This window comes from Schistocerca americana, chromosome 1, assembly GCF_021461395.2.
Source record: "Schistocerca americana isolate TAMUIC-IGC-003095 chromosome 1, iqSchAmer2.1, whole genome shotgun sequence".
Taxonomy (NCBI): Eukaryota; Metazoa; Arthropoda; class Insecta; order Orthoptera; family Acrididae; genus Schistocerca; species Schistocerca americana.
In genome coordinates, this window is record NC_060119.1 from 1,168,054,956 (window position 1) to 1,168,127,044 (window position 72,089).

Below are 72,089 nucleotides of genomic sequence, written 5' to 3' on the forward strand. Positions count from 1 at the left end.
TGGCGTTACCAAAATAAAAACGTAAACAGACCACTTACAAACGCATTGCTTGTAATAGCACAGAGAGGATTATAGTTTCTTGAGAACGAGTTTTTCTGCTGTGTCGTTCAGATGATAGTCTAAGCGTTGAAGATAAATGGGAAGGAGCGCAATTATCGAGAAGACGATACAGGGTATGATAATCTCTACGCTTGTCGGCAGGCGTGATACAGACCGTCGTTCTGTCCTCGCTCTATTTGATAGTGGAACAGGAAAGGGAATGATTAGTAGTGTTGGAAGACAGCCTCCACCATGCACCATTCCAGAGTATGAATGTAGCAGTAGATGTAGAAATAACTGAGGAACTACGGTGCAAGTGCTACTCCGAGATGAAGAGGTTTGCACAAGGGAGGAATCCGTGACGGGCTGCACCGAACCAGTCAGAAGACTGCTGACTCCAAAAAAAGAATCATCAGCCTGTCCCAGCTGAGTGGATAGACGTTTGCACCTGCTGACACATGTATTAAGGTGTCCCCTGCACGCGAGCTGTGTGTGTGTGTGTGTGTGTGTGTGTGTGTGTGTGTGTGTGGAAGAAGCGAGGCGACGAACAGGGCAGGTGTTGTCGCCAAGAGTGCTGGAGGATTGTGGGAAAGGGGGGGGGGGGGCTGTGCAGACGGGCGCGAGACGATGGCCGCCGTCACACGTGGTCAGCAGAGCGTGGGTCCGCCGGAGCGCGCCTGCGCTTGCTCCTCCACCTACCTCCACCTGCAGCGGCCGTGCACTTGGAGGGCCCTGATTGCTGCAGCTGGCCAGCCGCAGCCGCAGACACCTGCGGTCTCGGCTACATGCTCGCGGGGCGTTTTTACCCGCCCACCGACACTGTCATTATGTGCCTCACTTCTTGCGTACAACGTGTTCCTGGACGGATACTGTTACCGAGGGGGAGATTACTGCACGCAGGGTAGCCATCCGGGTACTAAATGCTTATTCGGGATAGTTTACGACTGTCGAAGGGCCGGATTCGCCTAAGGATAAGAGATTATATAAATCAGCAAAAAGATAGCGACGAGCTGGGGATGGTAATGTGTCAGACGACAAAAACATAATACAATACTGGCCATTGAAATTGCTACACCAAGAAGAAATACAGATGATAAACGGGTATTCTTTGGACAAATATATTGTACTAGAACTGACATGTGATTACATTTTCACGCAATTTGGGTGCATAGATCTTGAGAAATCAGTACGCAGAACAACCACCTCTGGCCGTAATAACGGCCTTGATACGCCTAGGCATTGAGCTTGGATGGCGTGTACAGGTACAGCTACCCATGCAGCTTCAACACGATACCACAGTTCATCAAGAGTAGTGACGCATATTGTGACGAGCCAGTTGCTCGGCCACCACTGACCAGACGTTTTCAGTTGGTGAGAGATTAGGAGAATGTGCTGGCCAGGGCAGCAGTCGAACATTTCCTGTATCCAGAAAGGCCCGTACAGGACCTGCAACAAGCGCTCGTGCATTATCCTGCTGAAATCTAGGGTTTCGCAGGGATCGAATGAAGGGTAGAGCCATGGGTCGTAACACATCTGAAATGTAACGTCCACTGTTCAAAGTGCCGTCAGTGCGAACAAGAGGTGACCGAGACGTGTAACCAATGGCACCCCATACCATCACGCCGGGTGATACGCCCCAGTATGGGGATGACGAATACACGCTTCCAATGTGCGTTCACCGCGATGTCGCCAAACACGGATGCGACCATCATGATGCTGTAAACAGAACCTGGATTCATCCGAAAAAATGACGTTTTGCCATTCGTGCTCCCAGGTTCTTCGTTGAGTACACCGTCGCAGGCGCTCCTGTCTGTAATGCAGCGTCAAGGGTAGCCGCAGCCATGGTCTCCGAGCTGATAGTCCGTGCTGCTGCAAACGTTGTCGAACTATTCGTGCAGATGGTTGTTGTCTTGCAAACGTCCCCATCTGTTGACTCTGGGATCGAGACGTGGCTGCACGATCCGTTACAACCATGCGGATAAGATGCCTGTCATCTCGACTGCTAGTGATAAGAGACCGCTGGATCCAGCACGGCGTTCCGTATTACCCTCCTGAACCCACCGATTCCATATTCTGCTAACAGTCACTGGATCTCGACCAACGCGAGCAGCAATGTCGCGATACGATAAACCGCAATCGCAATAGTCTACAACACGGCCTTTATCAAAGTCGGAAACGTGATGGTACGAATTTCTCCTCCTTACACGAGGCATCACAACAACGTTTCACCAGGCAACGCCGGTCAACTGCTGTTTGTGTATGAGAAATCGGTTGGAAACTTTCCTCATGTCAGCACGTTGTAGGTATCGCCACTGGCGCCAACTTTGTGTGAATGCTCTGAAAAGCTAATGATTTGCATATCACAGCATCTTCTTACTGTCGGTTAAATTTCGCGTCTGTAGCACGTCATCTTCGTGGTGTAGCAATTTTAATGGCCAGTAGTGTACTTAACCCAGAAAGTACAAATTTGTTTAAGAAACTCTTGTCATGAATTTCTTTTAACGGTCAAGGTTTGAAAAAAACACAGATGAATGGAAGGAAATCAGTAATAAAAATCTACGACGGCATGTTGATGGGATTGGTAGCGTGGGAAGCTACAAAAACATAACACTTCATTCAGAAAAGACAAATTTATTGAATCAAACTTACTACGAATTTCTTTTAACACCTAAAGTTTGAAATAAAAATGCAAAACCGTTGTAGAAGCTCGCTCCGTCTCTGTGTGGGAAGCTCCTTATGCAGAGTGAAGAGAGCCAAGGTATCGGCCGTTTTGTGTCCCTGGCATTGTGTAGCGCTCACAAGTGGATTCCAGGGCGCACCAGATGCAAACTATTTGTGCGTTATAATAGGCGGAGAATGTGACGCCGCAAGGCTACACACGTGTTTCGCAGATGTGTGCCGGCCTCCGAATCGCCGATGGACCATAAAGACGCCGACGAAGCCATTCGATCCGTACTCTCTGCCTTGGCTGGTTTCCAAAACAAATATGCAGCAGTAAATGCGGGGAATGTAGATCCCTGTACTTTTTTTAAAAGCAAAAAAAAAAGGTGATGGCACGGATGATGGTTTATTTTCGTCTTTAGCATATGACGAAAACCCTACGGGGAGTTGGAAACGGAGGAGGAAAACGGAGTCTTAAAGCATTCACTGTTTTACTGAGTATCCGCAAGACGTCAGTCTTAAGATAAGAGCGGTAGCTCTCTATTCATTTGTTTATTTATTATTTATTTATCTGTTAGTATGTCAAAAACGCAATGTTTGGCTTTGGTTCTATACTTCTATATTTCACTCGCAGCAGATATACTTTTTTTTGTACAGGGTGTCCATAATGTCCTGCTGGCATATCAAACAATTACAATCCACAAAGTTCTTTTCCTTTGTCTTTTGTTGCAGATTTGACTTGGAGTGCATCAAAATGGCGACAGATCAGGGGAAGGCGCTAGTGTGTCGTGTGGTATGCAGAATCCAAATCTGTCACAATGGCAGTGCGGAACTATCGACGACAATGTGGAAACGCACCACCGGCCAGAATAAGCGTAATGAAGTGGTTCAAAAACTTTATAGAGGCAGGCAGTGTTAAAGACCTTCCTCGAAGTGGATGTCCCCCCGTGTCTCAAGCAACGGTTGATAGAATGCAAGCTGCATTTCATAAGTCACTTCGTCGTGAATCGTGAGAATTGAAGGCAGCAAGATCAACTGTCCATGAACAGTTACAACTACATTTATCTACACTCCGTAAGTTTGCGGTGTGTGGCGGAGGGTACTTCATGTACTACCGTCACTCCCCCTGTTCTTTTCCAGTTCCGAATGGTTCGCGGGAAGAACGATTGCCGGTAAGTCTACTTGTGGGCACGAGTCTCTTTAATAATACTTTCCTGCTCATTTCGCAAGACAAACATAGGAGGAAGCAATACTGGGCGGTCGGAAATTCCCTTTACAGACTTCTAGGACTTGTAGAGGGGAGTGAGTACATCGTATTTTGAATGGGAACCCATATCCGGAAACGTAATCCAACGAGACTAGAGAGCGACAAAGTTATAGGCGCGGGCGTCTGTGAATGTACGTATACACAGGGTGATTCCGTGATGATGTTACAGATTTTCTAGGATAATGGAGAACGATAAATGCACAAAAATGGTTCAAATGGCTCTAAGCACTATGGGACTGAACATCTGAGGTCAGCAGTCCCCTAGAACTTACAACTACTTAAACCTAACTAACGTAAGGACATCACACATATCCATGCCCGAGGCAGGATTCAAACCTGCGACCGCAGCAGTCGCACGGTTCCAGACTGAAGCGCCTAGAACCGCTCGGCCACACCGGCCGGCACGATAAATGTATTAATTTGAAGTAAGGATCTCTGTACCGGTAACGAACGAGTCGAAAGTTATAAAGGAAAACCGTTCTGATACCTCTGACTGTTGAATACATGTACCGGTTCTTGTGTTGCGAAGAGTGTAGGGCTGGTAACTTTCAGTGGTGATAGTGCAGGCAAAAACGAGAAAAAATGTCCAATAAACGTGGGTGCTAAAGTGCGTACCTTAACAGCTATGAACACATGCTCAGTAGAGGAGATGTGTTTCACATTAGCGAAGATGAACGAATGGTCATAACTCCTCAGGTATGCAATTTAGAGCCCACGTTTATTGGACATTTTTTCTCGTTTTTGTCCACGCTACCACTACTGGAAGTTACCAGCCCTACACTCTTCGCAACACAAGAACCGGTACACGCATTCAACAGTCAGAGGTATCAGAACGGTTTTCGTTTATAACTTTCGACTCGTTCGTTTCCGGTACACGGATCCTTACTTCAAATTAAAACGTTTATCGTTCTCCATCATCCTAGAAAGTCTGTAACATCATCACGGAATCACATTTACAGACACCTGCGCCTATAACTATGACGCTCTGTAGCATCGTTGGATGACGTTTCCGACATGGGTTCCTATTCAAAATACGATGTACTCACTCCCCTCTACAAGTCCTAGAAGTCTGTAACGGGAATTTCCGACCACCCTGAATATTGCTTGATTCCCCCAGGAAAGTACGGTCTCGGAACTGTAACAGTAGACCACACCGTGATGCAGCTTCGGCCCCTGAATTTCACTGATCATCTGTCACGCTTCCGCGCTTGCTAAACGTGCCCCTAACGACAAGCGTTGATCATCTTTGGATCTTCCCTATTTTCCCTATCAATTCTATCCGCTACGGATCCCATACTGACGAGCAATACTCAAGTACTGGTCGAACAAGGGTTTTGTAAGGTACCTCCTTTGGTGACCGACTACATTTTCTGAGGATTTTTCCCATGAATCTCAGTGGAGCATTTGCATTTCCTGTGATTAATTTTATGTAGTCGTTCCATTGTAACTCTCTGCGTACTTATACTCCGAGATATTTTATCTGCTTCCACTGATTCTTCTGCAGCCGTGTAATCAAACAATGAAGGGGATTCCTGTCTATGCATACGCAATACGTTACATTTGTTTATGTTGAGAATCAGTTGTCACTCCCTGCACCAAGCGTTGAACCTATGCCGGTCTTCCCCATTTCGCTACAATTTTCTAGCGTTGTGACTTCTCTCTATACAACAGAATGGTCCGCGAAAGGCCTCATGAAGCTTCCGATGTTCTCTGCTATGTCATTTAAGTATATATTGTGAAAGGTAATAGACCTATAACAATCCCTTGGGGTGCACCCGAAATCAGTTTTACATCTGAATAATACTTTCCATAGAGAATGAAATGCTTTGTTCCGTTTGCTAAAAACTCTTCAGTCTAGTCACACAGTTGGTCTGATATTCAGTACGCTCGTATTTTGTTCATCAACCGGCAAGCATCGAATTCTTACGGAAGCAAGGAACACGGCATCTAGCTGGGCACCTGTAGCTGCAGACCTCTGAGTCTCGTGGACGAACACAGCGAGCTGTGTTAAGCGCAGTCGTTGTTTACGGGGCCCATGTCGATTCCTAAAGAAGAGATTTTCGGTCGCCGAGAATATCATAATACGCAAGCATAGAATGTATTCCAGAATTCTACAACATACTGACGTCAGAGGTATAGACCTATAGTTTTGTGCGTATGTTCGACGACCTTTCTTGCAAACTGGAATTACCTGTGCTTTTTTCCGATCATCAGACACACTTGGCTCCTTTAGAGGACTGAGGTACGCTGTTGCTATAAAGGAAAGGGCAAGTTGTTTGGCATACCCTATGTAGAATCGTACTGGTATCCCGTCAGGTCCAGTGACCTTCCCACTGTTGAACAATTTCAGTTGCTTTTCTATCCCATGGTCACTTATTACGATATCAGCCGCTTTGTCGTTTATGCAGAGATTTAAAGGAGGCACTACTGTGCGGCCACTCTCCGGCAAACAGTTTCGGAAAAAAAGACTTCAGTGTTACGGCCTTCGCCACTAGCAATTACGTCTTTTTGCGTAGAAAGTGCAAATTATAGAAACACTGCAGCCAGGTGACCGTCCTTTGCCGTGTATATTGGCCTACTCCATACTGGCCATCACAGACGGATTACAATAAATATCTGAAAAAGTGTCTGCGTTCAGGTGAGACAAAGTTCCCCTTTCTGGACACGCGAATCGCCACCATATTAAGATTTGGGCCTCCGAAAACCCACACAACATGTGTGAACATATCCGTGATAAACCGAAGCTTGATGTTAGATGTGACCTAATGCCATAGCGGAAAGCCGACCGGTGTGGCCGAACGGTTCTAGGCGCATCAGTCTGGAACCGCGTGACCGCTACGGTCGCAAGTTCGAATCCTGCCTCGGTCATGGATGTTTGTGATGTCCTTAGGTTAGGTAGGTTTAAGCAGTTCTAAGTTCTAGGGGATTGATGACCACAGATGCTAAGTTCCATAGTGCTCAGAGCCATTTGAACCATAGCGGAAATATATTCCTGGGCATTCTCTAACAGTTCCTGTTTGTCACAGTTCGAAGCAGGGATGCTGATGAAATATGGATATATCGATACTCTTCTCAGAAAATAGTGACGTATATCAGCGATACATTTTCCCTGACATATTGATATATCGATATCGAGATGGCAATACCGAGTGCCGATACTTTTATATTTTTGAGCAATTTTCGGTAAATATTTGAGATTATTCTTTTGAAATTGTAGTAGAACATAATTTTACTTTGCCGGCCGGAGTGGCCGAGTGGTTCTAGGCGCTTCAGTCTGGAACCGTGCGACCGCTACGGCCGCAGGTTCGAATCCTGCGTCGGGCAATGATGTGTGTGATGTCCTTACGTTAGTTAGGTTTAAGTAGTTCTAAGTTCTAAGTTCTGAAGATGGCAGGGGTAAAATACAGGGAGCGAAAGGCTATTTACAATTTGTACAGAAACCAGATGGCAGTTATAAGAGTCGAGGGACATGAAATGGAAGCAGTGATTGGGAAGGGAGTGAGACAGGGTTCTAGCCTATCCCCTATGTTATTCAATCTGTATACTGAGCAAGCAGTGAAGGAAACAAAAGAAAAATTCGGAGTAGGTATTAAAATCCATGGAGAAGAAATAAAAACTTTGAGGTTCGCCGATGACATTGTAATTCTGTCAGAGACAGCAAAGGACTTGGAAGAGCAGTTGAACGGAATGGACAGTGTCATGAGAGGAGGGTATAAGATGAACATCAACAAAAGCAAAACGAGGATAATGGAATGTAGTCGAATTAAGTCGGGTGATGCTGAGGGAATTAGATTAGGAAATGAGACACTTAAAGTAGTGAAGGAGTTTTGCTATTTGGGGACCAAAATAACTGATGATGGTCGAAGTGGAGAGGATATAAAATGTAGATCATATAACTAATGAGGAGGTATTGAATAGGATTGGGAAGGAGAGAAGTTTGTGGCACAACTTGACTAGAAGAAGGAATCGGTTGGTAGGACATGTTCTGAGGCATCAAGGGATCACCAATTTAGTATTGGAGGGCAACGTGGAGAGTAAAAATCGTAGAGGGAGACCAAGAGATGAATGCACTAAACAGATTCAGAAGGATGTAGGTGGCAGTAGGTACTGGGAGATGAAGAAGCTTGCACAGGGTAGAGTAGCATGGAGAGCTGCATCAAACCAGTCTCAGGACTGAAGGCCACAACAACAACAACAAGCTCTAGGGGACTGATGACCTCAGGTGTTAAGTCCCATAATGCTCCGAGCCATTTGAACCATTTTTGAACCATAATTTTACTTTCACTGTCTGAAGGAGTCTTACTACTTTTTGGGGTTTCATCGCGGCCAGCCTTTGTCTTTGACTGTGTGAAACAAGTATAGGTGGCACAAAGAAGAAGTCCGATTGCACTGAGAGGGTAGCTGTGTGAATGGAATCAAAAGATTTCCGATTTGAAGAAATAGCACGCAAGTTACGATAAAAAAAACAGTTCCTAATGCAACTAGAGTGCTATTTCTTCACCTCGGCATTCTTCAAAAACAGTTTCTGAAAATGACGAAAAAAATGTAAGTCACAAGACCGGTCTTTGCGGTGGCGCTACCAAAGAAATCGCAACGTTTAACTTCACCAAGCAAATCTGACACTACGACTGCTAGGTTGCTAATGTTTGCAGAAAAGAAAAAGAAAGAAAAAACGAAAAACAGAGAGGTCGACATGGAGTATTCCGGGCAAATTCGGTATGTGACGAAACCGAAAGACGGACCCATCGGACACAGTTTATTGTGCGACTTACATGCAGTTACCATTGTTAGCAAAGTGGTTACCACCAAGCGAGAACGTGCATCGTTTTCCTTTCAGTTCTTGCTCTAAGGGGGATAACTAGACTGCTAGCTTGTTGATGTACAGAATATCTAATAATACATCAAAACTTAAACATACAGCTCTAAAACGGGCAGCATGTTTATAATGTGCAGCCGACAGTATTATAGGGAGGAACGTTGATAATTTTCCCAGCAGTATATCGATACCTTTTTCCATATATCGAAGGCCGATAAAATAGATAAATGTAAATTAATGCAGATGAACAGGAAAAAGAATCCTGTAATGTTTGTATACTTGATTAGTAGCGTAGCGCTTGACACAGTCACGTCGATTAAATATTTGGGCGTAACATTGCAGAGCGATATGAGGTGGGACGAGCATGTAATGGCAGTTGTGGGGAAGGCGGATAGTCGTCTTCGGTTCATTGGTAGAATTTTGGGAAGATGTGGTTCATCTGTAAAGGATACCGCTTATATGCTTATAAAACAGTAATACGACTTATTTTTGAGTACTGCTCGAGCTTTTGGGATCCCTATCAGGTCGGATTGAGGGAGGACATAGAAGCAATTCAGAGGCGGGCTGCTAGATTTGTTACTGGTAGGTTTGATCATCACGCGAGTGTTGCGGAAATGCTTCAGGAGCTCGGGTGGGAGTCTCTAGAGGAAAGGAGGCGTTCTTTTCGTGAATCGCTACTGAGGAAATTTAGAGAACCAGCATTTGAGGCTGACTGCAGTACAATTTTACTGCCGCCAACTTACATTTCGCGGAAAGACCACAAAGATAAGATAAGAGAGATTAGGGCTCGTACAGAGGCATATAGGCAGTCATTTTTCCCTCGTTCTCTTTGGGAGTGGAACAGAGAGAGAAGATGCTAGTTGTGGTGCGAGGTACCCTCCGCCACGCACCGTATGGTGGATTGCAGAGTATGTATGTAGATGTAGATGCATTTTTTTTAATATCGATATATCGGATCCTCGGATATTTTCAAAAGTATTAACAGTCGTAGTTCTAAGACCTGCAACCTTCTGTCATCTACCAGCACGATGTTGCACCCCCACATTGAAATGGCACATTCCCTGAGAGGTGGATGTGGCCTCCGCGCTCTTCCGATGTCGCGCTATTAGACATCATATTAGGGGTTTACGTCAAGTATTTCGTGCACATAGCACCAATCAGTGACATTGCTACGATTCTTGCACGAGTCAATGAAGCAATCAGAGCTGTTGATGCAGCAATGTTGGTACGTACAAGGACCGAACTCGAATATCTCTTCGATTTACTACGAAATTTCTGGTAAGTTCCTATGGGACCAAACTGCAGAGGTCAACGGTCCCTAGGCTTACTCAATACTTAATCTAACTTAAACTAACTTACGCTAAGCACAACACACACGCCCATGCCCGAGGGAGGGCTCGAACCTCCAACGGGGAGAGCAGCGCGAACCGTGGCAAGGCGCCTCAGACTACGAGCGGTAAGTCGTGCACATATTAAAATTTTGGCATGGCAGTAAAAAACGTTGAGAGCTGCTAAACATTTTATAAGAAATCACGATGCTCTGTCTCTAGTAGTTTCGAAGTTACGATTTCATGCAATGGCAGAGGGACTTCATGGAGTAGTGGCAGCAGCAGTAGTACACTCACGTTTAAAAAAAAAACAGAACCTTTTGAACGACTAGAGATAGGACGTTGATATTCACAGGACGTGTACATTAGTAAGTTCTACAGAAATGATTAGCATTTCAGCACCTCGGTTCAGCATGTGTCCTGTTGCCTAGTAGGCACAGTGTCCGTCACGGACCCTGATAACTTGTTCCATGCGTTATGGCATCGACTATTATAAGTCGCGAATGGCGTCCTGTGGTATAGCTATCCATGTTGCATTTACCTGGTTTCAAAGTTCAGCATTGGGTCGCAGCGCTGCACCTGTCGTTTCATCAAATCTCACATGTTATTGACTGGCGACAAGTCTGATGATCTGGCGGGCCAGGGCATAAGGTTGACGTTTTGTGACACCAAGATGGCATGTGTTTGTGCAGCAACTTGTGGTCGTACATTGTCTTACTGAAAAATGGCGTCTGGGGTGCTGTGCAGAAGTAGTGTGGCTACGTGTCGCAGAATGTCATTCACATATGTCACACTGGTCATAGTGCCCGGGACGCGCCCCAACTGTGATTTGTGGTTGTACCCAATAACACCACACACCATAACGCCATGAATTGGGGATGTACATCCTGTGCGAATACAGTCACTGAGATGCCGCTCGCCGGCCACTGTGGCCGAGCGGTTCAGTCCGGAACTGCGCTGCTGCTACGGTCGGAGATTCGAATCCTGCCTCGGGCATGGATGTGTGTGATGTCGTTAGGTTAGTTAGGTTTAAGTAGTTCTAAGACTAGGGGACTGATGACCTCAGATGTTAAGTCCCACAGTGCTTAGAGCCATTTGAGATGCCACTCCTCATATATGAGGCGAACCAAAATGTGGCCATCATTTTCAAACAAACAGACCTGGATTCGTCCCAAAACATTATCTGATGCCATTCTTGTCCCCAGTGACGTCACTCCATACGCCATTACAGTCTAGAATGTTGCTGCACATTCGTCGAAGGTAGGCGGAGAAGTGGACGATGCGCACGTAACCCGTGCTGTAATAAATGGCGGTGGACTGTCATCCCTGATAGTGTACGACGTGTTACACTGTTCTACTGTTGCGCCAGAGCCGAGGAGGAAGCAGATATGTGCTCCAATGCCATTCGGGGGTGGTCTGGGTGGTGCGACCTGACCCGTCTCGCCGTGTTCTACGACCTTCCGTGAACCATTCTGCACGCACCCGTTGCACAGCCGAAACACATCGTTCCACACGAGCTACTATTTCTCGGATGGATGCATCACATTATCTCATGTCAAAAATGCGCTTTCTTTCAAACTCCCTGATGTGACGGTACGGTTTACGCATATGTCTGCAAGACATGCCGAACGTCTGCTCAAGTCACACTGATCCGTTACCTTCCGTTTATAGCAACAACGACAGCCGCAGGCACATTTTACCGGCAGGTGGTGTTGGGCCGCGATATCGATATTGACCTTGAACCAGCGGGCCGAGCTGGTTCAAATACTGATCATTTTTGCGAAACATACTGATGTACATGTGGCCTGCCCGGTTGGCCGTGCAGTCTAACGCACTGCTTTCCGAGCGGGAAGGAGCGCCTGTTCCCCGGCACGAATCCGCCCGGCGGATTTGTGTCGAGGTCCGGTGAACCGGCCAGTCTGTGGATGGTTTTTACGCGGTTTTCCATCTGCCTCGGCGAATGCGGGCTGGTTCCCCTTATTCCGCCTCAGTTACACTATGTCGGCGATTGCTGCGCAGCCGGCCGGTGTCGCCGTGCGATTCTCGGCGCTTCAGTCTGGAACCGCGTGACCGCTACGGTCGCAGGTTCGAATCCTGCCTCGGGCATGGATGTCTGTGATGTCCTTAAGTTAGTTAGGTTTAAGTAGTTCTAAGTTCTAGGGGACTGATGACTACAGATGTTAAGTCCCATAGGCCATAGTGCTCAGAGCCATTTGAACCATTTTTTTGATTGCTGCGCAGAAAAGTCTCCAAGTACGCGTACACCACCATCACTCTACCACGCAAACAAAGGGGTTACACTCGTCTGGTGTGAGACGTTCCCTGGGGGGTCCAGCGGGGGCCGAACCGCACGATAACCCTGGGTTCGGTGTGTGGCGGCGGAGAGGTGAAGTGGACTGCGGTAGTCGTCGTGGGGTTGTGGACCACTGCGGCCGCGGCGGGGACGGAGCCTCTCCGTCGTTTCTAGGTACCCGGTTAACATACAATACAATACAATACAATGTACATGTCCTATGAATATGAACGTCCTACCTATGGTCGTCCAATGTGTTGTGTTTTTTTCTGATCATGAATGTAGCAGCAGCAGCAGCAGCAGCAGCAGTAGTAGTAGTAGTCAAGAAATATATGTTTGCCTCCTGTAGTGTACATAAATTCAGATGCGTTCATTTTGAAACAAGCCAGGCGCATCGAAGCGAATTTTTTTATTTTTTTGTTTTTACAGTTGACTGACACGATACCGAAATAGTATTACTTATAATTTTTTCGTATGTTATGAATAGCGAATGCAAAATGGCAGAGAATGCCAGGTATTTGTAATACTTCACAACGAGGAAACTGCGGATGTGGCTAATTAACGTGCACTTTATCTCAGCCTAGATGAATGTACACACCTCAATACTAGCGCACTATTTGGTGGTTATTTAAGAGCCACAAACGTGTGAATTCGTCGCTCATCTGCTACAGCTAAATGACTCGAAACGTTTACGTGGGTTAGGAAGCCTTCCTGCTGCATTACACTGTCACGATATTTTTCTGCTGCTTAGGAACTTCCCTTAGTTCTAAGCAATAATATTCCATAATAAGTCTCCTCTTACTCTCTTTTTAAAGTACAGTGACAAATGAGAACGTACTGCGGCATTCTGATTTGCTCTCCCATTTAGAATCCCTTCTGCCACGCGGTGGTAGCCGCGCGGTCTAGGGCGCCTTGTCACGGTTCGCGCGGATCCCGTCGCAGGTTCGAGTCCTCCCTCGAGCATCTGTGTGTGTGTGTGTTGTCCTTAGTGTAAGTTAGTTTAACTTAGATTAAGTAGTGTGCAAGCCTAGGGACCGATGACCTCAACAGGTTGGTCCCTTAGGAACTTACCACCACAATCGCTTCTGATAATTCTGTGTTATGTTGTCACATGTGTTTGTTGGAGATACGTTGACACTTGTATGGACCACAAGTAATATTTTATACAAATGGCAATTTTCTGCAAATGACACAGCTATTTTATCTGTAATATTTCATTACAATACTATGTCACGTTTTGCTTGTATGTGCGTTAATTCATGAATAGCTGAGTAATATCTGTAGGTACAATGATGATTGTAACGTAGACGATCACATACAGGATTTTTGTGGTGTAGGTGCTGGTATATTCCTAGCAGGTCTCAAGGCTACGGGAAGTGAAAGGACCGAATCCATAGAGAATTCCCAACAACAAACTTTATTTACCAAGCATCAAAACAACCAACACTGGTAACAGCACAGAGGCGCAATCATATTACAACTTACTGTTTATTCAAGTAATACATAAAGTCAAAAATTCAGAAAACTCTTGCAAAACAACAAGCGCAACGTTTAAGAATGTATATTTTAATTTAAGACAAATGGCAGTGACTTCCTTCAGTTAAAGAATTTTTCCCAAAACATAGATTCCTTTTTTTTAAAAAGCAAGAAGTTTAAAAAAAGAGTTTACAGGTATTCTACTTGTGCAATGAAAATACCTTAGACAAAATTATTTGACAGAGGATTAACAAGCCTGGAGGCTCCGAGAGGTTTGAAATCTTTTGAATAGTTCAGAACACCAAAAACATTATTTACAAGCTACAGTTTTTAATCAGAAAATAATTTATTTCAGGTAGGATACATTCATCAATTACAGTACCGCTCAAACGTAGCAGCCTTCTACCCACTTAGTTGTTTGTACTGGTCACGCAGTAGCGCTTGGGGCGCAGCCCAGCCGGCTCAGAAAACAAGTTCCTTCTATAACACACCAAACATATTGTTACAATATGGACCGTTTTAAGCCAACTGTGAAGCCAGCCAACCCTTTGCATGCAAGATGTTAAATCACACATTAACGTGCAGCCTTGCAAACAGTCAATAAGCCCGAAGTTCTTAAAGCAAATTGCATTAGTTTAAAGCACGTAAGACATTTACATTGCAAATTTAACCATCAAATGATTTAAGCAGGAGGCTTATTGAAATACTGTAACAGTGCGCAAAGCAGTAAAAGCACAGCTCATCATATGGTTGACATAAAATTACTCCTTTAAAATTACGACTGAAATGGCATTGCATAATTTGAGCTTCTTGCACACACAGTTGAACAGAGAAAACCAGTATGTAACCAAATACTGCCATAGTGCTAAGAGCCATTTGAACCATTTGAACCAAACGTCAACCTGGAAAAAAACTGTGCGGTTTTCGAGTCCGTGCCGTAATTTTTTTATGAAATCGTCGGGCAAAAATCATAGCAAGGCAAGTGTTTCGAATTAATATGTACTATAATTATCTCTGTAATATAATGGTTACGCAGAGTAGTATAACGCTTATAGAACAAATAAATTTCAAGTTTAGAGTGTCGTTGGCCTTTCTATACTCGATGCGCCAGTTAAATAATGCTTTGCGCCGTTCTTTTTTTTTAATTTCTTTTCGACGCTGCCGTAGCCCTCGCGTTCACTCGGCACTGGACTTCTCAGACTTTTTGGATTCCTTTCGACGCGAGCTTTCCTCTGACTTGCATTTCCTGCAATTCCGAGAATAGTTACGATTCATATGAGACGATGTCTTTCATTACTGTGTAATTTTCAATTTAACACCGATTTTCACTTTTATTGCGCCGAACATTATTATTGCCACGCTTTGGGCCCTTGTAGTGCTCCGAAAGCTCTTCACAATTAGATCCGAATCAGTGTCCTAGCTAAACGTGTTTCCACACTACACCAATTCATAACCTTTCTTACTAATTTTTTAAATTATTTATTGGCTTTTGGTTTCATACCATAGAACCAACCATAGTTTACAAATATCAGTAACAACTGTGACTTTTGCGTGTTATATATGTATAAATTTAAATCCAGTTATAGCAAAAGAAGTGTAATTTTTATATAATTGGTATGTATATACTACACTTACCTATGTGCAAAATTTAAATTACAGTTAGTTACAACGAAAGATGTATTTCTTTTAACTACATAAATCTGAACAGATACATTAAACTTCATATGTCTGATTTGTCCTCTGATGTACTGGGTAATTGGGGGTCCGTGCTCCAGGCAGCGCAGTTTTTTGTTTCTGCTATGCATCCTCGTAGTGGCCACTCTCGTGTACGGTCTTCTGTTGCAGTCACCTCCTCCTTCTCCCTGCCGTACTTGCAGGACTTATATTTTGATGTCGCTTCTTATATGGACAGGCCTAAATCCCTGACAGTTATGTGTAGGCGTTTATACACCATGACGTCTGTAGTTCTCAAAAGAGTGCATACACAGTGGGGCCTTTGTACCCGATAGCATTCAATGATTATCAAGAATCCGCCTCGATTGCAAATTGAAACCGGATGTTGACCTAGGTTTCGGCGAGGATAACCACGCCTTCTTCGGAACACACTAAAACTACAAACTGCCTAAAGAGGCATGGTCCAACAATAACACAGAACGCCCAAAAGGCATTCAGCTGATTTAGTGTCCCACCTATCCTGCCTGTCTTCTCGGGACATCTTAATATTACATGGCTCATGTCTTCATAACAATCATGCACAGGCACCTACACAGGAAGGACTGCATCACAAGCAAAGCAAATACTGCTCGACAAGCGTGTACATACATGATTTATCTGTTGTGGGCTCATCCACTGTTCACATATTATTAGTCTCGTAGTTATTAGCTATTCAGAACCTATGGTAGTTTATCAAACAAGAAAGTTCGGCCAACGAGCGGCTAGGCTTTCCGACGTCAACAAAGAGTACTGCTGTAAGCAAATTGCCTTTATTTTGGTCTAGCTGTTAGCTGAAGCTGTGTTAGCGTATAAATTTTTTTTTTTTAATGGCGAGTGGTGTTGAGTAAGTAAACTATTGTATGTGCAGTAACATCGGCTGCCTTCATGTGTCCGCCTGTTCAGGTAACCAAATTCATGATTTGTGCTCCCTCCCTCTCACCATCATCTCTCCCCACTCCAACTGCTCGTCCCAACGCACGACGATGTGGCACCCGCGGAGGGGTGTGTGCGGAGGGGCATGGGCAGGAGCGCGCATATATGTATTGCGCTACTCAAGTAGCTATACACGGTCAATAAAATTCTTCTGCGTTCGAGGCTGCATTGTCAACTACAAACTTACGACGTTTCGGCGACTGTTGCAAGGTGCCTTCCTCAGGATGTGTTAGCAATACACCCTGAGGAAGGCGCCTAGCAACAGTCGCCGCCTGCCGCGGTGGTCTCGCGGTTCTAGGCGCGCAGTCCGGAACCGTGCGACTGCTACGGTCGCAGGTTCGAATCCTGCCTCGGGCATGGATGTGTGTGATGTCCTTAGGTTAGTTAGGTTTAAGTAGTTCTAAGTTCTAGGGGACTGATGACCACAGCTGTTAAGTCCCATAGTGCTCAGAGCCATTTGAACCATTTTTTGAACAGTCGCCGAAACGTCAGAATTTTATGGTTGACAATGCATCCTCAAACCCAGAAAAATTTTATTGCCTGTTACAACGGCCGCGGAAGCCTACGTTTACATAACTATACAGGCTCTTCGGAAATTCCCGTTAAAGCTTCTAGGATCTGTAGAGGGGAGTGGGTGCATAATATTCTAGACGGGAACCCAGGTTTGGAAACGTCTTCCGGTGACACTACAGAGCACCAAAGTTATAGGCGCCGGAGCCTGTAAATGTATGTATACACAGGGTCATGATGTTGCAAACTTTCAAGGACGTTCGAGACGGATAAATGATTCAATTTGAGGAATGGGTCGCTGAACCAGAAACGAACGAGTCGAAAATTACAAGCGAAAACCGTTCTGATACCTCTGCCACTGGAATACATGTACTGCTACTGTTGTTTCTAAGACTGTAGGGTAGGTAGCTTTAAAGGTGGTAGTATGGACCAAATAAGATAAATGTTTAGTAAACATTGGCTCTAAAACGCATACCTTAACAGCTATGAACATTTGTTCAGCAGAGGACATATGTTTCACAATAGCCAAGATGAACAAGTCCTCATAGCTACTCAGGTATGCATTTTAGATCCAATGTTTAATGGAGATTTTTTTCTTGTTTTGGTCCATGCTACCACGTCTGAAAGTTGCCAACCATACAGTCTTAGCAACAACTGTAGTCCGCAGCTCGTGGTCGTGCGGTAGCGTTCTCGCTTCCCGCGCCTGGGTTCCCGGGTTCGATTCCTGTCGGGGTCAGAGATTTTCTCTGCCTCGTGACGACTGGGTGTTGTGTGATGTCCATAGGGTTAAGTAGTTCTATGTTCTAGGGGACTGATGGCCATAGATGTTAAGTCCCATAGTGCTCAGAGCCATTTTTTTGAACCAACAACTGTACAGTACAGTCTTAACAACAATGGTACTGGTATATGTATTCCACTGTCAAAGGTATCAGAAAGATTTTCGCATGTAACTTTCGACTCGCTCGTTTCCGAACCAGAACCATCACCTCAAATTGATACATTTCTCCTTCATCATCCAAGAAAGTTTGTAACATCATCACCCTATATATAAATATCGTATTTTGCGGAATGTAAGAAGCATTTTTTCCTACGAAAAATTGCCTCTAAAACTCAGGTGCTTCTTATACTCGAAATTAATATAAAAATGTCCAGTGTTGATTTAAAATTCCCGCCAGTCTTAAAATGGCCATATATTCGATGCCGCGGGAAACCTATCTCTATCTGGCAACCCTGGATTCAACTGGCAGCAGCAGTGCACCGATGCAACGAACATCAGTTGCGGAGATTCACAAACTTGCTAACACTGTCTCCCTCCTGCCCCACCATCACAAACCAAGAACACTGTCTGGCCCACGATGCGTCATTTTACTCTAAGGTGTCAGTGAACTTGAACTGAAAGTAATTTGTGTTATCGGTAACAGCCAATATTTTTGTTAGTAGCTAGTTTCGTAATGGAAAAAAGTAGAAGGTATTCACATGACGCGGGTTATGAATTGAAAGTAATAGCATATGCAGAAGAACATGGAAACAGAGCAGTTGAGCGGCATTTCGGCCTTTCATCAACAGAAAAAACCATTCGCGATTCGCGGGATAGCAAAGAAGAACTGAAAAAAAAGAAGACTAGATGTGTAAATTGAAGACTGAATGCAAAACGGCCAAAACTAGATGACGTATTGAAATGTATTTCTAAGTACTGTGGAAATGGCCACTGGAATTAATACAAAAATGAATCAAATACACGCCCATGTACTATCACTACAGTGGAACTTAATGGGCTTTAAGGGTGGAGTTGGTCGGTGCTACAGGTTTATGAAGCACCTTGTAGTTAGCGTGCGTGAAAGGTCACTGTTGGATTGCTTTCATGTTAATTTCTTAAATCTCTTGTCATTTACGGCATAAATTCCTCTTCTAAATTTACTGTGGCGTTTCTGACTATCTGGGAGGAGACTGAGTAGTGGAACGTGTTACTTTTACACATAAACAAGAACGATCTGTCACACTACTACACTTTAAAACACAGTTTATATGTAATTCATGTCACACAGTCTCATACGGAACATACGTCCGCTTTCTTTTGTATGCTGTATATGATAAGATACTGTCATCCCCCCTCCCTTCTGTGTGAGAGGATGAATGAGCAAATGTATTTCTAGTTGCATGCTGGATGGTAGCAGACAAGCCTGTCTGCTAGAGAACAGTAGGACCAACGTCGGAACAGGTAGCTACGCTTTCTAAAAGCAAAGAGGTTTCTATCCTTAGTATGGTCCTGTCCGTCCTTTGTCATGTTGGTATAGGAAGCTGTCTCTCTGGTCACTTCCGTTTTGTATACGGAAGCACCCTTGGTAGGAGGCCAGGTCAGTCTGTCCGCGGCGAGCGTCTGGAGTGGTAAGATCTCCGGCTATGCGCGTGTCTGCTAAGTCCGTAGGACAATGGATTTCTTAAATTCAGCCTAACTGAAAATTTAATCACCTTTATTTCAGGTTTAGCTCTAAAATATCTAATGTTATATTAAATTGCAACGCAGTGTAATTCGAGTGTGAAGTTCAGAATAATATTCCAGTAGTTGCTTTGTCACTACTTTGTGAGTAAAGCGGAACCACGTGTTGATCCGTAACTCTAAGTTCATCAATCTTAAATGCGAATGTGCATGAGCTTATAACGTCTCGTCTTGACAATATTTTTCAATATAGCAACTTTTCTTTATGTTCAACCCACGTGGGGTGTACTTTGTGAGACCAGTACCACGTGCTTATACATTTGTTTGACCCATCAGATTAATAGTAAGACGATAGTAACCAGTTCGAGGTTTTTCTTTTGTAAATTGCTTTTCGATCTAATTTATTTTAATTATGAAAATTATTGTGGAGTTACACTCTTTGTGTAAACCAAGTTGACCACGTGAAGCATGTGGTGTAATCATCAAAGTAGCCCTCAGCTATTCTTTTCGGGAAGATTTCACAGAGAGTTAGTATGAATTTAGTATACCAGTGTGTGGTAATTACATGACGGACAGGATTGCGCTACGAACGTAACTTCTTTGGGTGAAAATTGAATCGGTTGGTTGTGGTTAATTTCCTCTTGCATATGTTTCAACGTTCTTCGCGTGTTATTTTATGAATGCAGTGTTGTATGCAGTCTCCCAATCTTGGCTCCATATTTAATGTGTTCCGTAAGATTACAAACTCACATTCTCACAGTCCTAAATAAGGCACCAGCTTAGTTATGATTCAAGTTTAATATGCTGAAATTTCAATGATAAATGTTAAAATAAATTTCCAAATATAAACTGATTTATTTCTTTTTATTTAAATTCTCTTTTTTATATACATATCACCGGTTGTCGTATGACTATTAAAAGATTGTAATTAATGTTAGTCTGGTTGGGGATTTGGTAAGTTAGACTGGATACCTGGTGAAACAGTTGCTCAGTAGTGCAAGGTTAACTTCGCCAGACAGCTCACAGCTTTTAACCCACTTTTATGGTCTTGACTATCAGCACCGCTTTCATAACAAATCAAAGCAACAACGTTACATGCGAATCGAAACCAAAATATTCTCAGAAAATGCCGCAATAGTAGGAACAGAAAATATTATCTTTCCATCGCTTTATTATACAACATCGAAAGAAAACTAGTATGGATCTGAGGCAAATAGCGAATATGGACGAAACTCCTGCGCCAACAGGACTATTGCCATGAAAGGTGCGAAAATTGTAACTATAAAAACAAGTAAAATTGGAAATTTGTTGTAAGGACTATGGGACCAAATTGCTGAGGTAATCGGTGCTTAGGCTTACGCACTACTTGATCTAACTTAAACTAACTTACGCTAAAGACAACACACACACCCAAGCCCGAGGGAGGACTCGAACCTTCGACGAGGGGAGCCGATAACAACAAGTGGACATGAAAAAAATGCACTGCACTGCTGTTCTTTCATGTTGTGCTGATGTTACTAAACTCTATCCAATGATCATTTTTAAGCGCAAAACAATGCCAAAACCTTCTGAAATACTGCCAGGTATTGTTATTCACGTACATGATAACGGTTGGACGGATTAGCGGAGTGTAGGAGAGAAGTAAAGGTACTTTACTGAAGAAGAGTTCTCTTCTTGTGCTACATCAATTTAGTAGTCATTTGAAAAATTATGTGAGAGAGAAACTGAGACAGGGAAATACTGTTATTGCGAGAGGACTTTCTTCACAAATGCAACCTCTTGATGTATCGATAAATAAACCTAACTTGGATTCACTCCGAAGGAGGCTTTAAAACGACCTACAATCAAACAAATGTGTCAGAGGAAAAAACAGTCGAGGTCTACAGCGAGAGAAGACATTATTGTTAAATCTTTCATGAAATGCGGCATAAGTATCGCTCTCGATGGCGGTGAAGACCATCTTATATATGAACAGGACAACGATGGCGACGAATAGGAAGAGGAAGAAGAAGAAGAAGAAGAAGAAGAAGAAAGTTCAGATGACGATTTTCAGCAATTTTAAAGGTCATTTCTGTTTTATACACTAACAATTTTTAATTTTTTTGTTCTCTGGCCTTGCGGTCTAATAATAAGAATGGTAAAAAAATGCTATTTTTTATAAATTAAGATGCGTCTTGTAGTCCGTAGCGTTTTATAGTCCATAAAATACGGTACATTTACAGGCGCCGGTGCCTATAAATTTAACATTCTGTGACGTCTGTGGATGATGTTTCAAGACGTCGATTCCTATTCAAAATACGCTCCACTCTACAGAAGTTTGTAACGGGAATTTTCGAACGCCCTGTACATTATACAATGTGCCACACATTTGCTAATTTTTCGATGTGGTTCATGTTCACTGATGTAAAAACAGATATTCTACTCCGTACTTCCCCCTCTTAGAGGTAGCTTTCTTTTTCTCTTTCTAAAGTATAGTACGTTCTTCATTAAAGCTATCTCCATAGCAAATTTCACTGATGTCGATTCAGCGATTTCATCGTGCAAACACAGACAGACTCACTTTCACATTTGCGATATTTGTATGGGATGGGTATGGAAAAAATTTGTCGCTTTTGTCCAGTAACATAAATATTCAGTGGACTTTTGGAATATGTGAATTAGCCCAATTTGTAATCAGTAGCGCAGCACACGTACACCAATGTTTTCGCTTCTTAGGCGTGACGCGGACGCAGTTTTCTGCAGCAGTGGTCACGCACAGGAGCAGAAGAGAAATCTCCCATCACGATCTGGAGAGCGGTGCACAAAAGTTTCCTTTAATTAGAGCTACGGGCGCAGGCCGTACGTGACCGAGCAATAGCAGCGGCGCCCCGGGGACCCGTGAGCAGCGGTGTACCTCTACCTCTCCTTCTGATGGATGCGGGCTGCCCCGGTAATTGGTAGGGCAGGGGGGAGCGAAGATGCGACTCTGCAGGCAGAGTGACGTGACGCCGTAGATCTCGCAGCAGCCGGTGACGTCACTTTGGTTTCCAAACGCTGACCCTGTGTAATACTACTGCGTCGAAGCCGGCTTCACAAACGGCTTAGGTTCTGTGCAAAGTTAAGGGGAGGTTTACTATCATTTGGTTCAACAACTCGATTTTTTCTAATTGCATTTTTGGATCCGAAAAAGTGTTTAAAATCCACCCCTGAAACGGTTTTTCCGAATACGGAACGGTAATGTTTGTTATTCGCGGTTAAACAAAAAAAAAAAAAAAAAAAATGCATCTGCCTAAAATCGGCCTTTTTCACGCACCAGTTTTTTTTTCTTTCGGAGGACGAGTTATTGTACCGGTACTTGGGAGGAAATACAAAAAATTCAAATGAAAGCTTGAACGTCTGTGTTTGGAAGTTAGCCCTCAAGCATTTGCGTTCTGGTGCTAAGACTGTGGAGATTGCGACTTTCCTGGCAGTGAGCAGCTTCAACGAAGGGTGTTCAGCAATTCTGAATACCATGACAACGATGGACGTCACCCTGGGACTCTATTCGACGCAATTCGCTAAGTATTCGGACGACCACCGGATTCCAACGGTCGAAAACCGCTTGTCACCGGCCGTACGGGCGGCTCTGAAGCAGCGCAGGATGGCCCAGATCCAGAATTAACGCCCTCTATGAGGAAGAGGAAGGACTAGTTTATGGACTTGGGATAGCAGGTTGAACGTAAATTGCATAATATTGCATTTATGTCTAGTCAAAAATGTCTAAATGACTCTTCTTTTTATCGCACGGTATGGTAAGTTCAAATCTACTGAACTGATTGGCATGATTCTTTGTTTCCGACGAAGCTAACTAAATTGTCTAGGAGTCGTACCACTTTTATTCTGATCCATCAACTATAAATATTTTTATTTGGCCGACGAAGTCGAAAAATCGATGAAAAAAACCCTATTTTGTTTCAAATGGCCGCCATTTTGTTTCCTATGGTCAAAATAACTTAAGCGAGGCACAACTCCTAAAGAATCTTATATACTTCGCTAACGTCAACTCAATTTTGATTTCAGACGAGCCGGCTGACCTGTGACATACCGAGCGTGGAGGTCTACATCGAAATTTTGTTCCGTTCCGATGGAACTTCCGCCTTTCCTCTTCGACATTTCCGGGCGAAAAAATTCCAATTTGTAGAGGAAATACTAATAAACAGTTTGGCTAAATTTGACACTGATATCTATAACACATCCCGAGAAAAAAGTTTCAGAGAACATGCTTTTTTCGAGCCAAAGATAGTAAACCTCCCCGTAATGTCACTGTTATCCACAACTCCACTCCCGGACCGCCTTAGACCTGTTTCATTCTTGTCCGGCAGCTGTCTAAAAGACGCCGTGCGCACAGCGTGCTGCCGTGGCGGTTCCGCATTTAACCGGCTGCTATTGTGCCCAGCACGACACAGTGGCTCCCTTAATTTTAATCCTCTCCAGTCGCTCAGGACAGTCCCAGCCACATGGAACGTGAACAAATACTAACATAGCTTTTAGTTTGTTATTATTATTATTTATCGAGACTGTCCTTAATACATAGGTTTCTCTCCAACATAACAATACACTCGGAAATTATTACAGTAACCATTACGTAAGTACTCAGCACTCTCTCTTCACGATATTCCTCCAAATACTTCTATCTTTTGTACCTCTTCTTATCCACCAAATTTTCTCATTGTCTTCCGTACATTTTGGACCCAGGTCGGTCGTCCTCTTCTTCTTCCTGCCTCAATTCACCAACCTAATATCCTTTCTATTATTTCTCTTTCCTCCATTCTTCCTACATTTCCTTACCACAGCAATTTTCTTCTATCTGTGACGTTACATATACCGCTTCCCTTATGTTTATCGCTTCGGTGTTCCTTACACGGCCTTTCCTTCAGATTCTTGCTGATCTTCTTCAGGAATCTGTCTCTAAAACACTACTGGCCATTAAAATTGCTACACCACGAAGATGACGTGCTACAGACGCGAAATTTAACCGACAGGAAGAAGATGCTGTGATATGCAAATGATTAGCTTTTCAGAGAATTCACACAAGGCTGGCGCCGGTGGCGACACCTACAACGTGCTGACCTGAGGAAAGTTTCCAATCGATTTCTCATACACAAACAGCAGCATGGACTATCAGCTCGGAGACCATGGCTGCGGTTACCCTTGACGCTGCATCTGTTCATTAGATTCCTGCTCCACAAGACAGAAATGAGCATCCCACTGATCTTTCTGCCATTACTCTCATTAATTTCTCAGTCTGAATTTTCCTCTTATTCTGAAATGGGCTGAAACTAACAAAAATTAGTGATAATTTTTATTTTTATTTTCCAATTATTAGGCTTTTTTATGTGAGTGAGTAGCTGGCCCGCTACACAACCCCCAATCTGGAGGACCGCTTAACTGACTCTGAAGGTTTTTTACTTTAGTCTTTGCTGAGCCAATAGCATTTAGCTTACCGTCGTTTAGTAAAAAAGTAGAAACAGAATACAGTGGATACATGAGATGAATGAGTGTTGGACGTTTTGCGTCTTATTTCAAGAGATGTATAAGGATTTTGAGAAACTCTTCCAGTAATTTCTAATAATTCTACAAACATTCAATGACGTACATAGACGATTGAATGATACCCCTAGGTACCTCATTTTTTGTGGTGTATGAGGTTTTGAATTGCACCGGCAGCTTCTTCGACAGTGTGGAGGGAATATGTTGACATTTGCAAAGAGAATTTTCAATTACAGTTCTCCGAGAGCTCGAAGGTGTGTAGAACGTAACTTGGGAATATTGAGCAACAAATGGATAATTTTTTCTAAGGTGTTTTAACTTGGCTCTTGATTTGTCTGTAGGTATTCTAAAAGCATACCTCATTCTGCAAAACTTCGTGCATGACAGCGACTGCAGTGAAACTGAAGATACATTATCGACAACTGAACTAGAACCAGTGCAGACAGCTAGACAGGTGCGTGGAGGATTTTCAGCAAATGGTATGAGGAACTTACTGATACTTTACTTCAACTAGACAGTCTCCAAAAAAATAATTTTTTTACAGACTGTTATTACTCCATTCCATGTGAACAATTTTGAAAATGGTAGAATAAAACACTTTTAAATGATCGAATTGTTTGATTGCCATACTTCTTTTCTCTTTCATGTTTTTAAATGATCCACACAGTTCCTCGAATACATTGATCCACACATTTTTGTCGTAGAAAACTGTCCATGCTTCCACTAAAGAAATTAATCGATGTCTGTTTCCAAAGCCATTTGCAGGCCTAGAAGAAGTCACGAAAACAAAAAGAAGGCGAATAACAGTAGGCTAATATCCCTAACTTCTGTTTGCTGCAGACTCTTAGAATATATTCTCAGTTCGAATGTAACAAACTTCCTTGAGACTGATAAGCTTATGTCCACGAGTCTTAGAAAGCATCGCTCGTGTGAAATACAGCTTGCCCTTTTCTCACATGATACACTGAGAACCATGTATGAAGGGCAACAGGCGGATTCAATATTTCTAGATTTCCGGAAAGCATTTGACACGATGCCCCATTGCAGGCTGTTAACGAAGGTACGAGCATATGGAATAAGTTCACAGGTATGTGAATGGCTCGAAGACTTCTTAAATAATACGAGGGATGTCCAGAAAGTAAGTTCTGATCGGTCGCTAAATGGAAACCACAGTGAAAACCAGAAACATTTTATTTGCAAGAGTTAGTTACACTTTCCAGATACTTCTGTACATAGTCGCCGCTCCGACTTAGACATTTGTCAGAGCGTTATAACAAATTTCCAACACCATCGTCATAGAAGGCAGCTGCCTGTGCTTTCCGATAATTCTCTACGCAGATCTATAGCGCGTAGCCTGCGCCCAAGTGTTGTCTTCGTATCCAGCGTTTCATGTGAACAGAGATGATACTCAGGACGAGCCAATTAGGGCTGTGTTGTGGGTGATCGAACACTTCCCATCGAAAAGGCTGCAGGAGCGTCTTCACTGCCCCTGCAGAGTGCGGCTGAGAATTGCCATGAAGAAGGAAGTCTATGGCAGATGTGTTAGGTGGGCTGCATACATTAAGGCGAAGCCTCTCAGCAGGCCCTCCTACTTGGCGGGAGACATCGTTGTTTTAGGCACCTTTACTCGCCCACAGTTCGCTCACAACTAAAAAGAGCGATGCGATCGACGGTCAAACTAGATACACTATCCAACACATGTGTGCAAAGCTTCATCCGGTTTTCACTGTGGTGTCCATTTCGCGACCAATCGGAACTTACTTTCTGGACAACCCTCGTAGAACCCAGTATGTTGTCCTCGATGGCAAGTATTGATCAGAGACAAGGATATCGTCAAGAATGCCCCAGAGAAGTGTGATAGACCGCTGTTGTTCTCTGTATACATAAATGATTTGGCGAACAGGTTGGGCACCAATCTGTGGTTGTTTGCTGATGATGCCATGGTGTACGGTAAGGTGTCAAAGTTGAGTGACTGTAGGAAGATACAAGACGACTCAGACAAAATTTCCAGTTCGTGGAATGAATCGCAGCTAGTCCTAAATATGGGAAAATGTGAGTTATGTGGATGATTAGGCAGATCAAACCTGTAATATCTGGATACGGCATTAGTAGTGTCCTGATTGACAAAGTAAAATCGTTTAGGTATCTGGGCGTAATACCACAAAGCGATACGAGGTGGAACGAGCATGCGAGAACTGTGGGAGGGAAGGCGAATACTCGACTTCCGTTTATTGGGAGAATTTTAGGAAAGAGAAGTTCACCTGTGAAGGAGACGGCATATAGGACGCTGGTGCGACTCATCTTTGGTAGTGCTCGAGTGTTTGGGATCCGAGTGGTTCTAGGCGCTTCAGTCTGGAACCGCGCGACCGCTACGGTCGCAGGTTCGAATCCTGCCTCGGGCATGGATGTGTGTGATGTCCTTAGGTTTAAGTAGTTCTAAGTTTAAGGGGACTGATGACCTCAGATGTTAAGTCCCATAGTGCTCAGAGCCATTTGAACCATTTTTGTTTGGGATCCGTAACAGATCAGATTGAAGTAAGACATCAAAGCAATTCAGAGGCGGGCTGCTAGATTCGTTACCGGTAAAGTCGAACAAGACGTAAGTGTTACAGGGACACTTCGGGAACTCCAATGGGAATTCCTAGAGGTAGGGGACGTTCTTTCAGAGAAACAATATCGAGAAAATTTTGAGAACCGGTATTTTTAGCTGATTGCCGAACGATTCTACTGCCGCTAATATTCATTGCGCTTAAGGACCACGAAGATAAGATACGAGAAATTAGGGATCATACGGAGGCATAGAGACAGTCGTTTCTCCCTCGCTCTATTTACGAGTGGAAAAGAAAAAGAAATGACAAATAGTGGTACAGCGTACTCTCCGTCACTCATCGTATGGTGGCTTGCGGAGTATCTATGTAGATGCAGATGTTTCCACTTTTGGAAGCGGTCTTGGCACTCCTCTTGCTGGATCGTGCGATCCGCCGTCTGCGAATTTTCTTCTATCTCGTCTATCGTTGCCAACCTCGGTCCTTTCAACGGGGTTTCCAACTTTGGAAATAAAAAAAATGCCCGCAGGGCCAGGTGGGGGAGTTGGAGGATGAGGCAACAAAGTGATTTCGTTTTTTTTTTGTTTTGTGCAATAGTCACGCACCAACAGGGATGACTGTGCGGGTGCCTTATCGTGATGCAAGAGCAATGAATTGTTTCGCCACGTTTCAGGCCGTTTCATTCTCACAACTTCTCGCAGTCTTCACAACACGTCCAGACAGTACCATCGACTAACAGTTTCTGCCTGTGGCAAGATGTGATGTGATGAACTAACCCTTCAAAGCTGAAGAAAACTATCATCATGGCTTTGACATTTGACCTGACTTGACGAGTTATTTATGGTCTTGGAGAACCTTTCCCTCCCCGTCGTGAAGATTGAATCTTGGTCTCAGCATCAGACCGTGGACCTACGTCTCATCGGCTGTTATGATTCTCTTAAGGAACATCTCGTTCTCATTTGTGCGATCCAAAAGCTCTTCACAAATTGCGAGGCGAAAGCCTTTCTGGACTTGCATCAAAAGCCGTGGGACGAACTTGGCGGCAACACGATGCATTCCAAAATGCTGTGTCAGGATTTCATGACATGATCCAACTGAAATGTTACATTCTTCTGCAATCTCTCGGACAATCAGTCTTCGATTGGCATGCACCATTTCTTTGACGTTCGTGACATGAGAATCATCGGTAGACGTCGAAGGGCGTCCTGAACGAGGGTCATCAGGCCATTTTGAATCCGTGTGAACCATTCGTAACACCGAGTACGGCTTAAGCACTCATCACCGTAGGCTTCCTGCATCATTTGGTGTGTGTCTTTAAAGGTTTTCTCGAGTTTCACGCAAAATTTAATGCACACAAGTTGTTCCTCTAATTCTGCCATCTCGAAATTAGCAAACTCTGCGGGACAACGTGCACAACGGTCTACTCAATATGGTACTGAACAATAAAACTACAACAAAACTTTCAGCATTTACATATTAAACTCAAAGGTGTGTACAGGGATGCCAACAGCATTTCGCTCTAACACACTATTGCCGTGAAATTACGAATGTTCCGAATTTTTTTTGAACAAATATTGGTATGGCCCTCCATACCACGGTCGTGTACGCCGTGCCGCACAGAAGGCTCCAGGACAAGTGCGAAATGTGCCTTTCGGCGTGTGCCGGAGGGTATATCGTGTACCATTGAAACATTTTTGGCATTTTTGCCATTTCACAACACAGTCGCGACTGGTGATCCGAAAAACGACGGTTGGTAAGCCAGTCTTTCAACTTGAATTCCTCCAATTTTCTGCGAGATATATGTAGAAGAAGTTAAAACGATGGTTGGCCGTTCTCAGAATTTTAACAGTAAACAATACTGGGGTGTACAATATCTTTGTCCCAACGTCTGTCACTGGGGCACTACTGTGACGCTCTGGCGCTGACTGAACGAACTTAAGACGTAACGTGCTGCTCTTCTTCGAATCACGTCTATTTCTACCTCGTAATAGTCCTATTTGCAAATGACACAGAAGAACTTCAAGTGTTGGTTAAAGAACATGCATTAGTGTACTCTGAAGTTGGACTAAAAACGAACATTGATAAAACCAAGATAATGATCAGTGAATGTACACCTGAGGGAAGTATATCAGTTGGAAGTACACAACTACAAAGAGTCACAGAATATATCTATCTTTGTCAACTGATAAACATGGTTCAAATGGCTCTGAGCACTATGGGACTTAACAACTGAGGTCATCAGTCCCCTAGCACTTAGAACTACTTAAACCTAACTAACCTAAGGACATCACACACATCCATGCCCGAGACAGGATTCGAATCTGAGACCGTAGCGGTCGCTCGGTTCTGATAAACATGAAATGAGATTTAAAACCAGGAATATTACGACGAATTAAATTGGGCTGGTGAGCTTACGGGAGGCAATCTTCAGTTTTGAAATCTAAGATGTTGGTTGAGCTGAAGAAATCTATTTTTGACCAATGTGTATTGCCAGTAATAACTTATGGCTGCGAAACATGGACATTAAATAAGTTAAATCAGACTAAGAACAGCCGACCAGTTGCAAAGGATAAAGCAATCTTTACCTAGGTTTCAATAGATATAAATCTATCTTCTTCAGAAGATGCAGTATTATAACAACATGAAGTGATATGTCCTACTATTAAATAAGTTCATTTTTAGGAAGCTAACAGTAGCCCAAAGAGAAATGGAAAGATCAATGTTGGGTTACACGAAAAAAGACAGGAAGAAAGCAGTTGAAATAAGACGAACATCGAATGTCACCGACATAATGGAAAGAATGGACACATTGAAATGGCAGTGGGCTGGTCATGTTGCTCGAACAAAAGATGGTAGATGGTCTAAACAAGTCCTAGACTGGAGTCTAATTTACCAAAAAAGACCAAGAGGAAGACCACTAGACAGATGGGGCAGAGATATAAGAAAGACAGTAGGATTGGCAACGGGAAGCTCAGGATCGGAAGAAATGGAAGATCTTACTGGGATGCTTTGTTACACGCCGACTCAAAGAAGCCACATCGTTAAGTAATAGAACTGGCTGATGATGATGATGAGTGGTCCGAGTCTAAGGAGTAGTATAACGTATCGAATGAACGAAGGTGTTGTACGTTGTCTCATTCGTGAGTGGACTACAAAAACTTCATGAGGATTTTTCCAGTCGATGATAGTATGACATATGTCTTTCCACAATTAGATAATGACGTCGTTCCACTTTAACTCATTTTGTTCATGAAATCCCAGATACGTAATGGATTTGACTGCTTCTACTGATTGTTCGCCAATCGTGTAAACAAACAACAGCGCCTCTTTAAATATTTACGCACATTTGTTTATGTTGATCGTCGACTGCTAATCCCTGCACTAACAGGGAGAGGTCTCCAGCGATGGGACTGACTTTTTGCAACCGTCTATACTGTTATGTAGGTTAATATCCCAGCTGTCTCATCCTGCAGCCATTCACCCTGGTACGCCCTATTTGCGAGTTATTGTCAAAAAAATATTTAGGAACTTTGCGTGACGCTCAATAGTATTAAAATAGAAGCCTCGTATTAACGGGTGGGGCACTATCTGGGATAAGATAAGGCCTTGAAATCTAAAAGGTTATACCTTCGAACCTCGTCTGGTACTTCAATTTTCTTTAATTTTTTTAAAACTACTTTGATCATTATTTTTATTCAATCACTTAGTTTCAATGTAGTTTTTTTTTATTTCTACTCCTTTGTCACACCATTTTAGTGATCAAATCAACTTCTTCATTCGCTCTCATTTTTCTTCCTATCGTTCTTTTTCCAGTTGAAAGCTTTGTTCAAGTGATTTTAATTAATTTTATATATTAGTTTCGATTTAATTTCTTTCGGTTTATCATCCTATTTTTTAATATTATTGCAGTCATTATTTCTATTCCTCATTTCTCTTTAATTTCGTTTCACTTATAGTTCCTTCTTTCGTTTAAATCTTCATCTCTGATATTTTGTCCATAGTGCAATGGGAATTTATGCGTATGTTTAAAAAAAAATACGTCTTGTACTGAAATCTATATTTTTGACACTACTGCACAGTCAACATAAATAGATTATTTTGTCTTTTGTTTTTTAACCGATAGATCGGCATTTTCAAATATTTAAATATTATAATAGATAAATATAATTAAATCCACATTCAAAAAATTCCAAGTGGAAAAAGGATGATATGAAGAAAAAATGAGAATAAATGGAAAAATTCACGTGATGATTAAAATGTGACAAAACAACAAAAATACAAAATTATATTTCAACCAATTAATTGAATAACAATAATTATGAGTCATTTTGATAAAGATTTTAAAATAAAATACATTTAAGGCACCCATGACCTTCAGCACGTGAAGGCCTTACCCTAGCAATTACACGACGTAGCCAGTCTAGATAATTCTCTTTTAACACTATTGAGCGTCATATGAAATTCCGAAGTTTGTTCCGTTGATTACTCGCAAACGAGAGCCCACCAAGGTGACTGGCTGCATGGTGTGATGCCTCGGACCTTAACCTGCATCACCATATCGATGGTTTCACCTCTGGGGCTTCTCCTTGTAAGTGCCGATCCTCTGGATGTCTTCCTACGTTCCGCTACAATTTTCTACCGTTGCGACTTCTCTGCGTACTACAGCATCATACACAACCATCATCATTAGCTTGTGCCGTTATCCTCTACATCGGTTCAAGAAAGAGATTTTGTGTTCTATTTACAAGAAACACCTCGATCCAATGACAAAGCTGATCCGATATTCCCCACGCTCACATTTTGTTCATTGCAGAACCGTATCGAACGTCTTGCGGAAGTTAACGAACGCGGCAGATACGTCGGTGCCGGTATGCAGCGTGAGTGACGAGGAGAGGTACGTGTTTTGAGGGGTGATGGTATTAGTGATTCTGAAAACAAGAATACTTCTTATGTACATATGCTCTATACCGAATGGCATCGAGATAGGACACACCTCATATCACTTTTGTGCGTTTTTTCTTGAATAATTTGAAAAGCACAGTCTCGGGTGGAAACGTGTCGCATTAGCGAAGTTAACTACATTAAATTTCCTATAAAATGATTCTATTATTTTTTTCTCTAGGATTAACAGTTTGCGCAAAGAGAGCGCGAGAATATTGAAGCCGCGCGGAGTGGCCTGGCGGTTGGAGGCGCCATGTGACTGATCGTGAGGCCCCTCCCTCGGGCATGTGTGTGTGTGTTGTTCTTACAAGGGAACCTCCCCATCGCACCCCCCTCAGATTTAGTTATAAGTTGGCACAGTGGATAGGCCTTGAAAACCTGAACACAGATCAATTGAGAAAACGGGAAGAAGTTGTGTCTCACTGTGAAAAAATAAGCAAAATATACAAACTGAGTAGTTCATCGGAAGATATGCAACATCAAGGACACTGGCAACTCGCGAGCACTGTGGTCTCGTGGTAACGTGGGCAGCTGCAGTACGAAAGGTCCTTGGTTCAAATTTACCATCGAGTGAAAAATTTAATTTTTTATTTTCAGTTTATGTGACAAACTCTTATGTTTTCATCACTTTTTTGGGAGTGATTATCACATCCACAAGAAAACCTAAATCGGGCAAGGTAGAAGAATCTTTTTACCCATTCGCCAAGTGTACAAGTAGGTGGGTCGACAACATATACCTGTCATGTGACGCACATGCCGTCACCAGTGTCGTATAGAATATATCAGATCTGTTTTCCTGTGGAGGAATCGGTTGACCTATGACCTTGGGATCAAATGTTTTCGGTTCCCATTGGAGAGGCACGTCCTTTCGTCTACTAATCGCACGGTTTTACGATGCGGTCGCCAAACACAGACAGTAAACTTATTACAGTGAACAGAGACGTCAATGAACGAACGGACAGATAATAACTATGCAAAAATAAATAAAGTAAACTTTTCACTCCAGGGAAGACTTGAACCAAGGACCTCTTGTTCTACAGCTGCTCACGCTACCACGAGACCACGGCGCTACCGATCCAACATCGTCCATGATGTTGCCTATGTGGGCCATGGACTACTCAGTTTGTATATTTTGCTTATTTTTTTCATAGTTTCACATAACTTCTTCCTGTTTTCTCGATTAATCTGTGTTCAGTTTTTCACGGCCTATGCACTGTGCGAACTTATAACTAAATCTGAGGGGTGTGCGATGGGGGGGTTCCCTTGTTAGCATAAGTTAGTTTAAGTAGTGTGTAAGAGTAGGGACCAATGACCTTAGAAGTTTGGTCCCTTAGGAATTCACTCACATTTGAACATTTTTGAGAATGTTGATGGTGTTGAGACAGCATCCAGCCACAAATTTATTTTCAGTTCCTTTATTCAAAAGGCACCGCTACCGGTTTCGAATGATTACGATTCATCTTCAGACGGCTTTCATTAGAACATGTGGTGCGTTTTTTACAGAATAATTGTCGTGAAGTGTCGGTTTGAAGTGTTTGTTTTCATAGTTTTCGTCCGACAGATGTGAATAAATTCCCACTGCATTCTTATCGTTGCACACGTAAATTTTTCTTACTGAACACTTAAGATTTTTCAGAGAATAGATTTCTAATATGCACCACATGATTTGATACATACAGAGTGCTAACAAACATATGAGTGTCAAAGATGCTATCATATATCGTAACATTATAAAGATGTCCCATGTTCGGAAAAATATCATGTATTCACTCATGCAACTGAAACGCCTTTTACACTAGTACAGAGAGATATTGCTTTTGTGAGTTTTAGAGCGAATACTGTTACACTAATTATGAAGATGTTCCATGTCAAAGATAGATTTTTTTTATGAGCACTGTACAGGTAAGACAGTACATTACTTATTTACATTTAGCATCATGAGAATTGTAGTAACATATAAATTTGCTACTTGATCTGCAGATAGGTGTAGGAATATTATTTGCTTTGGAGGGTGGAAAACAGAAAGAATTAGTACGTCCCAAAATTCTATGATGTATGAAAGTGTTAACGGCAGCCTATAAATCGATTCGCAATAAGAGGAAAAGGACGTCAGTGGAAGAAATACGACTGCTAACTTAGCGGGACCAGGTCGTGTAGCTCTCTTCAGGAGACAGCTAGCGCGGATGCGCTCTTCTGCTGGACAAGTCTTCGGTGAAACGAGCGCCTGGCCGCACGCCAGGATCTCGCCCTGATGAATATGCAAGATGGCCTGCTTACTCTGGGCGTGGTGTGTTCTTCTGCCATCCCGAGAAACGAAGACTAACGCGACCGTCGCAGTTAAAAATGGAGCCACACCTTTACAGAAAAATAAGGAAGTATCGAGTGTTCAGGAAGTTTGAAATGGTGAGACAAGTCAAGGTGAGAACGTTGTCAGTGCTTAGAAATTGGCTGTTGTGACAATTACTCCTGCGATTTTCAATATGTTAGCCTGATAGAAGGAAGGAACTGCTAAGAAACCGTGGGTAGCAAAAGAAGTACTTCAGTTGATCGATGAAAGAAGCAAGCACAAAAATGTTCAGGGAAATTCAGGGATACAGAAATACAAGTCACTTAGGAAAGAAATAAATAGGAAGTGCAGGGAAGCCATGGTGCAATGGCTGCATGAAAAATGTGAAGAAATCGAAAAAGAAATGATTGTTGGAAGGACTGACGTACCTTACAGGAAAGTCAAAACAATTTTCAATGTAATTACAAGCAAGGGCAGTAACATCAAGAGTACAATGGGAACTCCGCTGTTAAACGCAGAGGAGGGAGCGAATATCTCGAAAGAGTACACTGAAGGCCTCTGTGAGTGGGAGGACGTGATAAAGAAGAAATAAAGTCGACAGGGAAGACACAGGGAATCCAGTATTAGAATCAGAATTTAAAAGTGCTTTGGAACATTTAAGTTCAAATTAGGCAGAAGAAAGAGATAACATTTTATGGGAATTTCTGCAATCATTGGGGAAGGAGGCAACAAAACGACCATTCACGTTGGCGAGTAAAATGTATGTGACTGGAGATATACTTTCGCAAAAACATCATCCACACTATTCCGAAGACTGCAAGAGCCGACAAGTGCGAGATTTCTCGCACAATCAGCTTAACAGCACATGCATCCAAGTCGCTGACAAGAATAATACACAGAAGATAGGAAAAGAAAATAGAGGATATGTTAGATGACTAACAGTTAGGAGGAAAGGGGAGGGCACCTGAGAGACAGTTCTGACGTTGCGATTTGTAATGAAAGGAAGACTGAAGTGAAATCAAGACACGTTCATAGGATTTGTTGGACTGACAAGCTAAGGAATGAGAAGATTCTACGCAGAATCGGCGAGGACAGAAAAATATGGAAAACTCTGATAAGGTGAAGGGACAGTGTGATGGGGCTCTGTTAAGACGTCTCGGAGCAACTTGGATTGCACTAGAGGGCGCTGTAGACGGTAAGAAGTATAGAGGATGAGAGATATTGGAATACATTCAGTAAATAATTAAGGATGTAGGTTGTATACTATGAGATGAAAAGGTTGGCACAGGAGAGGAGTTCGCCGTAGCCAGTCAGAAAACTGACATCAAAAAAGAAGAAGGGAAAAGAAGCCTAGTAGGAAAGTCACCATAGAGCAATATGGTTGGAATTACCCAGAAAATCAAAGTTGCTTGTTAGACTGAAACTCGAATTCTTCTTTGTGTCTTTCATGGGTGAAACCTCTACTAAGTATGCTACTCAAATGCGCCCGAAGGAGCCTCAAACACCATCAGTAAGCTCTTCTAAGCTTCACAAAGCAATTATGCTGTTTGTATCAACTGTGGGAGCAAGGACAGGATACCAAACGACTTGTACTGTACATTTTATACAGGATACAGCTCGCTGCTTCAAGCCCCAATCTTGACGGTTGTCCCATAAAATTAGGTAGGCCTTGAGCCACGTTCGCCGCCAATTCTCACGATAAACGACAAAGGTGGTGTTAGTAGGAATCTGTCAGAGAATGAAGGTTAGGTACACGAAAGGAAAACAATTAGCGTCACACACACACACACTACAGGAAGCTTCCTGGCTACAAGCCAGGAACGATAACTATGACTTAATCATTCAGATTTCTCGCTAGCTGGACGCTGGCCTGAAGAAGAGAATCGGGGTCACATCAGACGTGAAGACGGAGTGGTAAACAAGCAGACTGCTTCCAAAAGCAAAACAAAGGTCCAGAATTGGCTCAGTGGTCCGGTTCCAGGGCGAGAGGGTGATGGGGCTGTCGGCAGGGGCGAGGGGGAGAGAGGGGCGGGAGAGCATGACTAAGCAGCGCGTACACTGGCGCGCCTCGCCTTGCCTTCCAAGTACAAAGAGATCGTAAACTTTCACAATGGCGCATTACTGGACGGAGGATGGCGACGACTCCCGCTTGTGGGCTATCTCTGACTACCGTGTCTCACAGCTGACAGTCTCCACATCTGCAGGAGGAAGAAGGCTAGCGAATCGAGTATGGCAGTATCAAGAAGGCGTTTTGTGCAATTTTATGTGAAGTGGCTGTCACAGAACATACAGAGCCATAGCTGATTTGATGGTAAAGCTGTCTCAAACACGAATGCTGAATTCGACACCACAGTGTTTTATTAGACATTGTGTATCTGAGTCACTTACAGAGAAACCAACAGTTCAAATGATTTAGATGGCTCTGAGCACTACGGGACTTAACATCTGAGGTCATCAGTCCCCTAGAACTTAGAACTACTTAAACGTCACTAACCTAAGGACACCACACACATCCATGCCCGAGGCAGGATTCGAACCTGCGAAGGTAGCGGTCGCGCGATTCCAGACTGAAGCGCCTAGAACCGCTCGAGCGCACCGACCGGCCCAACAGTTCAACGAGGAATTCGAACCGCGGCGTTACTCGGTCATTTTTAGTGGACACAAATCATCGCCGGAGATGTGAAAAGAGATAAGCGACGAAGAACGTTCCTAGAAATCACTGACCATTGGATCGCCAGACTTTTAGACTTATAGTGTGGCGTAATATTGTTAGTAACTGCTACTTCAATCTTGCTTTATCATAAAGATAGGAAAAATTCCGTCTTTTGCAACAATGTTCTGCACAGAAGCGCCAGAGAAACTGGTATAGGCATGCGTATTCAAATACAGAGATATGTAAACAGGCAGAATATGGCGCTGCGGTTGGCAACGCCTATATAAGACAACAAGTGTCTGGCGCAGTCGTTAGATCGATTACTGCTGCTACTATGACAGGTTATCAAGATTTAAGTGAGTTTGAACGTGGTGTTATAGTCGGTGCACGAGCGATGGGCCACAGCATCTCCGAGGTGGCGATGAAGCGGCGATTTTGCCGTACGACCATTTCACGAGTGTAGCGCGAATGTCAGGAATCAGGTAAAACATCAAATCTCCGACATCGCTGCGGCCGTAAAAAGATACTGCAAGAAGGGGCCAACGACGACTGAAGAGAATCGCTCAACGTGACAGAAGTGTAACCCTTCCAGAAATCGCTTCAGATTTCAGCGTTGCGCCATCAACAAGTGTCCGCGTGGGGACCATTGAACAAAACATAATCGATATGGGTTTTCGGATGACTGCACGACACAAAGCTTCACACCTCGCCTGGGCCCGTCAAAACCGACATTGGACTGTTGATGGACCCCTCTCGCCGGAGGATCGAGTGGTCCCTCGGGCATAACTGTGTGTGTTGTTCTTAGCACAAGTTAGTTTAAGGAGTGTGTAAGTCTAGGGATCGATGACCTAAGCAGTTTGGTCTCTTAGGAATTCACACACATTTGAATATTTTTGAACTATTGATGACTGGTAATATGTTGCCTGGTCGGAGGAGTCTCGTTCCAAATTATATCGAGCGGATGGACGTGTACGGGTATGGAGACAACCTCATGAATCCATGTACCCTTCATGTCAACAGAGGACTGTTCAAACTGGTGGAGACTCTGTAATGGTGTGGAGCGAGTGCAGTTGGAGTGATATGGGACCCCTGATACATCTAGATACGACTCTGGCAGGTGAGACGTACGTAAGCACCCTGTCTGATCGCCCGCATCCATTCATGCTCATTGTGCATTCCGACGGACTTGGGCAATTCCAGCAGGACAATGTGACACCCCACACGTCCAGAATTGCTACAGAGTGGCTCCAGTTTTCTGAGTTTAGACATTTCTGCTGGCCACCAAAATCCCCAGGCAACAACATTATTGAGCATATCTGGGATGCTTTGCAATGTGCTGTTCAGAACAGATCTCCACCCCCTCGTGCTCTTACCGATTTATGGACAGCCCTACAGGATTCACGGTGTCAATTCCCTCCAGCATTACTTCAGACATTGGTCGAGTCCACGCCACGTAGTGTGGTGACACTTCTGCATCCTCGCGGGCTGTACATGATATTATGCACGTGTACCAGATTCTTTGGCACTTCAGTGTATTTGTATCTACCAAAAACGTTTCACCTAGGCATCATCAGTGATACATAATATAATGAAAATTATTTAATTACACATATTTTGTTTGGAAACTGTAGTGATTATTGGCAGCTCATTTGCATAATCTATTTACAAATACATGGTTGCGTTTTTTCATTTACTTTCATTTTTTATGTTCAGTTCTTTTATCCATGTAGATATTAGATGCATATAGTGCAGATTTAAAATTCATAGGTTACATTCAAACATTTTACTGAACGCAATGTACACAGTAGACACGGCACATTGTCTTGTGCACTTGCTGTAGATCTGTCATGGATTGTTCGAGCTTAGTGGGTGAGATGTGGCTTTGGGGTGCGTACGAAGGAAGGGTAGGTGTGTATATTTTATGGTAAGTCATGAAGTGTTGAGAACATTGGCTTTCTGATGTTGGTTTTTGTCATTTGACATATTATTCCTGTAAAGTGAACATTCTCTTTCCTTTGTCGTTATTTCCACGTCTGTTTTTATTAGCGTGATGATATAAAAACACACATTGCAATTCAGTCGTTCTCCCAGGAAGTCTGTACTACTGCCAGACAATTACACCTACAAAGTCCTTCAACAATATTTGTGACTGTGTAATTGCAAAGTGCAGTTGTTGCAGGCACTAGAACTAAGTGATAAACTAAGGCGAAAAATTGTCTCGATTGAAAAACAGCCCACAGTTGCACCAAATTATGTTTATTTTAAACCTTGACCATGGTTTCAGCTATACTAATATGGCCTTCTTCCTGGTCAAGGTTTAAAATTAATATAATTTAGTGCAACTTTGGGCTGTTTTTCATTCGAGACAATTTCGTAACGCTCGCTGTTGTCGCCGCCATGATGAAAATAATGAAAGACGAAAAAAGTTTGCAGATATTGTGGGACAAATGGTAGTAGATGAAATATGTTTTAGCGCAAATTTTTCAATGGTGAGGCAACCTTTCATCATTCAGAAAGTCTACACAGGCTGAGAATTCGGGAATCAGAATATTCTCATGTGACGAGGGAACTAGGGCGATGTAATCCCATGGTGAATGTATGATGTCGCTTCATGTGTAATCGCATAGTTGATCCGAAATGTTAAGTTGATTCACATTCAAGTCTGGCTTGGACTTCGGAATGCCCGTTGCAAATCGTCAGGTAGTATGAGTCTCCCACACATGGTGGTCCTCTACACATTATGACAGAGCCTGAGGCTAAGAGACATTCCACGATGTTACTTTTAAATTTTGTTTAGTTTAGCAATGTCTTTGTCTAGTTTATCACGAACCATAGACCCTCCCGTTGGTGGGGAGGCTTGCGTGCCTCAGCGATACAGATAGCCGTACCGTAGGTGCAACCACAACGGAGGGGTACCTGTTGAGAGGCCAAATAAACGTGTGGCTCCTGAAGAGGGGCAGCAGCCTTTTCAGTAGTTGCAGGGGCAACAGTCTGTATGACTGACTGATCTGGCCTTGTAACACTAACCAAAACGGCCTTGCTGTGCTGGTACTGCGAGCGGCTGAAAGCAAGGGGAAACTACGGCCGTAATTTTTCCCGAGGGCATACAGCTTTACTGTATGAATAAATGATGATGTCGTCCTCTTGGGTAAAATATTCCGGAGGTAAAATAGTCCCCCATTCGGATCTTCGGGCGGGGACTACTCAGGAGGACGTCGTTATCAGGAGAAAGAAAACTGGCGTTCTACGATTCGGAGCGTGGAATGTCAGATCCCTTAATCGGGCAGGTAGGTTAGAAAATTTAAAACGGGAAATGGATAGGTTAAAGTTGGATATAGTGTGAATTAGTGAAGCTCTGTGGCAGGAGGAACAAGACTTTTGGTCAGGTGAATACAGGGTTATAAATACAAAATCAAATAGGGGTAATGCAGGACTAGGTTTCATAATGAATAAAAAAATAGGAATGCGGATAAGCACAGCGAACGCATTGTTGTGGCCAAGATAGACACGAAGCCCACGCCTACGACAGTAGTACAAGTCTATATGCCAACTAGCTCTGCAGATGATGAAGAAATTGAAGAAATGTATGACGAAATAAAAGAAATTATACAGATAGTGAAGGGAGATGAAAATTTAATAGTCATGGGTGACAAGAATTCGGTAGTAGGAAAAGGGTGGGAGGAAACGTAGTAGGTGAATATGGATTGGGGGTGAGAAATGAAAGAGGAAGCCGCCTGGTAGAATTTTGCGCAGAGCATAACTTAATCATAGCTAACACTTGGTTCAAGAATCATCAAAGAAGTTTGTATACATGGAGGATCTCAGGAGATACTAAAAGGTCTCAGATAGATTATATAATAGTAAGACAGAGATTTAGGAACCAGGTTTTAAATTGTAAGACATTTCCAGGGACAGATGTGGACTCTGACCACAATCTATTGGTAATGAACTGTAGATTAAAACTGAAGAAACTGCAAAAAGGTGGGAATTTAAGGAGATGGGACCTGGATAAACTGAATAAATCAGAGGTTGTACAGAGTTTCAGGGAGAACATAAGGGAACAATTGACAAGAATGGTGGAAAGAAATACAGTAGAAGAAGAATGGGTGGCTTTGAGGGATGAAGTAGTGAAGGCAGCAGAGGATCAAGTAGGTAGAAAGACGAGGGCTAATAGAAATCCATGGGTGACACAAGAAATATTGAATTTAATTGACGAAAGGAGAAAATATAAAAATTCAGTAAATGAAGCATGGGTGGCAGAAGAAATATTGAATTTAATTGACGAAAGGAGAAAATATAAAAATGCAGTAAATGAAGCAGGCAAAAAGGAATACAAACGTCTCAAAAATGAGATCGACAGGAAGTGCAAAACGGCTAAGCAGGCATGGCTAGAGGACAAATGTAAGGATATAGAGGCTTATCTCACTAGAGGTAAGAGAGATACTGCCTACGGGAAAATTAAAGAGACCTTTCGAGAAAAGAGAACGACTTGTATGAATATCAAGAGCTCAGATGGAAACACAGTTCTAAGCAAAGAAGGGAAAGCAGAAAGGTGGAAAGAGTATATAGAGGGTCTGTACAAGGGCGATGTACTTGAGGACAATATTATGGAAATGGAAGAGGATGTAGAGGAATATGAAATGAGAAATATGATACTGCGTGAAGAGTTTGACAGAGCACTGAATGACCTGAGTCGAAACAAGGCCCCGGGAGTAGCCATCATTCCATTAGAACTACTAACGGCCTTGGGAGCGCCAGTCCTGACAAAACTCTACCATCTGGTGAGCAAGATGTACGAGACAGGCGAAATACCCTCAGACTTCAAGAAGAATATAATAATTCCAATCCCAAAGAAAGCAGGTGTTGGCAGATGTGAAAATTACCGAACTATCAGTTTAATAAGTCACGGCTGCAAAATACTAACGCGAATTCTTTACAGACGATTGGAAAAACTGGTAGAAGCCGACCTTGGGGAAGATCAGTTTGGATTCCCTAGAAATATGGGGACACGTGAGGCAATACTGACCCTACGACTTATTTTAGAAGCTAGATTAAGAAAAGGCAAACCTACGTTTCTAGCATATGTAGACTTAGAGAAAGCTTTTGACAATGTTGACTGGAATACTCTCTTTCAAATTCTGAAGGTGGCAGGGTTAAAATACAGGGAGCGAAAGGCTATTTACTATTTGTACAGAAACCAGATGGCAGTTATAAGAGGCGAGGGACATGAAAGGGAAGCAGTGGTTGGGAAGGGAGTGAGACAGGGTTGTAGCCTGTCCCCGATGTTATTCGATCTGTATGTTGAGCAAGCAGTAAAGGAAACAAAAGAAAAATTCGGAGCAGGTATTAAAATCCATGGAGAAGAAATAAAAACTTTGAGGTTCGCCGATGACATTGTAATTCTGTCAGAGACAGCAAAGGACTTGGAAGAGCAGTTGAACGGAATGGACAGTGACTTGAAAGGAGGATATAAGATGAACATCAACAAAAGCAAAACGAGAGTAATGGAATGTAGTCGAATTAAGTCGGGTGATGCTGAGGGGATTAGATTAGGAAATGACACACTTAAAGTAGTAAAGGAGTTTTGCTATTTAGGGAGTAAAATAACTGATGATGGTCGAAGTAGAGAGGATATAAAATGTAGACTGGCAATGGCAAGGAAATCGTTTCTGAAGATGAGAAATTCGTTAACATCGAGTATAGATTTAAGTGTCAGGAAGTCGTTTTTGAAAGTATTTGTATGGAGTGTAGCCATATATGGAAGTGAAACTTGGACGATAACCAGTTTGGACAAGAAGAGAATAGAAGCACTCGTAATGTGGTGCTACAGAAGAATGCTGAAGATAAGGTGGGTAGATCACGTAACTAATGAGGAGGTATTGAATAGGATTGGGGAGAAGAGATGTTTGTGGCACAACTTGACCAGAAGAAGGGATCGGTGGTAGGACATGTTTTGAGGCATCAAGGGATCACAAATTTAGCAATGAAGGGCAGCGTGGAGGGTAAAAATCGTAGAGGGAGACCAAGAGATGAATACACTAAGCAGATTCAGAAGGATGTAGGTTGCAGTAGGTATTGGGAGATGAAGAAGCTTGCACAGGATAGAGTAGCATGGAGAGCTGTATCAAACCAGTCTCAGGACTGAAGACCACAACAACAACAACAACATATCTGATTCTTGAAGTTTTCCCGGCGGATATAATGTGCCATCATCTTTCGGGCGTGCGCTCGGGACACCGACAATTCTTCTTGCGATATTTCGGCTAGAAACCTCCCAGACATCTTCAAGGCGAGTCGGAGACTGAGTTCATAGCGTATAAATAGGCACGCGCAAACGCTATGAACTCAGTCCCGACTCGCCTTGAAGATGGCTGGGAGGTTTCTAGCCGAAATATTGCAAGAAGAATTGTCGCTGTACCGAGTGCACGCCCGAAAGATGATGAAACAACATATCTTTTTAAATCTACTTGTAATTCAAATTTTCCCAACTTGTTACAGAGATGCTTGAAATGTCTGATAAGTAAAAATCGGTGCAGCCTCAGTAATATGTTATACGAGTATTTAATAACTAAGCTATTGCAGAAAAGTGCTCGCAGTTGCTCTCTGCTAGTAACGTGTCAAGCGTAATGAGATGGGAAACTTCGGAAAAAATGCGATGCCATTCTCACGAAACCCAGCAGGGTGAATTGAGACATTCGAGATCCGATGAAGGCTCCATGGACGAATGAAACGGGACACGAAGCCGCTGATGCGTGTACGAAGTAATTTTCGTCATGCAGTTTACTCTGGCTTGTGGAATGTACTTGCAGACGTCGCCCGGAAATTTGTTTATAGAGCTTTCTGTCCTTCCGAAATTCAATAATCCATTATTGTCGATCTAATCAGCGGCACTCTAAGAATCACATTACGACGTCAGAAATCTCCGTACATGTTTCGCAGTAGACCCGTCTTGATTCTTATACCATAATACAATTTTTGCAACAGCACTGGCGTGTTGCTGCCTGAACTAATAAAACGCATCATGCCACGATTTTGCAGGGAGACTGTCGTGCTCTGCTTGGGTTCATTTTCTCGACGTAAACCTTGTCTGCTACAGCAAGCGTGAAGCTGCATTATTCACGAGAACGTTTAATCTGCGAATCCGCTGTTAGCTTTATTAGTGCCGCATGAACGTAATGTCCATTCCTAGTTGAGTCTAGCGTATAACATCAATCTGTTAATAATGACATTAGAACGCAACAGGTCTTTATTGAATAATTAAAGCAGAATTCGTCACAGAAATTACAGTAATGACGGCAGAGCGTGGAAGAATTTAAAGTATAATCATTTATTACACAGACCGTAACATGTTATTTGCGTATCAAGTTAGTCACAGGAAATTTGCGCAAGCAACTAAATACACCTCGTAAACGTTTGAAATCCGTTGTGTAGCTAGGTAACTGACGTCGCTGATAATAGATAGGTAACTGACGTCGTTGATAACCGCTTACTTAAATTTCGTCATTTATTTTCCAGTTTTCTGCCAAACACTTTGGCCCTACATTCTCTTTATTCGCCACTTTACACGCTCTATTTCTTATCTTTTTAGAAAAGAACGGAAAAACTGGTAGAGGCCTACCTTGGGGAAGATCAGTTTGGGTTGCGGAGAAATCTAGGAACTTGCGAAGCTGTTCTGACCTACGACTTTCCCCGGAAAATAGGTTGAAGAAAGGCAAATCTACGTTTATAGCATTTGTAAATTTAGAAATAGCTTTTTACAATGTCGACTGGACCACGCTCTTTGAAATTTTTAAGGTAGCTGGGGTAACATATAGAGACTGAAAGATTATTTACAGCTAGTACAGGAATCAACTGCAGTTAAAGCATAGGACATAAAGGGAGTCTACAGCTGAGAAGGGATAGAAAAGGAGTATTAGTCTATCGCAATTGTTATTCAGTCTGTGCATTGAGCAAGCTGTGAAGGAAACCAAGGAGAAATTTTGGTAGGGAATTAAAGTACAGGCACTGTAATTTAGCCAGAGACATTTAAGGGCTCGAAAGAGCGGGTTGAACGGAATGGATAGCGTTTTGAAAAGAGATTATAGGATGAACATCAACAAAAACGAAACAAGGATAATGGATTTTAGTCGAATTAAAACATGCGATGGTGAGAGAATTGGATTAGGAAATGCGACACAAAAAGTAGTATATGAGTTTTGCTGTTTGGGCAACAAAGTAGCTGATGATACCCAAAATATGGAAGATATAAACTGCAGACTGGCAATTTCAACTAAAGCCTTTCAGAAAAAGAGGAACTTGTTAACATGTAATAGCAATTTATGTGATAGAAAGTCTTTTCTGGAAGTTTTCGTATGGGGTGTAGCCTTTATGGAAATGAAACGTGGAGTATAGGCAATTCAGACAGAACAGAAACTTCTGATATGTGGTGCCATAAAAAAATTCTGAAGATTACATGGGTAAATCGAATAACAGATGTGCAGGTGCTGAATCGAATTGGGACAAAAAAATTTATGACACAGCTTGACTAAAAGGAGGGATCGCTTGATAGGACACATCCTGAGGCAGCAAGGAATTGTCTCTTTTGTAATGGGAGGAAGCGTGAGGGGATAAAAATTGTACAGGCAGTTCAAGCTTTGAATATAGTAAGCAGGATCAAATGAATGCAGGGGTTGCGGTAGTTATGCTGAGATGAAGAAGCTTGCACAGGATAGACTAGCGTAGAACAGTGCACCAAACTAGTTTTTGGACTTCTAAACCACAGACTAGATGCGTAATTAAGACACCAGATTTCTCTCTCTCTCTCTCTCTCTCTCTCTCGCGCGCGCGCACACACACACACGCTCCCACCATCAGCCACATGAACACGGCACTAAAACTCCACATGAGCTCGTTTCAGTTACTTGGGCTCACTTGCTGCACCTAAGACTGAAGACCCACATTCCGCGAGGGAAAGGTGTCATTTTGCGTGAAGGATAAAAACTTTTTACAACTAGCCGGCTGAACATAACCCTCGGGGCTCCCGACCAACTGTGCCCTTTCTTTCCTCATCTCATCGCTGGGAGTTTGCACGTAGGCGCTGCTCCTGGATTACGCCAGAACTTTTTAACGACGCGACTTTCCACTGTACAACAGCTACGAACAGCTTCGCGGAGCTACCGACATTAGCCACCAGACAATTTACACGCGGAATGATTCACTATTCCTATTGAAGGCCTAGTGGTGACTCAGTAGATAAAGTTTTGATAAGGAATCCATGCCAGGAAATACTACATTTGGATGTAAAGTAAATAGGAGACCGGATCATTTTCAAATCTCTCGCGTCACGATACGCAAACGGCGGAGACTTAATTGAGCTCTGAGCTGCGTGCTCTACGGGACCTATGATATGAGCAATGTTTCGAGGGTTCGTCGTCGGGTACTCTTCTACGTGACGAAGGACGTCCTGTTGAAAGTCGAGAATATGGCGCGTCCGTGGAGCATCACAGTCAACTCTCCCAACTGCAAACGTACCAGTGTCACATAGCCGTTGTTTTAATGGACGAAAAAGGTTTGTGAAGTCATCATTACAGCCGGGACTGACGACGATACTTTGTTCTCAGTGCGATTGCATATCGTGAAGTGAGAGATCCGGAAGTGTGTCCGCTCTTCTTAACTTGCTTTATATAAAAACGTTACATTCCCGGATGTGGACATGAAGCATCCAACATGGAACAGAGTATGAAAATTGTTAGGATGAAGAATCACAACAGAAAACTCGTAACAATTCAGGAAAACTTTCACATACAAAGAACCACTGCAATTAACAAGAAAGTAATAAATGATAAATCGATGCAAATGAGAACCCACTGATCATGTTAGTTACTAAAAGACTAACAAACAGAGATGTAGAACACAACTAGACTAAATAATAAAACACACACACACAACAAACAAGAGAATATTAAACTTCTTATAAACGCCACAATACAAACAAAAGACTAACGAAAAACACAGAGCGACAGTTGGCAACACTACATACAGTAAACAAAGCAAACCAAAACAGAGTGATCAGTGGAGATATCGTGTTAAGTCGAAATGTGTAAAACGCCAAAATCCGGACATCCTGGATACGCAAACCACCTAATTACAACTCCAGGACGACAGATCTGCATTAATAAGATCACAAATCGTAAGTAGAAACAAATATTGATGTAACATCATGAAACTTGCGCTACAACATTTTGGTTCTCACCTAACAACAAGAGAATAACAAAAAGCTGTGATGTAGTAACAAATTTGTAATTATTATACAACGTAAATAATGTATACGAAAACAAACTCTACTACAAGGCACTGCAGACGAGCCCACCCAAGAATATAGAAGCAACTGAGGAACTACGGAAAACATACATACAAAATGACGATTTTTTATTTGTTTCCATGAAAACTTGAGAGTCTTTCCTTTTGATTTTCAACTGTATTCCATTTTTGATGTTGTTTTGAATATCGGCGAGAGTTGCTAGTGGCCAGTTAGGGGACAGGGGGGCGGTGCAAGTGCTCGCAGTGAACATATTACAGTCCAGCTGTAGGACCTCGGAATCTTTTTGAAAACAGTTGTATAGCTACTGGGCATTCGTTTGTTGACTTTGGAGTTGTGAGACGTTTAACCCTGTCTTGCGGATCAAGACTGGCAACCCTTATTTATACTGATTTTGCAATCATCTATTGTTACTCCGACTGGGAAAAGATGGAGTAAGGTGGTCAAACTGTCACCTGCCGACCTTCTGCATAGGTGTTTCGTCGCCTAGCAATGCATTAATTAAACAAAGAGAAACAGCAGGGAAGCTACGGACCAATGAAAGTCAGCAGATTCTAGTGATGAAACCATATATTCAGAAATTAACACATAAATACTAGACAGCCCTGTAACAACTCTTTCTTAAGGTATCGCTCATAAATAATAACCTCCTGAGGTGCAGCTGAGTTGCTGTAAGACAAGCCAAAAGTTACAAATAGTTACATAGATAGGTATACTAAAAGAATAAATCCAGTCTCTAGAGAGAGTGAGGAAGATAGATGAAACTAAAACGCGATTACGAAAGAAGTCAACCATGCGAAACGAAACTACCACAAAAAATAAGGGTCGGAGGATCAAGCTTACCACACTACGACATACGAGGGCTATCCACAAAGTACATTACGTTTTGGAATTAAAAATAAATAAAGTATTGGAATTTTTTTATTACATACAGATGAAAGCCACACTTAAATACTACTTTTCTACATAGTTGCCATTTAAATTAAGGCACTTATCGTAGCGATGGACGAGCTTGGAAATTCCTTCGTCGTAAAATTCGGCCGCCTGCGCCTTCAACCACGTGGTTACCACTTTTGGGACAGAAAAGGTGTGATTTTTGTGGATTTCCTGGAAAGTGGCACTACAATAAACTCTCAAAGGTATTGCCAAACTCTGCACAACCTCAGAAGAGCAATACAAAACAAGCGCAGGGGAAAGTTGGGCTCAAAGATCTTGCCGATTCACGACAACGCCCGGGCCCACACGGCAAATGCCACTCGTGAAGTTCTCGAATCTTTTAAGTGGGAGTTGTTTCCTCATCCGCCGTACAGTCCCGACCTGGCACCGAGCGACTTGCACTTATTCCCAGCAATGAAGAAGTGGTTGGCTATGCAGCGTTTTGATGACGACGCACAGCTTCAGGAAGAGGTAACCATGTGGTTGAAGGCGCAGGCGGCCGAATTTTACGACGAAGGAATTTCCAAGCTCGTCCATCGCTACGATAAGTGCCTTAATTTAAATGGCAACTATGTAGAAAAGTAGTATTTAAGAGTGGCTTTCATCTGTATGTAATAAAAAAAATTTCCAATACTTTATTTATTTTTAATTCCAAAACGTAATGTACTTTGTGGATAGCCCTCGTATTATTTGCTGAGTAGATGTCGCAGTAGCACAGTTGCGGCCGCTGTAGTTGCGCTCTCTAAAGCAGACCATGACGAACATATCGCCAATGACTAAACACAAAGTTGCTTCCAAAGTTAAGGAGTATAGAGACACAGATTATTGACCAAGAATGTCATCATACCGACTACGGTTACTACCGTTAATAAATAAGTCAAAAAGCCTGCGAGAGTATTTCTGTTAGAAAGAACAGGTAAGCAGTTGTTAGCATCTAACTTAGAAAATGATTTGAAATCATTTAGTTCCAGTATGAGGAACGTAGAGCAATTTGCACAAAATTTAAACGGGTTGCAAATCGTGCTCTTGAGAAGTATGTGCCTAGTGTGTGGATTAAGAACTGAAAACACCAACGGTGGTTTAACAACGAAATTCGAAAAGTGACGCGAAGACAAAGGCTGTTGCAGTCTCAATACAAAAGGTAAAGCGCAAATACTGACAAAGGTTAGTAGAGTTTCATGCAACTGTAAAAATATCTATGCGCGAAGCATACATCTATCATCGTCATACTCGCACAGTGGCAAAAGATCTTGCCGATAATCCGAGAAGATTCTGGTCCTATGTAAAATCGCTAAGCCGATCTAAGGCTTCTAACCAATCACTCGTTCACCAATCTGGTTTGGCAGTAGAAGATAGCAAAACGAAGGTCGAAGCTTTAAATTCCACTTTTAAGAAATCGTTCACGCAGGAGAATCGTACAAACGTACCGTCTTTTGAGTATCGCACAGACTCCTGGATGGAGGACATAATAGTAAGCATCGCTGGTGTTGAGAAACATCTGAAAGAGTTGAAAGCAAATCAGTCGCCAGGTCTCGATGGAGTCCCAATCCGGTTTTACACAGAGTACGCTACGGCGTTGGCCTCTTACTTAGCTCGCATCTGACACGAATCTCTCGCCCACAGCAGGTAACTCAGGTGTACAAGGATAAAAGAAAAAGAACGGACTCGCAAAATTATAAAGAAATATCCTTAAGGGGCTCCGGAAAGGCTCAAAATCATGAAAAGTTCAATTTTTACTTTTTTTGCGTTTTCTGAATCTGCAGACTATTACCTTTTAATAGATATATAATTTATTCAATTCCGAAGACTACAACTATTTTTAATTTTTTTTTTTTTTTTGAAATGTGTTCTACATGGGCGTGACCCACTGTGGCGCTGTTAAACTGCTGTCAAATGGTGTTATTATTAACGTCCGTGTTCATCAGGTAGATTTTAGTGATGTGAGATAAAGTATGTGTTGTGGCTAACCTGTGATGGTTCAGTATATATCGCTGGTGTGATTGTCGATTGTTTCATGTTTATTTACTCCGTCGTTATCTCGAAAATATTCGTAATTAATTCTGTTTCTTGAGTCTCTGTTTTGTTGAAGTATAATAATGAGTAAAAGTAAAGTTATTAGAAATCCTCTTAAGGCTTTTAAGAAAAGGAGAAATGTTGGAAAGCCAAAGGTATGTGTTATTACTGTAAACAATAAAGACGATAACTAAGTGAGTGAACCTAACCTCTCAAGTACACCTGCCCATAGCAATCAAAGTGGGAAAGAAAATACTTCACAGAAGAAGCTTGGTTCAATGAGTGAAAACTATGAATGTTTTATGGGCGAATCGGATGTGAATGAAATATTTGATATGTCGGTTCTCAAAGGAATTTTTTCAGACTGTGTAAGATGTATTCATTGTAGTGAAGTTGGTCTGGAACTCTCCATAATAAAGCACGTAGGACTTGCTAGTGAAATACAACTGAAATGTGATAAGTGTTCATACATGACCACCTTTTGGAACAGTGTTGCAGTAACTGCAACTGAAGAAAATGGTAGCAAAATCTACGAACACAACAACGAGCGATGCTTGCTTCAGACAAGGAACGCCGTCGGGCTGCAGACAGGGCTGTAAAGAGACTAGAAATACAAGCAAGCGTAAACAGGAGGAGGAACAAGAGGAAGCTGGAGGAGGAATTGGCAGAGGATGAAGATAATCCATCCTATGGACCTGGAATGCATTAAAAAGTTAATCCAATCTTTGTCGCTCGATTCCCAAAACTTTTATTTTCTCATACTAATTACATGTTTTCTAAGGATCTTCCAAACATATTTGTTTCAAACTTTCAGTAAATGTTACACAGTACCTTCTGCATAATTTAACACAGCCTTTTTCCAAAAAACTGTATATTTTTGAATATATAAATAAGAAATTGCAAAAAAATGTTGTGAATTTTCATTACAATTGAAAAAAAAAATCATCTTTAATAACTGAACTAAAATTTTGTAAAATCCCTGTGTTAAGTTGTAGCCCATATTCCAATAAATAATCTGTAAAAAGTTCAACTTCCTACCTCAAATACTTTGTGAGGAAAGATGTAATTTATAAGCGTTATTTTAACATTGCAAGTATAGGGCGTTCCGGAGCCCCTTAACATAGGTATTCTGGAGAATTCTTGAACACATTCTCAGTTCGAATATAATAAACTTCCTTGAGGCGGAAAAGCTAGTGTCCAGGAATCAGTACGGTTTTAGAAAGCATCGCTCATGCGAAAATGATATACCGAGAGCTATGGATGAAGGGCAACACGCAGCTTCGATATTCCTAGGTATCCGAAAATTATTTGACACGGTCCCCACAGCACGCTGTTAATGAAGGTACCAGCATATGTAATAGGTTCCTAGACGTGTGATTCGAAGACTCCTTAGGTAAAAGAACCCAGTTCGTTGTCGTCGACGGCGAGTGTCCATCAGAGAGACAAGCATATCGTCAGGAGAGCCCCAGGGAAATGTGATAGGGCCGCTATATTTTTTATGTACATAAATGATCTGGCGGCAGCAATCTGCGGCTGTTCGCTGATGATGTTATGATGTACAGGAGGGTATCGTCGTTGAGATGACTTAGACAAAATTTATAGATGATGTGATAATTGGCAGCAAGCTCCTCGATTCAAAAAAAAAAAAAAGTAAGTTAATGCAGATGAGAAATAAAAATAAACCCTCAATGTTCGAATAAAGCACTAGAAGCGTGCTGCTTGACACAGCCACGTCGTTAAAAACAGGTTGATTATAATTAATAATTCCAATCCCAAAGAAAGCAGGTGTAGACAGATGTGAAAATTACCGAACTATCAGTTTAATAAGTCACAGCTGCAAAATACTAACGCGAATTCTTTACAGACGAATGGAAAAACTGGTAGAAGCGGACCTCGGGGAAGATCAGTTTGGATTCCGTAGAAATATGGGGACACGTGAGGCAATACTAACCTTACGACTTATCTTAGAAGAAAGATTAAGAAAAGGCAAACCTACGTTTCTAGCATTTGTAGACTTAGAGAAAGCTTTTGACAATGTTAACTGGAATACTCTCTTTCAAATTCTGAAGGTGGCAGGGGTAAAATACAGGGAGCGAAAGGCTATTTACAATTTGTACAGAAACCAGATGGCAGTTATAAGAGACGAGGGGCATGAAATGGAAGCAGTGGTTGGGAAAGGAGTGAGACAGGGTTGTAGCCTCTCCCCGATGTTATTCAATCTGTATATTGAGCAAGCAGTAAAGGAAAGAAAAGCAAAATTCGGAGTAGGTATTAAAATTCATGGAGAAGAAGTAAAAACTTTGAGGTTCACCGATGACATTGTAATTCTGTCAGAGACAGCAAAGGACTTGGAAGAACAGTTGAATGGAATGGACAGTGTCTTGAAAGGAGGATATAAGATGAACATCAACAAAAACAAAACGAGGATAATGGAAAGTAGTCAAATTAAATCGGGTCATCCTGAGGGAATTAGATTAGGAAATGAGACACTTAAAGTAGTAAAGGAGTTTTGTTATTTAGGGAGTAAAATAACTGATGATGGTCGAAGTAGAGAGGATATAAAATGTAGACTGGCAATGGCAAGGAAATCGTTTCTGAAGAAGAGAAATTTGTTAACATCGAGTATAGATTTAAGTGTCAGGAAGTCGTTTCTGAAAGTATTTGTATGGAGTGTAGCCATGTATGGAAGTGAAACATGGACGATAACTAGTTTGGACAAGAAGAGAATAGAAGCTTTCGAAATGTGGTGCTACAGAAGAATGCTGAAGATAAGGTGGGTAGATCACGTAACTAATGAGGAGGTGTTGAATAGGATTGGGGAGAAGAGAAGTTTGTGGCACAACTTGACTAGAAGAAGGGATCGGTTGGTAGGACATGTTTTGAGGCATCAAGGGATCACAAATTTACCATTGGAGGGCAGCGTAGAGGGTAAAAATCGTAGAGGGAGACCAAGAGATGAATACACTAAGCAGATTCAGAAGGATGTAGGTTGCAGTAAGTACTGGGAGATGAAGAAGCTTGCACAGGATAGAGTAGCATGTAGAGCTGCCACAAACCAGTCTCAGGACTGAAGACCACAACAACAACAACATAATTAAAATTAAACTTTCAAACCGTTGTAGGAATAACACCATTGGTCAGAATGACGTCAAATTGCAACGGATTTATCGGACAAGGGGGAAAAAAGTATGGCAGAAGAAAAGTAAATAGATACAAAATGTGGCAATAGATGGCGCTTTAAGCATCATAATTTAATAGTAGTCGACTACAAAGGACAAGTGAATCGTACAATAATGCCTAAGGTGTACGTTTGACGTTAAACAAACTGTACTATTCAGTGTGCACGGGTGTACAGATGTGATACTGTTAGTTACTTAAGCCCATCCACCACAGCAAGATCATATCACATCGAATGGGAAAAATCAGGCTTTAATTGTCCTGAGGCCAAAAACAGAATAAAAACCACCAATCACATCGGTAAATCATGAATCAAAACCAAATCGGATTATTAATTTCCATGTGACTGGCGCAAAACATGTTCAATATGCTGCCCACCACTTTCTGCAACAAGTTGAAACCGAGAAACAGTATGTTCCACAACTGATCGAAGCTTTTCCGGAGTCTCGTTCAGAATGAGTTGCGCAATGCTTGCCTTCAATGTCGCAAAGTCTGCAATCGGAACACTGAACACAACTTCTTTCAGATAGCCCCACAGCCAGAAGTCACACAGATTAAGATCAGGTGATCGGGACGGCCAGGCTGTAGGAAAATGGCTGCTGATAATTCTAGCATTTCCGAAATGATGTTTCAGCAACTGCTTAACTGGATATGCAACGTGCGGAAGTGCGCCATATTGCATAAAAATGATCTCATCCACACGTCTAAGCTGTTGGAGAGCTGGAATGATGTGTTTGCGCAAAAGACACTCATAGCGCTTAACAGTGACGGTACTGGTAACAGGACCGGAAGCACATGTTTCTTCGAAAAAATATGGCCCTATGATAAATGATGCCGTAAAGCCGCGCCACACAGTGACCTTCTCAGGATGAAGTGATAGTGGTTGATTTGCGTGTGGATTTTCCGTTGCTCATATTCGACAATTCTGTGTATTGACATATCCTGTCCGATGGAAGTGGGCTTTGTCTGTCCACAAAATCTTCCACGGCCAATCATTGTCCACTTCCATGAGAGCAAGCAATTCTAAAGCAAAGGTCTCTCTTGCTGGCAGGTCGACAGGAAGCAACTCGTGCACATGGTTAATTTTGAATGGACAGCAAAGAAGGATGTTTCGTAGGATTTAACGCACCGTTCTCAGGGGTATGTCCAATTTTCGGGCAATTTTATGGGCACTGTATGTTTGCACACCACCAATCGTGTCCTCCTGCATTGCCGTGTCCACTGCTTCCACTGACGTCGAATCAATTCGTTTCCACCCTCCACCAGGTTCCACACCAAAAGAATCCGTCTTTTCGAATTCCCGAATCATGTTCTCCAGACCCAAGGCAGTCATCGGACCAACGCCTTTTGTCAAACCGTTCAGTGTCGGGAACTTCTGCAGAGCGACGTGTGCACAGTCATCATTGTAATACAGCTTTACAAGCAGAGAGCGATCCTGCATTGAGACAGTCATGGCGAAAGACGCAGACGCGAAAGGAGGAAAAGCCATGTACTCGGCGTGTTTATACCAACTACAGTGGGTCGTGCGCATGACAGGTGTTTTTATTTGCGTATTGTGACACGTACAGCGCCGTCTATTAATCAATTTCCACACTATTTTTTCTTCTGTCATACGTTTTCCCCCTTCTTCGACAATATTCCGTTGCAATTCTGACCAGTGGTTTTATTTCTACAGCGTTTTGAAAGTTTAATTATAATCACCTTGTACGTGGACGAGTCGTTGCAAAGCGATATGAAAAGGAACATGCATGCTAGAATTGTAGGGAAGGCGAATGGCCAACATTGGTTTACTGAGAGAGTTTTAGGAAAGTGTGGTCCATCTGTGAAGGAGACCGTATACAGGACACTAGTGCGACCTATTCTTGAGTACTGCTTGAGTATTGGGAATCTGCACTAAGTCGGATTACAGGAAGACAACGAATCAATTCAGAGGCGGCATGTTAGATTTGTTTCTGGTAGAGTTGAACAACACGATGATTCTCGCCACGCAGACTCGTTCAGAAACTGTAACAGATTGAAATGGGAAGAAGCTCTCCATGCTATTTTGAACTTCGAATGCCGGACAGTCATGTGCGTCCGCGGTTGACGAATAGTTTCTCACAGCCAACGTAACAGAGGTTGGAGGCGGAACCGTTTCAGCACCCTGAGTCTGGCCGAGCAGCGCCGTTCTTCGACGACCAAGTTGAGACACCTGTTTGGATGCGAACTGTCAGAACGTCGGATGGAACTGGTATGTCTCCGCCACTGCATGGCTTCAACTTAAATTTGCATTAACGCCCAGGGACCTTTGCTGGACTTGACCATCTTGGGCATTTTCTAAATTAATTACGCTAGAAATGTCAAAATTACGCCGCCCCAGCCAACCGATGGTCGTCTATGTAGACAGGACAACGGTGATATCTGCTGACCTGGAAAAATTAGTTTAATGGCATAAAAAGGGCAATTACGTTTGCAAACTTGTTAATCAGTCAGAAATAAAAAGTTCAAATGTGTGAAATCCTATGGGACGTAACTGCTAAGGTCATCAGTCACTAAGCTTACACAGTACTTAACCTAAATTATCCTAAGGACAAACACACACACACCCATGCCCAAGGGAGGACTCGAACCTCCGCCGAGACCAGCCGCACAGTCCATGACTGAAGCGCCTTAGATCGTGTTAATCAGTCAACTGATCAGTCTGAGTATAGTATCAAATTGCTCGGAATTGTTTCAGGAATCAGAATCTGCGATCGAAATTAAAGAATTAATTTACGTCTCTCTCCTCCTATGTGGCCTCGCCACATTCGATATCTGTGCTTACACAAATCACTGCGTTAAGCCGTCCTTTCACGGGAAGTGATGACGCATGTGGACGAAGAGCTAGTGACGTCGTAGCGTGGAATTCCACGTTGTACTAGACTGCGAAGCGTGAAGTAAACAACCTGGCGTGTTAGAGTTTTGCCTCCTGGGAGAAGAACGAGACCAATGATGCGACATCGTTTTACGTCAAAAGCAGAACAGAGGGGCCGCCATATTGTATGGCCTTAAAAGTCGTATTCGATGGGTTCTGTTTCTCGTTGAGTACGTAGTACGAATATAACCTGTTTCAAAGCATCAGTGGGTGACGTCATAAGCGCGTGACTGCGTGTGAGATCGCTCTCTAAGTTTTCATCTATTTTTAGGTTTCAGATATATATTTTAACTGTTTTTGTGATAATATTTACTATATAAGTGACTTATTAGTGGTTTCTTCATTCACCTCTGCATTTCTTGTGTTGTGGCCTGATATTTGTGAGTGTTTCGTATTGAGCAACTTAACCTCTTACCCGTGTTTACATTCCGCGCTGACCAGTTGCAGCTGTAGCGGCGCATCGAAAGCTAAGTACTAATTAATTGTTTGTGTATAGTAGTTTATTTAGGAACTTTAGTAGTCTTCAACCGGTGTTCTTGGTGTTTTCCGGTGAAATAACTTCAGAAGAAATTTTTGCGAACTGCTTTCAGTTTCGTTACTGTCATTAGACGTTTGATTTTCTTTCTGTGTTAGTATTTTGTTATATTCTCATTTGTTGTTGATTAATACTGTCAATAATAGTAGTTATTTCCCTTGTAGAGCAAGTTTGTCATTATTGTAGTCAGTTTTTAACATCTTCTTATTGTAGTAGCGGAACTTAGATAAAGTTGTTTTCTTGTTTCAATAATTGTAAAATTTTACCATGAGTGAGAAGTGTGGGCTTTGCCGTAGGTTCGTGAGTAGTGGATTGCGGTGTGAGACTTGTTCGAAGTATTTTCACTGGGGGGAATGCAGTGGGGAAGCCAGTGGGCATTCTGGTGAGATCCTCTCCTGGAACTGCAGGTTATGTAGCAAGAGTAAGTTGATAGAGGAGCAGGAGCGTAAGATCTGTGCCCTTCAGGTGCAGTTGAAAAACGCACAGGAGGAGCTAGATAGGATGAGGAGGGAGAAGGGGGTTGGGGAATGGGAGCTGGCTGTTGGCAAGAGATCTGCTAGGATAAGGAGATTTTCAGATAGTTTTACTATTGGTGTTTGTAATAGATATGACCAACTGTCAGAGTCTAGTGGAGAGGAATCTCTAGTAGCTGTAGATGTAGGAAGTATGCAGCAGACCTCAGCAGTTACGGTGGCTAGGACAGTTGCAAAGTCTAAGAGAAAGAAGAAGGTTCTGCTGTTAGGTAGTTCTCATGGTAGAGGTGTAGGCCAGCAGTTGCAGGAAGTTTTGGGGAGTGAGTACCAGGTCACCAGCATTGTGAAGCCTAATGCAGGATTGGCTCAGGTGACTTTTAACATAGGGGGGTTATGTAGGGATTTTACTAAAGAGGATCAGGTAGTGATTGTGGGTGGGGCTGGTAATAGTATTGATAGGGATGGGGAGTATGACATAGATGGTGACCTGGAAAAGATAGCCACTCAGACTGGCAACACGAATGTGCATTTCGTGGAACTGTTTCAGCGTCACGATCGGCCTCATCTTAATACAGCCGTCAGGCGTAATAACATGAGACTTGGGGGTGCGCTGATGACGGAAGGCATGAGTCACATTTCAGTGGTGTCGGTGGAGTCTATCAGTAGGACGGGTTTCACTAGACATGGCCTGCACCTCAACAGGTATGGGAAGGGGAGGTTGGCAAAACTTATAGGTGACAGCATAGGTGGGGGTGGTGGGATCACTCATGGGAAAATTCCGGTAGTTGTGGGTGTTAGAGCTGTACCTTTTTTAGATTGAAGTCAGCTGATAGGTATTCCTGCTTAAGGGAAGTCTCTCTAACAAAGAAACCACTCTCTACAAAGCTTGGGTATCCGATTAATGAGGGAATTAGTATATTTCATCAAAATATACAAGGTATTAGAGATAAAGTTAGTGAACTGCTTATAGATGTTGACTCTGAAATTATTGGTATATCTGAACACTTCTTAAATAAGGAGATAATTCAGAGGCTTCCTTTACCAGGATACAGGTTGGCTGGCAGCTTTTCTAGGAGCTCTTTGCGGTGTGGGGGAGTAGCCATGTATGTGAAAAACGGTATCCCATTTGAGTCAATTGATGTTTCAAAGTACTGCACTGAAAAGGTGTTTGAATGTTGTGCAGGTGTGGTTAAATTTAGTGGAGCTAAACTTGTTACTGTTGTTATTTATAGATCCCCAGACTCCGATTTCACAACATTTTTGCTAAAGCTAGAGGAGGTTCTTGGTTCACTTTATAGGAAATACAAAAAGTTAGTTATATGTGGTGACTTCAATATTAATTGTATAAGTGATTGTGCAAGGAAAAGGATGCTGGTAGACCTCCTTAATTCATATAATCTTATGCAAACCGTATTCTTTCCAACGAGAGTGCAAGGGAACAGTAGAACAACCATAGACAATATTTTTGTTCATTCGTCATTATTAGAAGGGCATTCTGTTAGCAAAAAGGTGAATGGCCTTTCAGATCATGATGCACAAATTTTAAGTCTAAAAGTTTTTTGTGCTGCAACACATGTTAAATATAGTTACCAACGTTTTAGGAAAGCTGATCCAGTTGCTGTACAGACTTTTGTAAACCTTATCAAGGAACAAGAGTGGCAAGATGTTTATAGTGCTGATACAGTAGACGATAAATATAATGCTTTCCTCAAGACTTTTCTCGTGCTCTTTGAAAGTTGCTTTCCGTTAGAACGTTCAAAACAGGGTACTAGCACAAACAGGCAGCCTGGGTGGCTGACTAAAGGGATAAGAATATCCTGTAGAACAAAGTGGCAATTATATCAAAACGTTAGAATCAGTCAAAATCTAAATGCAGCAGCCCATTACAAACAGTATTGTAAGGTGCTTAAAAAAGTTATTAGGAAGGCAAAAAGTATGTGGTATGCAGATAGAATAGCTAAGTCTCAGGATAAAATTAAAACCATATGGTCAGTCGTAAAGGAAGTGGCTGGTCTGCAGAGACAGGTCGAGAATATAGAATCAGTGCGTAGTGGGGATGTCCGTGTTACTGATAAGTCGCATATATGTACAGTACTTAATAATCACTTTCTGAATATAGCAGGTGAACTAAATAGAAACCTAGTCCCAACAGGGAATCATATAGCGCTCTTAGAAAAAAGTGTTCCGAGACTGTTACCTGAAATGCTCCTCCATGATACTGACAAGAGGGAGATTGAGTTAATAATTAAATCACTAAAGACCAAGAACTCTCATGGATATGACGGGGTATCTAGCAGAATACTGAAGTATTGTTCCACGTATGTTAGCTCAGTACTTAGCCATATCTGTAACTTTTCCTTTAGGAGTGGTCGGTTTCCTGACCGATTAAAGTACTCGGTAGTGAAGCCACTTTATAAAAAGGGAGACAGGGATAATGTTGACAATTATAGACCTATTTCCATGCCATCAGTGTTTGCTAAAGTTATTGAGAGGGTTGTACATACAAGGTTACTGCAGCATTTAAATTCATATAATTTGCTGTCAAATGTACAGTTTGGTTTTAGAAACGGTTTAACAACTGAAAATGCTATAGTCTCTTTTCTCTGTGAGGTTTTGGACGGATTAAATAAAAGGTTGCGAACGTTAGGTGTTTTCTTTGATTTAACGAAGGCTTTTGACTGTGTTGACCACAAAATATTACTGCAGAAGTTGGAACATTATGGAGTAAGGGGAGTAGCTTACAATTGGTTCGCCTCCTACTTTAAGAACAGAAAGCAGAAGGTAATCCTCCGCAATATTGAGAGTGGTAATGATGTTCAGTCCCAATGGGGCACTGTTAAATGGGGCGTTCCCCAAGGGTCGGTGCTGGGGCCACTGCTGTTCCTTATTTATGTAAATGATATGCCTTCTAGTATTACAGGTGATTCAAAAATATTTCTGTTTGCTGATGACACCACCTTGGTAGTGAAGGATCTTGTGTGTAATATTGAAACATTATCAAATAATGTAGTTCATGATATAAGTTCGTGGCTTGTGGAAAATAATTTGATGCTAAATCACAGTAAGACTCAGTTTTTACAGTTTCTAACCCACAATTCAACAAGAACTGACATTTTAATCAGACAGGATGGGCATGTTATAAGCGAGACGGAACAGTTCAAGTTCCTAGGCGTACAGATAGATAGTAAGCTGTTGTGGAAAGCCCATGTTCAGGATCTTGTTCAGAAACTAAATGCCGCTTTATTTACCATTAGAACAGTATCTGAAATAAGTGACATTTCAACACGAAAAGTAGTATACTTCGCATATTTTCATACGCTTATGTCATATGGTATTATTTTTTGGGGTAATTCTTCTGATTCAAAAAGGGTATTTTTGGCTCAAAAACGGGCTGTTCGAGCTATGTATGGTGTAAATTCGAAAACCTCTTGTCGACCCCTATTCAATAGTCTGGGAATTTTGACATTGCCCTCACAGTATGTATTTTCTTTAATGTCGTTTGTTGTTAGCAATATTAGCTTATTCCCAAGAGTTAGCAGCTTTCACTCAGTTAATACTCGGCAGAAATCAAATCTGCATGTGGAATGCACTTCCTTGACTCTTGTGCAGAAAGGAGTGCAGTATTCTGCTGCATCCATTTTCAATAAGCTACCACAAGAACTCAAAAATCTTAGCAGTAGCCCAAACACTTTTAAGTCTAAACTGAAGAGTTTCCTCATGGTTCACTCCTTCTATTCTGTCGAGGAGCTCCTGGAAGAGATACAAAATTAAGCAAATTCCAGTGTACATTTTTGATTTTCTTTATTTAAACTAACGACTTGTCGCCTGAATATGTTTCTTATATTTCATTTTATCTGTTTCTACAATCGTGTTATAATTTCATGTATTGACTCGTTCCATGACCATGGAGACTTCTCCTAAATGTGGTCCCACGGAACAATAAATAAATAAATAAATAAATAAATAAGTAAATTCACGATCCCACGAAAACGAGTCGTTTTCTCTATTATTCGATATAATAACATGACAGAAAACCACATATCGGTAGGTAAAGATTTCCTATAGTTGAGCCAGCCGTTGTCGAGCGGTTCTAGGCGCTTCAGTCCGGAACCGCGCTGCTGCTACGGTCACAGGTTCGAATCCTGCCTCGGGCATGGATGTTCAAAATGGCTCTGAGCACTATGGGACTCAACTGCTGTGGTCATAAGTCCCCTAGAACTTAGAACTACTTAAACCTAACTAACCTAAGGACATCACACAACACCCAGCCATCACGAGGCAGTGAAAATCCCTGACCCCGCCGGGAATCGAACCCGGGAACCCGGGCGTGGGAAGCGAGAACGCTACCGCACGACCACGAGATGCGGGCGGGCATGGATGTGTGTGATGTCCTTAGGTTAGTTAGGTTTGAGTAGTTCTAAGTCTAGGGGCCTGATGACCTCAGATGTTAAGTCCTATAGTGCTTAGAGCCATTTGAACCATTTTTTTTTTAACTGTCCTCTTTGTGTGCCATCATTTCCCAAAATCTCATTTCGATATCTTAAAAACTGTTTATGAAATAAAAGGAATATTGCGGTATTTCACTCCGGCTTTATCGCTGGCACTGTACGATCGCAAATGAGTGTACTACGTCAGGTCAATTTTCTCGAGATTGGTGACAGATACAGACATTTACCCAAGACGAAGGAAAAATTCAATATGTTAGCTGAATTTCATACGCAGCAACATACTATGTAATATGCACCAAACACAAAATCGTAGTGACCCCTATTTTTCATTGCAAACTTTCCCGAATTTCGCGCAGTTTCTTACTCCCATGTAAATACCGCATTAACTATGCCCATTAACAAAATGATGGTCACGTCATAATGAACCTGACATATAAAGCTGCAAGTAGAGCAAAAATGAAATATTTTTTGCCCAATAGTTTCTGTAAAATTGTCTGAGAAAGATTGCGGGATGTGGGCGTCGACTCTGGCATTGCTGACAGTGTAAGGTGGCTACAATTTCGCACCTTACAACCACTCATCCACATACTTTGCAGTGATCTACAAAGACAATTAGGTATCATGTGATAGGCTGTACATCGTACATATGAATATATAAAGGAGACTGACATTGTCACGTACGTCTTGTAAATAAATGTTAACGCTTATTATTGCATGAGAGGTGGCGGAGTGTTTTTATTATAAAAACGGCGTAATGAATGATTGCCTATACTAGTGGAGGTTGGAACGCCAGTGGAAATGAAACGGCTGGCGGAGCTGAAGCCCTGGGTGGCAAGCCCACACAGGTGTGTTGGTCCTAAAGCAGGAAATAGCAAGACGGACGTCGTAGCACCTAAGCGCTGGAGCACAATAGTGTCGCGACTGGCCGGTTTTGTAGCCAAACCATAAGGATTATACTTCGAAAATCTTGGACGCAGGTGAGAGGAACGAAGAAGCGGCACCTCGGAAACCACGCAGGCTGGGTTACTTCGAAAGATTTTTACTGAGAAGCTTACCATTGTACGATTATAGGTTTCTCCTCGCAAACTTTCCGCGGTGTACGAAAATAGACTAAAATATGGTTGGTCGGCGTTCGGAAGAATCTGTAGAGAGGGAGAATATTCCGTGGTTTCGGGAATATGATTCGTTTTCGGAATTACGAGGGTGGGGACCCAAGCCTTCCTTGGAAGAGACCCGGTCTTCCGTTGTGAGCGACCATGTGTGGCGGTCGTTCGATATCAGCTTTGTTGAGACAGACGGACTTGCTGTCTTTGGTCTCAGGAGAGTTTATAGTTAGAACAATTAGGCACTGTACTGTTGCGAACTTATACGATTCTTTACTTCGCCTCCAGATTGGAAGTCGTCGTTGAGTACGCAGCGTTCAGTGATTGAGAGCACTTCTTCTGACTACACTTACCTTGAGACGTTTTTAGAATTCTGTACTTGTGGCTGGGAGTTCGCGTTTCTCTTCTGTAGAAAACAGAGAGGAGAAGACAGTATTACAATGTATTAGTCAGAGGACTGCCTTCTGCCCTCCTAGTGTTTGAAAGAGTTTTATTTCATGGCTGGAGTTCTTCCATCGATGCAGACGTATACGGGAACCAGCACGCCGACGCACCAGACGCAGTACATACGGTGATATCGCAAATTGCTTCGGTTTATTAGGGCTATAAAGCTAAACAGCTGTGAACAAGTTAGTTTATTTCCACTGAGGTTCCACACCAATGCAGATCATCTTTGAAAGTAGTGTCTCTTAGTGTTTGGTATGTAGACAATGTCAGTCATTTCGCGTTACTTAGATCGCGTGGCCATAAAAGGGGGCAGAGTTGGAGTAATTGATTAATGATTTTACTTAGGAAATATAGACATTTGTCAGAAAGCGCTTTTGTTATCTACAATAAATACAGGGTGATGAAAAAGTCAGTATAAATTTGAAAACTTAATAAACCACGGAATAATGTAGACAGAGAGGTAAAAATAGACACACATGCTTGGAATGACATGGGGTTTTATTAGAACCAAAATGCAGGATGGCGTTCCACCCCATATTGCTAGACGCGTGAAAGATCTCTTGCGCGCTTCGTTTGGTGATGATCGTGTGCTCAGCCGCCACTTTCGTCATGCTTGGCCTCCCAGGTCCCCAGACCTCAGTCCGTGCTATTATTGGCTTTAGGGTTACCTGAAGTCGCGAGTGTATCGTGATCGACCGGCATCTCTAGGGATGCTGAAAGACAACATCCGACGCCAGTGCCTCACCATAACTCCGGACATGCTTTACAGTGTTGTTCACAACATCATTCCTCGACTACAGCTATTGTTGAAGAATGATGGTGGACATATTGAGCATTTCCTGTAAAGAACATCATCTTTGCTTTGTCTTACTTTGTTGTGCTAATTATTGCTATTCTGATCAGATGAAGCGGCATTGTCGGGCATTTTTTGAACTTTTGTATTTTTTTTTTTTTTTTTTTGGTTCTAATAAAACCCCATGACATTCCAAGCATGTGTGTCAATTTGTACCTCTCTATCTACATTATTCCGTGATTTATTCAGTTTTCAAATTTATACTGACTTTTTGATCACCCTGTATATAAGCAGGAACAACGTTTATCATTTGGTAGTATTAGTTGCCTTCATCATTCATTTATGTTTAGATTGTATTTTATGGAATTAAGAGATGCTAAGATCTGCTTCAGGGGGTAGTCAGACAGGACCAAATCATTATTTTAGCGTGTATTATTTTCCATGGCGCACATTCATTTTACACCTGCCTGGAGTAGAATCTTGGAACAGGTCGAAAGGTGGCAAACGCTTGTCAGAATCCCCTCCTGAACAAACGAATGAACGAAAACTGATCATACAAAGGATTGGAAAAGGGAGCAGGTCATCCCCGTTTTCAAGAACGGACGTCGAACAGATGTGCAGAACTATACACCTATATCTCTAACGTCGATCAGTTGTAGAATTTTGGAACACGTATTATGTTCGAGTATAATGACTTTTCTGGAGGCTAGAAATCTACTCTGTAGGAATCAGCATGGGTTTCGAAAAAGACGATCGTGTGAAACCCAGCTCGCGCTATTCGTCCACGAGACTCAGATGGCCAAAGACACAGGTTCCCAGGTAGATGCCGTGTTTCTTGACTTCCGCAGGGCGTTGGATACAGTTCTCCATAGTCGTTTAATGAACAAAGTAAGAGCATATGGACTATCAGACCAATTGTGTGATTGGATTGAAGAGTTCCTAGATAACAGAACGCAGCATGTCATTCTCAATGGAGAGAAGTCTTCCGAAGTAGGAATGATTTCAGGTGTGCCGCAGGGGAGCGTCGTAGGACCGTTGCTATTCACAACATATATAAATTACCTTCTGAATGACATCGGAGGCTTTTTGCGGATGATGCTGTGGTATATCGAGAGGTTGTAACAATGGAAAATTGTACTGAAATGCAGGAGGATCTGCAGCGAATTAACGCATGGTGCAGGGAATGGCAATTGAATCTCAATGGAGACAAGTGTAATGCGCTGCGAATACATAGAAAGAAAGATCCCCTATCATTTAGCTACAATATAGCAGGTCACCAACTGGAAGCAGTTAATTCCATAAATTATCTGGGAGTACGCATTAGGAGTGATTTAAAATGGAATGATCATATAAAGTTGATCGTCGGTAAAGCAGATGCCAGACTGAGATTCATTGGAAGATTCCTAAGGAAATGCAATACGAAAACAAAGGAAGTAGGTTACAGTACGCTTGTTCGCCCACTGCTTGAATTCTGCTCAGCAGTGTGGGATCCGTACCAGATAGGTTTGATAGAAGAGATAGAGAAATCGAACTGAGAGCAGCGCGCTTCGTTACAGGATCATTCAGTAATCGCGAGGGCGCTACGGAGATGATAGATAAACTCCAGTGGACGATTCTGCAGAAGAGACGCTCAGTAGCTCGGTACGGGCTTTTGTTGAAGTTTCGAGAACATACCTTCACCGAGGAGTCAAACAGTATATTGCTCCCTCCTACGTACATCTCGCGAAGAGACCATGAGGATAAAATCAGAGAGATTAGAGCCCACACAGAGGCATACCGACAATCCTTCTTTCCACGAACAGTACGAGACTGGAATAGAAGGGAGAACCGATAGAGGTACTCAGGGTACCCTCCGCCACACACCGTCAGGTGGCTTGCGGAGTATGGATGTAGAGGTAGATCATTGCTCATCAGTCACCGTATCCTGCGCAAGTTGAAGCTTACGCATCGCGACGCCGTTTTTTTCGACCTCCTATAGATCCTCGGCATCAGCGGACGGCACGAAAGAGTGCCGCGGTAGCATCGGTCTCAGTTTCGCTTTTTAGACGAGGACATGGTCGCGTGGTGTGAAGAGAAATGGGCCGACGCTGGCAGACGCAAAAAGAAGAAGAGCGCGCCGCAGCTCCTGGGCAGACGCGGCGACAAATGGGCTGTTTGCGTTCCGTTCATGCACAGCTGAACCGCAATTGAGCGTCCGCGCCAAACGAGCGTAACGCCAGGACGGCCGCTCGCCGTCGCAGAGCGAATGCCGAACGCGTGGCGGCTCCGAGTCGCCGGCGGCCGTCACACTGTGGAATACCGCGCCGGGACTGAGCGCGTAATAACCAGCTATCCCCCCGTCTCCGCAGAGCCAACGACCTTGCGCTACGCTGGACACCGTATTCTGGTTTAGCTTCGAGCACCAACTTTCCCAACGACTGAAAAGTTTCTATTTTTAACGAATTATCCGGGTTTCAACACTGCTAGGACTGTCTTCCTCAGAATTTAAACCAAAGAATGGTCTATAACATGGTCACAGAATTACGACTAGAAACAGATAAAAAAATTGTGATGGCGAGCCACTAAGGGCTGCTCGTTATTTATGCGGTTACAGGTTGCAAACGTCCGGTCTCTGAACATGCAGCCATGTACAAAATTTTGAAATACTTCTCATAACTTTGAAGAATTATTGAACATCTTTTATGCTCAAGAATTATGACGTTTCTTGGCGAACGAAAATCTGCTCTGTAACAGCCAACATGGATTCCTCAAACAGAGATCTTGTGAAACTCAGCTCGCTCTGTTCCTCCACAAGATCCATAGAGCTGTAGACAATGGCACTCAGGTTGATGGCGTATTCCTATATTTCAGGAAGGCATTTGACACCGCCCGGCACTGCCGTTTAGTGGAGAAAAAACTACGAGCAGCGATGGATAGAGGACAAATGTAAGGACGTAGAGGCGTATATCACTAGGGTTGGTTCAAATGGCTCTGAGCACTATGGGACTCAACTTCTGAGGTCATCAGTCCCCTAGAACTTAGACCTACTTAAACCTAACTAAGGACATCGCACCCATCCACGCCCGAGGCAGGATTCGAACCTGCGACCGTAATGGTCTCGCGGTTCCAGACTGTAGCGCCAGGAACCGCTCGGCCACTCCGGCCGGCTATCACTAGGGGTACGATAGATACCGCCTACAGGAAATTAAAGGGACCTTTGGAGAAAACAACCACTTGTATGAATATCAAGAGCTCAGATGGAAACCCAGTTCTAAGCAGAGAAGGGAAAGCAGAAAGGTGGAAGGAGAATATAGAGCGTCTATAGGGCGGTGTTCTTGAGGACAATATTATGGAAATGGAAGAGGATGTAGATGAAGATGAAATGGGAGATAAGATACTGCGTGAAGAGTTTGACGGAGCACTGAAAGACCTAAGTCGAAACAAGGTCCTGGGAGTAGACAACATTCCATTAAAACTACTGATAGCCTTGGGAGGGCCAGCCCTGACAAAACCCTACCATCTGGTGAGCAAGATGAATGAGACAGGCGAAATACCCTCAGACTTGAAGAAGAATATAATAATTCCAATCCCAAAGAAAGCTGGTGTTGACAGATGTGAAAATTACCGAACTATCAGTTTAATAAACCACGGCTGCAAAATACTAACACGAATTCTTTACAGACGAATGGAAAAACTGGTAGAAGCCGACCTCGGGGAAGATCAGCTTGGATTCCGTAGAAATGTTGGAACACGTTTGGAAATACTGACCCTACGACCTATCTTAGAAAATGGATTAAGGAAAGGCAAACCTACGTTTCTAGCATTTGTAGACTTAGAGAAAGCTTTTGACAATTTTGACTGGAATACTCTCTTTCAAATTCTGAAGGTGGCAGGGTTAATTAAAGGGAGCGAAAGGCTATTTACAATTTCTACAGAGACCAGATAGCAATTATGAGAGACGAGGGGCATGTAAGGGAAGCAGTGGTTGGGAAGGGAGTGAGACAGGGTTGTAGCCTCTTCCCGATGTTATTCAATCTGTATATTGAGCAAGCAGTAAAGGAAACAAAAGAAAAATTCGGAGTAGGAATTAAAATCCATGGAGAGGAAATAAAAACTTTGAGGTTCGCTGATGGCATTGTAATTCTGTCGGAGACAGCAAAGGACCTGGAAGAGCAGTTAAACTGAATGGACAGTGTCTTGAAAGGAGGATATAAGATGAACATCAATAAAAGCAAAACGAGGATAATGGAATGTAGTCGAATGAAATCAGGTGATGCTGAGGGTATTAGATTAGGAAATGGGAGGCTTAAAGTAGTAAATGAGTTTTGCTATTTGGGGAGCAAAATAACTGATGATGGTCGAAGCAGAGAGAATATAAAATGTAGACTGGCAATGGGAAGGAATGCTTTTCTGAAGAAGAGAAATCTGTTAATATCGAGTATAGATTTAAGTTCAGGAAGTCTTTTCCGAGAGTATTTATATGGAGTGTAGCCATGTATGGAAGTGAAACGTGGACGATAAACAGTTTAGACAAAAAGAGAATAGAAGCTTTCGAAATGTGGTGCTACAGAAGAATGCTGAAGATTAGATTGATAGATCACATAGCTAATGAGGAGATACTGAATAGAATTGTGGAGAAGAGAATTTTGTGGTACAACTTGACTAGAAGAAGGGATCGGTTGGTAGTACATATTCTGAGGCATCAAGGGATCACTAATTTAATATTGGAGGGCAGTTCGGAGGGTAAAAATCGTAGAGGGAGACCAAGAGATGAATACACTAAGCAGATTCAGAAGGATGTAGGTTGCAGTAGGTAGTGGGAGATGAAGAAGCTTGCACAGGATAGAGCAGCATGGAGAGCTGCATCAAACCAGTCTCTGGACTGAAGACCACAACAACAACAAAAACAACGAGCTTACTGAGTAGCGGGCCAGATATGTGACTGGATTCAAGACTTCCTTGCAGGCAGAACCCAACACCTCGCTCCAAGTGGAACAAAACTGACAGATGTGAAAGTAATTTCCCGAAAAACCCAAGCAAATGTGACAGTTCCTTAACATATACATCTACATCATGTCCGCAAACCACGTAATGTTGTGTTTACAATGTATATAAATGGGCTAGTAGAAATCGCAGGAAGCTCTTTAAGACTGTTCGCAGATGATGCGGTTGTCTAAAAGGGATAGACAGTGCCAGAAGACAGTATCGATTTGTAGAATATCCTACGCAGGGTTATATGAATGCGTGATGGCGATTCTTTCGGACGCGGAATCTCCCCTCCACCTTCAATTTACTTAATATGCAGAGGATTGATGAACGGTACAGGCTCTGGCAGTTGATCCTGAACTTAAATACGTAAAACATATTTCGCATACATGCGAAAAGAAATCCACTATTGTACTACACTCTTGATGTGAAACTGCTGGAAATGGCATCGTAAAATATCTGGGAGTAATTATCCAGAGCAGGCTCAGGCTGAGATTCACAGGAAGAATATTAAGGAAATTTAACTCGTCCAAGGCGGTTGTTCGACTGATTCTTGAGTATGTTTCATCATTATGGGATCCTTACTAGGTAAGACCGACGGAAGAGATACAGAAGATCCAATGAAGAGCTGCGCTTTTAGTCACGTGATCGTTTAGTCGGCGCCAGATCGTTACAGACATACTCAGCAAAAACCAGTGGCAGACGCTACAAGAGAGGCGTTGTGTGTCACGGAGAGGCTCACTATGCAATTTCGAGAGAGCACTGTTTGGGAAAATTCGGACAACATGCTCAGACAATTCAAGAAAATAGAGCTAATACACAGGTTTACCAACAATAATTCTTCCCACGTGATGTTCGAAAGTGGAACTGGGAAGGGGGATCAGAAGTACCCTCCGCCACACACCATCAGATGGCTTGCGGTGTATGATACAGGTCTACAGGGAGACAAGTATTGAACTACACTGCTGGCCACCGTAAATGCAACACCCTGAAGGAAGCATCCGAATCAAGTGAAATTTACACCATGGGTTTGCAGCGATGAGATATGCAACTGATTAGAATTTCAGCGCAGACGCATATCACGCCACCTCATAGCTCCATTTAAGGCTTGGCGATTTCGACGAGTGTACGTTCGGCACGTGTGTTTACCTTGTGGTTGTTTCACAAGACCATCAGTTATGCCTCGTAGACAACAGCGAACATCGTTTGATCAAGTATCCGAGTTCGACAGAGGAAGGATAGTGGCTTACCGAGATTGTGGATTATCATACAGAGAAATCGCTAGTCGTGTTGGACGAAACCAAACAACTGTAATGCGGATATGTGACCGTTGGATGCAGGAGGGTACGACGGACCGACGTGGTCGATTGCATTCACCTCGGTGCACCACTGCAAGTGCTGATAGGCAAATTGTGCGCATGGCAGTGACGGATCGCTCAGTGACATCCGGAACCATAGCACAGCACATTGCGTCTGTAACGCATCATACAGTGTCTGCGCGTACCATTCGACGCCGTTTACAGCAGAGTGGTCTGTCCGCAAGACGTCCATTGCTTCGTCTACCATTGACGCAGAACCACAGACGTCTCCGTCGCCAATGGTGTGATGACAGACGGATGTGGACGGCAGAATGGAATGACGTTGTCTTTACTGACGAGGCACGCTTCTGTCTGCAGCACCACGATGGTCGGATTCGAGTGTGGAGACACCGTGGAGAGAGGATGCTGGACAGCTGCATTATGCACAGCCACACTGGTCTTGCACTGGGTGTTATGGTATGGGGCGGTATTGGATATTACTCTCGCACGCCTCTAGTACGCATTGCCGGTACTTTAAATAGCCGGCGCTACATATCCGAGGTGCTGGAGCCAGTTGTCCTTCCTTACCTTCAGGGCTTGGCCACAGCCATATTTCAACAGGATAATGCGCGACCACACTTGGCACGCATTGTCCAAGGGTTCTTCGTCAATAACCAGACTGAAGTACTTCCCTGGTCGGCTCGCTCTCCGGATCTTTCGCCGATAGAAAACATGTGGTCCATGGTTGCTCAACGAGTGACCCAGATTACATCCCCAGCTGCCACACCAGATGATCTTTGGCAACGTGTGGAAGCTGCTTGGGCTGCTGTACCCCAGGAACACATCCAACGTCTCTTTGACTCAATGCCGAGACGTGTGGCAGCGGTGATCTCCAACAATGGCGGCTACTCTGGCTACTGATTCTGGCAGGAACCACATGTCACAGACGTCTGTAAACGTAATCATTTGATACTTGGTCAACATGTTATCTACAAAATAAATTTTGTTGTGCTACCTCTTGTCTTTCTTGGTGTTGCATTTACGGTGGCCAGCAGTGTATATGAAATAAATTCGTTATAACTTCTGAACGGTTCGAGTTAGAACGTTCAAACTGCACGGTTGGCTGTGGAGCATGATGGGAATTAGTATGCGCATGCACGGTTTGGTTTAGCAACGAAGCCCACTTTCATTTGGATGTGTTCATCAATAAGCATTGGCGGACTGAGAATCCGCATTTCGCGATCGAGGAGTCTCTTCACCCTCAACGGGTGAATGTGTGGTGTGCGATGCCCAGTAACTGAAT